The sequence below is a fragment of the Thamnophis elegans genome, chromosome 14 (assembly GCF_009769535.1).
Source record: "Thamnophis elegans isolate rThaEle1 chromosome 14, rThaEle1.pri, whole genome shotgun sequence".
Lineage (NCBI taxonomy): Eukaryota > Metazoa > Chordata > Lepidosauria > Squamata > Colubridae > Thamnophis > Thamnophis elegans.
In genome coordinates this window covers 28,907,052-28,971,846 of record NC_045554.1, presented here as the reverse complement: position 1 = coordinate 28,971,846, position 64,795 = coordinate 28,907,052, and the positions used below count along the sequence as shown (strand labels likewise).

At 41.3% G+C, this 64,795-nt stretch overlaps 1 protein-coding gene across 2 annotated transcripts; it reads right to left on the bottom strand.

Moving 5' to 3' along the window:
• Positions 1–6,331: 6,331 nt before the first annotated feature.
• Positions 6,332–46,334, bottom strand: LOC116517578 (receptor-interacting serine/threonine-protein kinase 2-like). Of its 2 annotated transcripts, none has more exons than XM_032230615.1 (12): positions 46,239–46,334; positions 28,562–28,735; positions 25,349–25,502; positions 23,305–23,460; positions 22,572–22,720; positions 20,952–21,001; positions 19,631–19,792; positions 18,347–18,432; positions 17,372–17,440; positions 14,990–15,137; positions 8,796–8,990; positions 6,332–7,333 (listed from the first exon to the last, which is right to left on the bottom strand). In XM_032230615.1, exons 2-12 carry the CDS (start codon positions 28,711–28,713, stop codon positions 7,041–7,043), a joined length of 1,614 nt encoding a protein of 537 aa, XP_032086506.1. In that variant the 5' UTR covers positions 28,714–28,735; positions 46,239–46,334; the 3' UTR covers positions 6,332–7,040. The 2 variants fall into 2 exon arrangements, with proteins under 2 accessions (XP_032086506.1, XP_032086507.1); XM_032230616.1 differs by lacking the exon at positions 46,239–46,334 and adding an exon at positions 42,577–42,678.
• Positions 46,335–64,795: the final 18,461 nt, after the last annotated feature.

The window sequence follows — 64,795 nt, the reverse complement described above, 5'->3', positions numbered from 1 at the left end:
ACCCACACCAAGGGTGTGTGTCTGTGTCTGTGTGTGTTTCAATTGAATGGTTGATTGTTCATCAGCGAGTTGGCTACAGTGTGTTATCTCGCAGCAAGTTGGTTACCGGCCCCTCCAGCAGCCGAATCAGAGGAGGTGGCAGCGTGGGAGTCAGGGCCAGGATCAATGAAACCTGAGACCTCTGAGAGGGAAGAGGGAATGGAACTGGCAGAGAGTGAGAGAAAGAGGTGGAGCTTGGGCCACCCATGAGCCTCAGATGGAGAGTCAACAGCCCCCAGGTTTGGAGGTAGCTGATGAGGAAGTGGAGGAACAGCTGAGTCCAGTGCCTGACACGCAGATGCACAGAAGGCAGTGGAGAGGAGGGCAGTGGAAATCTATGTGCTAGTCCTTGGGACGGAAGAGCCACCATTGCTAGTGAAGCTGTACCCTAGCTCTGGGGATAAAAGACACCGGGCAGAGATGAATAGATGTGGCAGACAATTCATCTTCCAGCCAGACCTGTTAGCCTGTGATGGGAGAAACTTTTTTGCTGGCCTGCTGGCACTCCTAATTAAAGGAATCTTTGACTTCACTTCAGAGCAGAGGTCGGTTTCTACCGGCTCGCACTGGTTCGGGTGAACAGATAGTAGTAATTTGGCATGGGTCACAGAACCGACAGCGACCCAGGATGATCCCACGGTCTCCAGTCCCATTGCCAGCATTTTTTTTAGTCATTTTTCATGTTCTTTGTGCAGGCACAGAACAATCGACAGTGAACTGCGCATGCGCATGCCCCATGCATGAGGCAAACCAGTACCAACGCCAGTAGGAAACACCTCCCCTGCTTCAGAGATGCTTGGGGAGCTGGGTCAGAACAATCTCCTTCCAGTTTGGGAAAACCCAGCCAAATGAGTTGAGAATGAAAACAAGCTAGGCTAACTTCTTCATTTTTTTTATGCTATCTCATTGGTGATTAGTCATCTGGAAAGAAGATGGCGTTCTCTGCATCTGATGGATGTGGGCGATCACAAGCCATGCCGAAAGGATACGAGAGTTGGCCAGATGTGCCAAGGGCGATTCTCCTTGGAAAGTCCCTTTGATCAAATGATCCCAGCATTCCTAAATCTAACCAGAGAATATCAGAGCTAAAAATCTTTCGTTATACATTACTCCTTCCCTCCCTTGTACACCTGCTCCACACACTACAGACCAGCTGGGGTGTGGGTGGGTGTCAAAATCTGCAAGATGAAGGGGTTTGGTGTTGCAACCAAAGGCCCATCCTTTTGCATATGGAAATTTCGCTCGCAGTAATCTAAGAAATTCCATCTTGACAGGAACAAGGTGGTTTAAGAAAATTGGACACAATCCTGCTTACCTGCCCTGGCACGAAAACAAGACTTACACATCTGCACTCAGCCACATAATATTGCCTCAAATAATATTTACACAAAATTGTTTGCTACAACGTCCTACCTGTAAACGACTACTTCAGCTTCAACCACAGTAATACATGGGCCAACAATCGATACAAAGTCAAGGTTAACCACTCCAAACTCGATTGCAGAAAATACGACTTCAGCAACAGAGTGTTCGACACCTGGAATGCTCTACCTGACTCTGTTGTTAGTTCCTCAAACCTCCACAGCTTCAACCTTAAATTGTCTGCCTTGGACCTCATCCCATTCCTAGGAGGTCCGTAAAGGGGGCGTGCATAAGCGTGCCTATCATACTTGTCCTACTATCTTCATTTACTTGTATTCATTTCCTTTGTTCATGCCCATGTTCATACTTATTACCTGTTATCTTGTACATATTTGACAAACAAAATAATAAGTAAATAAATAGTTAACAAACAAACAATTTATTTGCTGGACTCTACAGTCTGATCTCCTACAAGTATCTGCAGAGATCAGTTCCACCTACAGGCAGAAAGGCGGGAATTGGAAATTCCACATCTGGAGGACACCAGATGTGGCACAGCTGTTTTAGAAACACCGTTTAACCAACTTGCTTTGTGCAAACATGGTTCTCCCTGTGCCAGCAACGGGTCCCTCCCCCCGCTAGGTATTTTTTTAATTTCCAGACACCTGCTGATTTTAATTTGGAACTGTGTGTGTGTGTGTGTGTGTGTGTGTGTGTGTGTGTGTGTATGTGTTGACCTAATGGTGAAGAAGCTTGCCTCCCACTTGGGAAGGTGAGAGTTTGATCCTAGGCAGTGGCAGATGTTTTTCTCCCAGGGCGCAAAGAGAAAATATTTGCTGCGAACTCGGCATAGGTGTCAGGAAGGGCATCCAGTCAGCAAATGTCCAGATCTATTGTCACCCCAATTCTACCTGAAATTAAGGGATTACAGCATTGTTAAGAAAAAGAAAGTTAAATACATGAATCTACCAATAAAAGAGAAATAATGCAAAACCACAGGTATTGATAGCGCCCATTAATATAATACAAACCAGTTCTGTAATGAACTGTATGAGGCAGTCTTTGTTTATAAAAATAAACACAGGTTTAGAAACCAAGATAGAATATTGGTATGACTCAAAGCCATTAAAAGGCTTTAAAAGCACTTTATTATTTGCTAATGGCATTGAAGAGGTTTTTGACTGAAATGTCAATAGGCAGTGATACTGAAATTGTTTGTACTTGTCTTGATGGAGGAGGAAGCCCTTTCTTTAGATTTCCTTTTTCATTATATTTTTCTCTGTCCTTTTATTTTTTAAAAAACATCTTTATGGGGGTTTGTCATCTTTGTATTTTTGAACAGTAATAAAATGTATTTTTAAAACATGACTTTGAAATGGAAGGCAAATCGTCGGAACTTTATTTTTCTCAGTTTAATACTCTATGAGGTAGGTAAAGCATTACTGTTTCTGTGTCCTGTAATAATACACACCCTCTCCGGCTCACCATCCTTCTCAGCATTTTTGACATTTACCCCTGATTTACTCACTTGTTAAATTTGTATCCTCCTTTCATCCAGGATCCCAGAGTGGTGCAGACGGTGGTAATGTTCTTGTAGGAGTTTACCAGGCAGAGCCTGAAGACGGAATCAAATGTGTCATCAGTTTGAAGTCACTAGTAAGGTAAAGGTAAAGTCTCCCCTCGCACATATGTGCTAGTTGTTCCTGACTCTAGGGGGAAGTGCTCATCTCCATTTCAAAGCCGAAGAGCCAGCACTGTCCGAAGATATCTCTGTGGTCATGTGGCCGGCATGACTAAACACTGAAGGTGCACGGAATGCTGCTACCTTCCCATCAAAGGTAGTTCCTATTTTTGTACTTGCATTTTTCTGTGCTTTCGAACTGCTAGGTTGGCAGAAGCTGGAACAAGTAGTGGCAGCTTACTCCTTTATGCGGTGCTAGGGATTCGAACTGTCAAACTGCTGACCTTTCTGATCGACAAGCTGTACCACTACATCCCTTTGAAGTCACTACATTCCCACAAGAAACCTGAGTCCAGTCCCCTTTGAAGTCCATTGACTCTTATCTGGTGCCAATTCACCTTGACTGTTAGTAGATCAAATCCTTGTGCATAGCATGAAATAAACTTGTAGTACTTTTGAACTCTATCCAAGCTCTTGATTTCTTGCCCTTGACACTTGTTCCTTCCTTCTTTCTTATAGAATCACAAATATTTTCCCATTCTTTCTGAAAAACCTCCAATGATGGTGGGCTTTGTTTGCTAATGGGTATTAATGAACAATTTCTAAACATTTCTGAGCCATTTGAGGATCCACCTCTTAAACGGGCCATCCATGCTTAATATTCCTATGGGTCAATGCTTTCCTGAGACCAAGATTTATTATATCCATACCATACCCACAGTCTACTAAGAAAGTAAATGAAATAAATTAATCTAAGATGATTTGTTTCCAATAATTAGATTCCAAGCTAGCTTTGATCATAGAAACATGTTTGCACCAACTGCCTTCTTTTTCAGGATCCTTTTCTTGCACGATTCTTCTTTCTTTTCTTCTTTCGTCTGTAATCCATTGAATTCCATGGCATTGTGGGGACCTTCCTCGGTATAGCTGATGGGCTCTTGGACTACAGGAGAGGGCCTGGGCCAAAGTTAACCAATAAGTTGGTATGCTTGAAATGAGACTAGAGCCTAGGATCATCATTGCTAGCCTTTCCCCAGTATACCGCAATGACTCTTAGGCTATCATAGTAGCATACCAGAATGGGTCTATGTCAACTTGCCACAGGACAATTTGCTGAGGGACAAGAATTGCACTAATATCAAAGAAAGTGTTGTTGTTAGTTGCGAAGTCGTGTCTGACCCATCGTGACCCCATTGACAATGTTCTTCCAGGCCTTCCTGTCCTCTACCATCCTCTGGAGTCCATTTCAGCTCATGCTGACTGCTTTGGTGACTCCATCCAGCCACCTCATTCTCTGTTGTCCCCTTCTTCTTTTGCCCTCCATTGTTCCCAGCATGAGGCTCTTCTCCAGTGAGTCCTTCCTTCTCATTAGGTGGCCAAAGTATTTGAGTTTCATCTTCAGGATCTGGCCTTCTAAAGAGCAGTCAGGGTTGATCTCCTCTAGGACTGACTGGTTGGATGGCCTTGCAGTCCAAGGGACTCGCAGGAGTCTTCTACAGCACCAGAGTTCAAAAGCCTTTGGCGCTCAGCCTTCCTTAGGGTCCAACTTTCACAGCTTTATATTGCAACTGGGAAAACCATAGCCTTGACTATGCACACATTTGTTGGCAGGGGAATGTCTCTGCTTTTTAGTATGCTGTCTAGATTTGCCATAGCTTTCCTCCCCAGGTTCGAACTATACTGTTCCACTATTTCTATTGAAGAAAAGGTGGAACAGAATCATGAACCACGGTGGCGCAGTGGTTAGAGTGCAGTACTGCAGGCTACTTCTGCTGACTGCTGGCCACCTGCAATTTGGCAATTCAATTCTCACCAGGCTCAGCCTTCCATCCTTCCGAGGTGGGTAAAATGAGGACCCAGATTGTTGGGGGCAAGAGGCTGACTCTGTAAACTGCTTAGAGAGGGCTGTAAAAGCACTGTAAAGCGGTATATAAGTCTAAGTGCTATTGCAAAAAGGACGCCAAAGGATGAAAAATAAAACGTGAATGACAAACATTAAAATATTTTTAAAATTATTTTGGTGAGTTGACCATGGCTAGTTGGCCATGGTGACTTGGCTGCGGCAAATTGTCCCATTCCATACCAGGATATTTCCAGACAAATTATTGTGCAATGATACTGCCCCTTTTATACAATTTTACAGGTAGTCCTTGGCCTACAACCAGCTGCTTAACAATTGTTCAAAATTATGACAGACCCCTCCTGTGATTATGTGATCGCATTTTGGACACTTGGCAACCAGTTCAACATTCATCGCCATCTGCAGCAGCCTGTGGTTGTGCAAGCATGATTTATGACATTTTTTTGGTTTCTAGCATTTACATCTTGCTTCTCACAAGAAAACACTCATTGGAGGTAAATGGGTTTGCTTAATGACAGCTGCATTCTACCAATGATCGTGGTGTTTGCTTAATGACTGTCGTAAGAAATGGTTGTAACTTTTAGACACGACCACGGGGACCTATGACCAAAATTCCAGGCTCAATTGCAGTGGCAAATTAAAGACTAACTGTATTTTATCAAATTCCTCAGTGATCATACACAATATTTTTTATCCTGAAGTTTTCTTTTTGACGAATTTCTTTTTAAGAGTTTTCTTTTAATTTTAAGACCTTTTAATTAGTTATTAACAGATTTCAGAACCAGTTGGCATTTAATCTCATTTCAATTATTAAGTTTCATTTTCAGCATGCTTAAATTTTGCTGGGGGGTTCTAAAAGAACCACAGTGCAATTAACCTAGTTTGGATCCACTTATTGATCTGGTTCGCACAACACGTTATATTTGATATAGTCATTTAATCAATAAGCCTTAAACTAAATTAAAACCCAACACATTAGGATACAATGCAGTTAGTTTGGATTGGCTCAATAGCACTTAGCAGTAGTTTATGGTGTAGGATTTTTCCCAATATAGTCTAAATCTAAATTGGGGCCAGCAACCTGCAGCTCTGGAGCCGCATGTGGGTCTTTCATCCCTCTGCTGTGGCTCCCTGTCACATGTCAGCTTCAGTTGATAGGGCTTTCAGTTAGGACAGGTAGAGGAAAAAGGATGTCACGCTAGGAGGAGACTCTATGGTAGGGAAACCAGACTTCCGGTCGGCTCCAGAATTGAATGGGGGGCTTCCGATTAGGACCTTTGTGGCTCTTTGAGTGTTTAGGGTTGCCGACCCCTGATCTAAACAGACATGGTTTATTGTAGTTTATTTAGAAAAAAAACCTGGTTAAAGAAAGTTGGATGAATAAAATGCATGAATACAGTCTAGACTTTATTTTTTTTAACCGAATGATTTTTGAAATGAAAGACAGACACCAGATTGACACATGCACATTTACATTTCTTGAAAATTAACCCAGACAGTTTTAATTGCTTCTGATATAACTTGCAGGAGATCTCCTAGTACCAAACCTGCCTTCATTTTCAGTGTTTTCCCTTATTCTCTGAGCCATTGCCGACGAATAAACCCAGCTTCCACATTCCTCGTATCTGAGAAAAACCTGGATTCTGAATCTCTCTCGCCTTTGTGCCACCTTGATTTCAGGTGCGGAGAACCAAAGGTGTAATTTGCTCTGGAAGGTGGACCAACTGCCTTGCTTCTTGCTTGAAGCCATTAGCAACCTCACTTTTACTCCCAGTGGTTTACTGGCAAAGCCCTGTCCTTAAATGACTTTTTAATTCCCCACAGCTCCACAAGCCGCTTTGGCACAATGTGAAAATTTAAAACCTTGTGCTCTTCTGCCTTTGAGGAAAAACAAGAGAGCTTAGAGCCTACTCATCCCGATATCATGCCCAAAACAGCAAATCTTGATCCTTTTCCTTCAGCTTGTTCTTTTTCATCCAATCCAGGCATTTATTGACCTATTTATTTAAGAGGATGAGCATCTCTAAAAAGTAACGCAAGGCATCCCTTGGACAGATAAGGCCATGGTGAAAAACCGAATTGAGATTTAGGTTTAATTCACCGGGTTTGCTGGAGCTTTCTCAGCAAAAGGCTGCCTTTACTGCTGGATAATACAGTCACCACGGCCTCAGCAGCCTGTTCCCCCAAATTCAGACAAGTGTCAATCAAAGCCCGGGTGCGTCCGGTCAAAGTCGGGTATGACCTGATCATTTCGTAATCTGGCCTGGGTAAGAGCTGCTGGGCACGCAGGACGTCCAGGAGGTGGTTCAAACGCCCTTCAGTCATTGAACTTAAGATGGTTTCTCGGCCCAAGGTGAGGATGGAGCAGTTCTTTGTTTTGCAGGTAGGACCTAAAAGGCAGGGGAGCAAAGATTGTGAGAATGCAAACATGAGACATTTCTGAGGTCTGAGCCACGGTGGCTCAGTAGTTAAGAGTGCAGTCTTGCAGGCTACTTCTGCTGACTGCCAGCAGTTTGGCAGTTCGATTCTCACCAGTTCAAGATTGACTCAGCCTTCCAGATTGTTGGGGGCTATATGCTGACTCTGTAAACCACTTAGAGAGGGCTGTAAAGCCTTATACTGATATAAGTCTAATTGCTATTGCCCTTCCTTCCTTCCTTCCATCCATCCATCCATGAGACACAGTGGTCAGAATGCAGTACTTCAGGCTGACTTTGCCCACTGCCAGGAGTTCAATTCTGACCAAGCTCAAGGTTGACTCAGCCTTCCAACCTTCCAGATTGTTGGAGATAATATGCTGACTGTAAACCGCTTAGAGAGGGCTGTAAAGCACTATGAAGCGGTATATAAATCTACGTGCTATTGCTGTTGCTATTTCCTGGTTCATTCATAAACCATTTGCTCTTTGTTGCAACTGGAATTGGCAACTGGGAAGGAACATCTCTTCCCTGGACAGTTCATCACTGAAAGACCCCCCCTCAAAATAAAGAGACGATGATAACATTTTAATCACATCTTTTCATATAAAAGCAAACAACCCTAATAGCCTTGCCTCATACATGTCTATGGAGCAGTGGTGGGATTCAATTTTTTTTTACTACCGGCTCTGTGGGTGTGGCTTGGTTTGCATGGCTTGGTGGGCATGGTTAAGGGAAGGTTACTGCAAAATCACCATTTCCTCCCCACTCCAGGGGAAGGATACTGCAAAATGCCCATCCCCTCCCAATCAGCTGGGACTCGAGGACAGAGAATAAATGGGGGCAGGGCCAGTCAGAGGTGGTATTTACCAGTTTGCTAAACTACTCAAAATTTCCACTATTGGTTCTCCAGAACTGGTCAGAACCTGCTGAATACCACCTCTGCTATGGAGATTCTCAATCATCCAGGTCATGGTTGTGCCAGAGGTGTTTTTCCAAAACATTTTGCTTCTCATCCAAGACGTTTCTTCAGTTCCAAACTGAAGAAGCTTCTTGGATGAGAAGAGAAACTCTTTCAAGGAAAAAACCAAGAAAGTCCAGTTGCCTTTTGGAAAAGCACCTTTGAGTCTTCCTCCTACAATATTTTGTATGTACGCAGCTCTTTTATATGGGATTCTAAGCTGGGCTTTTATCCAAAATTTGTTGAATAGATCACACCTGCCTGGGCTTTACACACATTGAGCTATAAATTATGATTTATAAATCACCCTGAGGTTGTGCAATATGTTTAAGTCACAACTATTATGATTTAGCACACTGGAAAGCATGCAAAATAAAATAAGTATTACGCTGCCGGTGTTTCTCTTAATGAATGAATTAAAGTGGAATGCACAACTGTTCCTACCCACAATCCTGGTTTAATTTTAATTCTCACCTGTTAATGTGCTGTTGGGCGAATTGTGTGGACAGTTTTTGCAACAAGTTGGTTCTCCCACTGTTTGTGGAAACGGAGGCTGATAACCTTTGGACTCATTGTTGAAGGGCCTAGTTTTATTGTTGCTTATCTTTGAATGGGGTGGAAGAACAATGGATGGAAGACTTGATCCATTGCTGGCACTTATAGATGGATCTGCATGAAAGAATGCCAAACAACAAATGAAGTGTTGAGACGGACACACAAATTGTTTTATTGGTCATATCATAAATGGTAGAATATCCATTCAGTTCAGTCCATACCAAATAAAAAATATATTGCATAGAGTTTGCAATATAGAGTTCGATCAAAGATCGTCAGCTTCCACAATATGTGACCGAGCAATTGGAACACTCATGGTATAACTAAAAGATGGGAGTACCAGACCATCTTATTTGTCTCTTGATGCAGGTCAAGAAGCAACAGTGAGAACTGGACACAGAACCACTGATTGGTTCAAAATTGGGAAAGGAGTCCGGCAAGGCTGTATACTGTTGCCCTGCCTTTTTAACATATGCAGAGAACACGAGAAAGGTGGAGCTAGATGCATCACGAGTTGGAATTAAGATTGCCGAAACAAATAACAATAACTTCAGACATGCAGATGATATCACTCTAATGGCAGAAAGTGAAGAGGAACTAAAGGCCTCAATGCGGGTGAAGAAGGAGAGTGCAAAAGGTGGCTTGAAACTCAACATTAGGAAAACTAAGATCATGGCATCCATCCCTCTCAATTCCTGGCAAATAGATGAGGAAGAAATGGAGGTAGTGACAGATTTTATTTTCCTGGGCTCCAAGATAGACAGCATACTAAAAAGCAGTGATATCACCCTGCCAACAAAAGCGCGTATAGTCAAGGCTCTGGTTTTCCCATTTGCAATGTATGGCTGTGAAAGTTGGACCATAAGGAAGGCTGAGTGCCAAAGAATGGAGGCCTTTGAACTCTGGTGCTGGAGACGATTCCTGTGAGACCTTTGGACTGCAAGGCGATCCAACTGGTCAGTCTTAGAGATCAATCCTGACTGCTCTTTAGAAGGCCAGATCCTGAAGAGGAAACTCAAATGCTCTAGCCACCTAATGAGAAGGAAGGACTCACTAGAGAAGAGCCTAATGCTGGGAAAGATTGAGGGCAAAAGAAGAAGGAGACGACAGAGAATGAGGTGGCTGGATGGAGTCACCGAAGCAGTTGGTGTGAGCTTAAATGGACTCCAGAGGTTGATAGAGGACAGGAAGGTCTGGAGGAATGTTCTCCATGGGGTCGCGACTTCACAACTAACAACATCATAATGAAAAGATCATAACATCAGAATCACAATTGAGAAAATAAAAATCAAGAAAGGGATGAAGGAATAGTGATAAAATACAGATGAAATTAGTTTACTAAATAAAGGAGGAAGAGGAGGAATGTTGATGCAGCTTCAAAACTTTTCTCAATGTGAAAGTCTCAAACTTTTGACTCTCATCCCAGAATCATATGCTACCCAGTGAAGGTCAGTTCTTGTAGTCTCCTGACCATCGTAGGGCCATAAAATTATGATGCCAGATTGTGATAAAAATTGGTTGTTGCCATTGGCAGGGAATTTCTATGCAGAACCTAGCCCTTGTACTATAGAAACTGTTTGCCCTTGGGGTATCTCTGCTTGTAAGAGATTTGGGTGTCATCTAGCTGTATGTACATTTTTATGCTTTTAAATCTGTTTGCTTGAGTTTATACCAAAGCTAAACTCTCTTTCTTCGCTGGTATACTTATTGTCTCTAGATCTAAAAGAGCCAATTCCCTGGGCCCCTGATCACTGTCTGACCCTTGGCAGAACTGATGAATTTGTAACGAATTATGACAATAGTGATAAAGTTCTACAACTAAATCTAACATGTTTTTTTTTAAATCCATATAGTATTAATCCACAACTAGATTAAAATTGTTTATTCCAGGGGTAGGCTACTATGCCAACTTTACGACCTGTGGACTTTAACTCCCAGAATTCCATGGTGGCTCAGGAATTCTGGGAATTGAAGTCCACAGAGCATAAAATTGCCCACTCCTGGTATATTCCATTCTTTCTCTTCAGCACCTGAGCCAATTTCCTTCCAGCTCACGGGCTGGACAGAAGAAATCACTCAAAACAAGATGTTCAGCTTCAACAAATCTGGCAGGCAATCTATTTGCATTCTGTAGGAAACTTCTCCGCCAAACTCCTGAACTTTTACCTACTATTCAAGCCCTGAAGGGGGAAAGCTGGATAAACAGAGTTACATTTTTGCAAAAAGAAGACAAAAGGAACCTACAAGATTATATCACTATCCCCTGTTCTTCTGCAGAGAACCAGTTCTAGGCAGGGATCTGGATGGGTATTGGAAACCTCATTTTAACTGGATGTGAGGCATGTCTATTATTCACAAATATCCATTAAATGCAAAAGAACAAAACGAGGGCACTTTATTCTCTAAGTATTATGGTATCATTGTACAACTGACGTCACTTGTGCCAATTTGCATCATTGGTAGGGTGATGTTTACATCAGTTGGATAATTGATATCATACTCAGGAAGACAGTTAATGGACATAGAGGACTTAAATCAGCATGAAACTTGGTCCGTTGAATGCAGAATAACAGAGTTGGAAGGTGGAAATCTAAGAGGTCTAGTCCCAACCCTACTCAAGCGGGAGACTCTACGCCATTCTGGAGAACTGGTTTCCAAGTCTATTAAATCAAGGCCTAACCAATTGACCTTTCATTCTAGTTTGACTTCAGGCCCGCCACACTTTCTATCATGGGAAACTGGGAGGGAGGATTACGTGGAGTTGGGTAATGTGTAGCCATAATAACGTTTTTCTCTGAAAGTCAAGGTCGACTTTGTCTATGCACCTGGCCGGATCTGGATGGGAGGAATCTGTCTTCATGGCAGTGAACAGATTGGACCATGTGACGAACCTGTGGGTGTTGGAGCAGGATCGTGAATGTTCAACTGGGTGGGGAAAACCTGGAAGCTTTCAGATTCAAGTTTTCCCAGATGTGCCAACACGGCTCTCTTAATAAATTGGAACTTTGAGGAATCCTTTGCCTCGGACTCTGATTTTATATTGGATGCTATTTGGAACCCCGACATATAGTGTGTGTACAAAAAGCTCCCATATCTTTGTTTTTCATTTTTCAATTATTTTTTTCCCTTTTCTGTTCTGTTTCAGAAAAATCCACATACACGCGCAACTTAATTCTCAAATTTATTTCTCCCCTATACATACATACATACATACATACATACATACATACATACATACTTCTATGACCCTTGGTGGTGCAGTGGTCAGAGTGCATTACGGCTACTTCTGCTGACTGCTGGCTGCCTGTAATTTGGTAAATCAAATCTCACCAGGCTCAAGGTTGACTCAGCCTTCTATCCTTCCGAGGTGGGTAAAATGAGGACCCAGATTGTTGGGGAAAAGAGACTGACTCTGTAAACTGTTTAGAGAGGACTGTAAGACACTGTGAAGTAGTATATAAGTCTAAGTGCTATTGCTATATGTATAGATATTAAAAGCTCCCATATCTTTGTTGTTTTTCCTTTTTTAATCATTTTTCCCCCTTTTCTGTTCTGTTTCGGAAAACTCCTCATACACGCATAGCTTAATTCTCAAATCTATTTCCCCCTATACGTAACATTAGAAAAATACCTTGAGGTTTCAGATTAAGTTCTTTGAATTTTTATTTTCATCAGATTTTCTAATGTCTTGGAAGCAGCAGTCCAACCCATACATGCACATGGAATCAGCAAAGTGTTTTTTTAACAAGTGTTGAGGAGATTTCCTGAGTGTGCTTTTCTACACCTATATACACAAAAATGAGGTGTTTCCGATCTAATCTTAAAAACAGAGTAGAGGAGAAATCAGACGGAAAGCCACTCTGGGATGACCTTCAAACCCCAGTTTTGTTTGTTCAGACTTGTTTTACATCCTGCTGACATGTGACAACCTTGTTAGAAAAATAACTTATAGGACAGGCAGACAAGCTTCAACTATCCACCTGTGGATCAGCTGAACTCACTTAAGTTCAACAGCAGCACAGCCAACTAAAGAAGAACATTAAGTATTAACCCCCAAAGGAAGGATGTGGTAGATCATGATTATTCTTCAGAGAATGAAACATTATACTTTTGGGGATCTTGATTTCTGGGTATGTCTTTATGGAGACTCTCAAATAGCCAGGTATTCTGACCTTGGCTTCCCCAAAAGCAAGAGGCAGATTCCTGGTCCAGACAAAACCCCTTTTGTTAAACAAATGTGAATTCCTCTCATTCACATTCAGCCAAGGCCTGGCAAGCAGCCTTTCAAAGGAATATTTATGACCACAGATCTTATCTATCTTGGAAAGCGGCCATGTAAATATTTTCCCAAACGTGGTGCAATGCAAAGAAAGACTGGGCAGAGAGTCTCTGAGATTCACGGACAGATCTTCACACTCCTGAAATGAATCTAATGACCAAATGAACTAATGGTTTCCTGCAAAAGCCCCCCTCCCCTTTCACTCCTCTTTTATTTCCTATGGGAGGGGAGAATCACCTTCCATCTGTGACTTTAGTCTCAAGTCGACCCTGATTTCTGAGCTGTTCTTTTCTTCTGGTAGCTGCGCATGCGCACACTGGGAACAGGCTCCAGCTGTTCCTCTGCTTCACTGCTGTCTAGCTCCAAAGGAGCTGAGAACTACGTGACAGCCTTGGCCCCCTTTCTGCCTCCGACGCAGAGCCCTCATCCAAGCCTTCCCCACCCTCCAGGACTGGCCCATGCCACAATACCAGGTCACTGTTGTCCCAAAGGTGCTTTTTCCAAAAGTCAACAGGACTTTCTTGGGCTTTTTTCCTTTGAAAACATTTCACTTGTCACCTAAGAATCTTAGATGCATGGAGAATCAACGAAGAGGAATCGCCAACAAGTAAGTCTAATTGCCTTTTTGGAAAAAGCACCTTTGGGACACCGGCTCCATTTTCTTCAATTCAAAAAGGGTCTGTTTATGGGTTTACCGGGAGAATTGGAGGGTGGAATAGATATCTTCTGTTGGGCTTCTGCCAATGACATTTTGAACACAATTCTTTGATGACCAAGTCAAGCCAGGGTAGCCATGGTGTAATCATTGCAGTTGGATTGCATGTTCTTTAAAACCACTCGTCTGGCCTGCAAAACTGGTTAGCCAAATGCCCTAAGAACACGGCTTGCTTTTCGTTCCCACTGTGCCTTTTTTATATTTCTAGATAATCTTCTAATGTCTGTTTCACCCTTAACACTTCTGGTTCACAATCAACACTATTTTAGGGGCATTGTTAGTATTCGATAATGATTCATTTTCTATTTCCCAATACAATTAATCGCAACGTTCTGCCTGGTTGCACTTCTCAAGGAGAAATTGCACTCCACAAGGAGAATTCACACAAATATACACTCATATTCTTTTCACATGGTCTTTTCATATAACAGCCAATATCTTGCTGAATTAGGACTGTACATGTCTCTGACATTTTCCCCCAGTCTCACTGCACTCTTGTTCGGAATCAACATCTCCCATTTAAATTGATTTAAGAGCTAACAACCCTAAAAAGCATACTAAAAAACAGAGACATCACCCTGCCAACAAAAGTGCGTACAGTCAAGGCTCTGGTTTTTCCAGTTGCAATGGATTGCTGTGAAGGTTGGACCATAAGGAAGGCTGAGCACCAAAGAATGGAGGCCTTTGAACTTTGGTGCTGGAAAAGTCTCCTGCAAGTCCCTTGGACTGCAAGGCCATCCAACCGGTCAGTCCTAGAGGACATCAACCCTGATTGCTCTTTAGAAGGCAGATCCTGAAGAGGAAACTCAAATACTTTGGCCAGCTAATGAGAAGGAAGGACTCACTGGAGAAGAGGCTCATGCTGGGAAAGATTGAGGGAAGAAGAAGAAGAAGGAGGAGGAGGAGGAGGAGGAGGAGGAGGAGGAGGAGGAGGAGGAGGAGGAGGAGGAGGGGATGACAGAGAATGAGGTGGCTGGATGGAGTCATTGAAGCAGTCGGCGTGAGTTTAAATGGACTCTGGAGGACAGGAAGGCCTGGAGGAACGTTGTCCATGGGGTCGCGATGGGTCGGACATGACTTCGCAACTAACAACAACAAAAGAGCTAACACAAACGTTACCTCTTCCTAAGGCTGTCCCTCGAGGTGTATTGCTGACAAGGACAGTCTGGTTCAATTTATTCCCTGGATTTCCTGTTTCACATGATAAGCTCTGCGGCTTTAACACAATTTCCTTGTTGGGCACATTGTTGTTCTGAGGACAGATGAGCTAAACCAAGCAACGAGAAATGACATCATTTGCAATAACAACATTAACCAAACATTTATCTTTTTAGAGCTGCACATTTTTAGAAAGTTGTATGAATTCCAATGAGAAGATTAAAGAAAACATGCTATAGGGGGCCCTTAACTTAGCAGCCCAATTGAGATGACAATTTTTGTTGCTAAATAACACAGCGGTTAAGTAAATTTTGCCCCATTTTATGATCTTTCTTGCCACAGCTGTTAAGTGAATCACTGCAGTTGTTAAGTTATAGTTGTTAAGTGAACTTGGCTTCCTCACTGACTTTGCTTGTGAGAAGGTCGTAAAAATGGGATTAGATGACCCCGGGACACTATGACCATCATAAATATGAGTCAGTTGCCAAGCAGCTGAATTTTGATCACATAAACATGGAGATGCCACAATGGATGTAAGTGTGAGAAATGCTCCACACTATGAACCACTTCCTCGCCATGAAGATTTACTTCTAGCAAACTCCTGGCTTCTCTGAAAATATCCACATTGCCATGTTCTACACCCCAAAAAAGGTAAATATTCTGGTATTTTCCAAAATATTTAATCCTCAGAATTGTGGGTATATTTGTACAGTTATTTGGGCTGAATTGGCATCATAGATAATTTTACTATCTTCTTCTGTATATATAAAAATGGCTGTGTGTGTGTTTGTGTGTGTGTGTGTATGTATGTTTCAGCATAACTCCGGAACGCTTTGAGCAATCTCAACCAAACTTGGTACACAGATGCCTTAATCTCTGGAGAAAAATATTGTGGGGTTAAGACACTCCTACCACTCTTCGGGGTATATGTTCTGTTAAGCTACAGCCTGTTGTGTCTTAAAATGGCTTCTACTATACTGCCGTAAAATGGCTTCTACTGTACAGCACAATGGAGTTGCCATGGTAACAGCTTCACAGCACTCCACAAAGGGGCTCCCTCTGGTAAGGGGGAAAACCCAACATTTAAAGGAAGTCACAGATAAAGAAAAAGATTCTATCACGTTGGAAAACTATTGGTATTCACCCAAACTCAATTCACATATACAATTGCAGGTGCCATTTTGATTTCTGATTCGTCTTGAAGATGCCCCTGCTGTGCGTATTCCTTGACTTACGACCAGTTGCTTATTGACCTCTCAAAGTTAAAATCAAACCCTGAAAAGGGGACTTAGGGCTGAATTCAAAGTTTGACATCCCAGTCACCCTCAAAGGGAGGGGGGGTGTCACATGATTGCATTTTACATGCTTGGCAACTAGCCCACATTTATAACTGTTAGGGAATCCTGCAGTCAGGTGACCACAATTGGTGAAAGTTTTGCCGGAAACTGGAGTTTACTTCTGGTTTTTAGAAAAATCTCTCTGTAGGAAAGTCTATTTAATGATGGCTGCAAAAAACAGTCATAAAATTAGGTGTGGTCATGTGGTGACCTGCTGTATGACCTTCATGACCTACGACCAAAATTGTGTACTCAGTTATGGTTGCATGGATAGGATTATCAATAATCAAATATAAAGGACAATCGTTTGTAGAGATTCTCAGTCATCCAGGTCATGGTTGTCCCAAAGATGCTATTTCAGGAGGCGACTGGTCTTCCTTGATTTTTCCTTTTGAAGAAAGACTTTTGAAGATTTTTCCTTTTCCTTTCACTTCTCATCCAAGAAGCTTCTTCAGCTCCGACTGGATGGTGGGGAATGGAAGGATTGATACTCCTGGCAGACAGCTGGTCATTTGCATCCTTTTAGAGGGTCGTTGAGGCCACTGGGAGGTATACCTGTGTCCTCAGGGTCACCTGAGTGGTGCTCTTGGTTCCTGTCATCTGCCATTTTTTTCCTCTGGAAATCCATTCCTACTCCCACATCATTCCAAGGGTTTTCATCCCAAATTGTATAGCTAAACGTCTGTAGAGATTCTCAGACATCCAGGTCATGGTTATCCCAAAGAAAGCAGGATTACTATTCAAGTGACCCTAAGGACACAGATAATCCTCCAAGTGCTTCAATGACCTTCAAAAAGTATGCAAATGACCAGCTGTCTGCAAGGAATATAAATCCTTCCATTCCCCACTATCCTGTCGGAGCTGAAGAAGCTTCTTAGATGAGAAGCAAAACATCTTCAAAAGGAAAAAACAAGAAAGTCCAGTTGCCTCCTGAAAAAAGCACCTTTGGGATATAAAGGACAATAGCTAAATTGAATGCAAGACCCCCAAGCCGTCTTCTACTCACCTCTAAATTGCGCATCCCTGTTTCAAGCAGGTGAGAAACTGGACCTTTGGCAGCATTGATTGCACATTCCTGAAAGACACAATGGACGCCGTGAGATCAAGCTTCTTAGACTTCTGCTTCTGATAAAACATCTTCTGTTCAATGTCATTACTGAGTGATAGAAATGATCATGATAGACATGATCAGTGAAGTAAAGACAAGGATAAGGAAAGCTCGAACTGCATTCTTCCAAATGAAAAAGGTCTTCTGCAGCCACAACATAAGCCTAAGACTGAAAATCAGGCTTGTCAGATGCTACATCTTTTCTATCCTGCTCTACGGAGTAGAGAGTTGGTCTCTGACAGCAAGCCACTTGAAGAAACTAGAAGCATTTGAAATGTGGATTTACAGACGGTTGTTACATATAAGCTGGGTTGACAAAATCACAAATGTGGAGATGATGAGCTGCCTGGGGAAGCCAAGGGAAATCATCAAAGCCATTAAAAAGTGAAATTTAGAATATTTTGAACATGGGATGCGACACCCAGAAAAATACGCCATCCTTCACTTAATCCTCCAGGGAAAGATTGAAGGCAAAGGAGGTCCAGGCAGAAGAAGAACATCATGGCTTCAAAGTCTAAGGGACCTGTTTGGACAAAACTCAGCAGCACTTTTTCATGCGACTGTTGACAAAAATAGGATTGCCACCATGATCACCAACATCCATGGCACAAGAAGAAGAAGCGATAGAAATTTGGGGCTTCCTTCTGTTTGTTAAAAAGAGCTTGATTTAATTTCTCATGCTGAAGAAAGAGGGCAATATGCCAGCATGGCTAAAGTAGGTGGTATAGTACGATGCATTTCAAGCACAATAAGGGAGGCCATGATTATCCTATTCATAATTAGAGGATTTTGTAAGAAAGTCTTTTTTAAAATGGTGGTTTTTTTTATTTTAAAAAAGAAATGATCCGGAATCAAACAACTCTTTTGGCTCACCTTGGCACAAATCAAGTTGTAGATTGCATCAGAAATCACCTCCTTTGGAAATGTACCGAGGATATCCTTTAGAAATGCTGCACACTCTGTCAACAGAAAAAGGCAGGAAGGATATTTCATTTGTTAATTGGAATGGAATGCTTGGAAGGGACATTGGAGGTCTTCTAGTCCAGCCCCCTGCTTAGGCAGGAAAACCTAGAATAGAATAGAATAGAATAGAATAGAAGAAGGGGACTGGACTGGAATAGACAGAGAAGAAGAAGGAGAAGTGGAGTGGAGTAGAGTAGAGTAGAATAGAATTGGAAGGGACATTGAAGGTCTTCTAGTCCAACCCCCTGCTTAGGCAGGAAACCCTAGAATGGAATGGAATGGAATGGAATGGGAAAGGGAATGGAATTGGAATTGGAGTAGAGTAGAGTAGAATAAAATAAAATAGAATAGAATTGGAAGGGACGTTGGGGGGTCTTCTAGTCCAACCCCCTGCTTAGGCAGGAAACCCTAGAATGGAATGGAATAAAATGGGAATGGGAATGGGAATAGAATAGAATAGAATGAGAAGGGGACTGGACTAGACAGAGAAGGAGAAGGAGGAGGAGAAGGAAATGAAATGGAATAGAATAGAATAGAATAGGAAGGGACCTCGGAGGGCTTCTAGTCCAATCCTCTGCTTAGGCAGGAAACCCTACACCACTTCAGACAAATGGTTATCCAATCTCTTCTTAAAACTTCCAATGTTGGAGCATTTACAACTTCTGGAGTTATTCCACTGGTTAATTGTTCTAACTTCAGGAAATTTCTTCTTAGTTCTCTAGGTTGCTTCTCTCCTTGACTAGTTTCCACCCTTTGCTTCTTGTCCTACCATCAAGTGCCCCTGAGATATTGGAACACTGCTATCATGTCTCCCCTAGTCCTTCTTTTCATCAAACTAAACATACCCAATACCAGCAACCGTTCTTCATAAATTTTAGCTTACAGTCCCCTAATCATGTTCACATTTTAAAAGCTTCCCTCCATCCATCCTTCTCTCCATCCATCCTTTTCATACAATCCTGGCTTGAGTGTGGCTTTATTTATGCATATTGCAGCCGGCAAGGCTTTCACAGTGATGCCTCAGAATAACATAGTATTTCTCTAGAGCAGTGTTTCTCAATCTTGCCCACTTTAAGATTGATGGACTTCAACTCCCAGAATTCCCCAGCCAGCCATCACTGTTTTTTTTTGGGGGGGGGGGGAGTAGGGAATTCCCCACTTCTAAATCAGGTGTAAAAAAGCCAACAATATTACCTGTGGCATTGGGTCTGAAGTGAAGTTCTTGGTGCCAGCAGAGAAGCATGAGCTGAATCATCTTGTTCCGATGAGGCAAGGCATTTGGTATGAATGCTGCTTCGATCCCTGGGCGCAAACCATTGCAGACCCCGGTTATAGCTTGAATCAAAGTCTTTTTTCCTATAATAAGACAAAAAAAAGTCCCGAAGAGAACACTGCTATTAACAGCCTATACCAGGGATGCCCAATTTAGCAACTTTAAGACCTGTGGACTTCAACCCCCAGAATTTCCATGGCTGGCTGGGGAATTCTGGCAGTTGAAGTCCATGGGTCTTAAACTTGCCATGGACAGACACCCCTAGTGTACACATTTATACTGGAGCACTGGTATATACTGTAAATGACATGAAAGGAAGTTAAAAGAAAAAACACTAGAGGGCAGCATTAAACCAAAAGTCAGACCTTTCTTTCTTTCTTTCTTTCTTTCTTTCTCTTCCTTCCTCCCTCCCCCCCCTCTCTCTCCCCCTCCCTCCCTTTCTTTCTAGCAGTTCTTCGCAGAACTAGTACAGGTTGCAACCACAGATACTGTGTTTCCCCAAAAATAAGACAGGGTCTTATTTTCTTTTGATCCCTGAAATAAGCACTTGGCCTTATTTTTGGGGAGGTCTTATTATTTTTGAGGTGCAGAAGGTGGCGAGCGTAGTCACTTCATGGCTGCTGCTGTGTTGCAATATTTTCGGGGAGGGCTTATTTTTGAGGGAAGGTTTATTTTAGTGCATGCTCTCAAAAGCCCGATTGGGCTTATTATCCAGGAAGGTCTTCATTGTCAGATGCTGGCAAAGCAAATGTGTGGCCCAAAAGACTTGTAGCAAAGAATATTTTTTGTCTCAGCTCCAAGTTAGAGAAGAGCAGAAGGTAACTCCTGCTGTTACCAGAGTTATGCCGGAAAATACACACAAACACACACACACAGAGCCATTGATTGATAGATAGATAGATAGATAGATAGATAGATAGATAGATAGATAGATAGATAGATAGATAGATAAATAGATAGATAGAGCGATAGATATAGCGATAGATATAGCGATAGATAGATGATAGATAGATGATAGATAGATAGATAGATAGATAGATATAGTGATAGATAGATAGATGATAGATAGATAGATATAGCGATAGATGATAGATAGATAGATAGATAGATAGATAGATAGATAGATAGATAGATAGACAGAGAGAGAGAGAGAGAGAGAGAGAGAGAGAGACAGACAGACAGACGGAAATGACCCATCAAAGGAAGATTACCTTAGATTGAGCATTTTATTAGATTGCTTACCTGTCAGTGGCTTTTGTCGACTTAGGAGTTCCCAACACATCATCCCAAAACTAGGCACAAACAATGAAAAGGAAAACCAGGTGTTATTTGGTAACATCTCTTATCTAAACAGTTTCCCCAGACCGATACACTTGCTATATTGGAAGTCCAAATTCAAATGACTCCTCAGCATCTCTTGACTTCAGCGAGCACCAAAAGGGTACAATGAATCAAAAAATATGAAATGGGACCCCCCACCCAAGATGAAATTCTTGGCCAATCTGTTGCTTCTGAAGAAGCCATAAGTAGAACACAATAATGACTTTCCTGCTTGTGTTATTCCACAACTAATAATAGAATGGAATGGAATGGAATGGAATGGAATGGAATGGAATGGAATGGAATGGAATAGAATAGAATAGAATTCTTTATTGGCCAAGGGACACACAAGGAATTTGTCTTGGTGCGTATACTCTCAGTGTACATAAAAAGACAAGATACATTCATCAAGAATCATAAGGTACAACACTTAATGATAGTCGTAGGGTACAAATATGCAATCAAATCAACTAGGAAACATAAGGATACAAGCACAATGTTACAGTCATACAGTCATAAGTGGGAGGAGATGGGTGATAGGAACAATTAGAAGATTAGAAGTAGTGCAGACTTAGTAAATGATTTCAGAGTATTGAAGGAATTATTTGTTGAGCAGAGCAATGGCATTCGGGATAATAACAAATTCCTTTTGTAATTCCATTGTGCTAACACACTCCCAACACCCCCAGACCCAGTTTTCCTCACAGTTGGAACCCAGCAAGAAGTAGCAGCATCTTGATGAGGAAGAATCAGCTCCAAAAATACTCATTACTCTAATGCTAAGGGCCAGTGGTAAAATTTATGACTTCCTTCTTCCTCCAGTTTTGAAATCTAATGCAAGCTTTCTATAAAAAGTAAAGAAGCAACTTGGTTGGGCTCCTGGTCAGACAATCCACCATTTCTGGAAGGTTCCAGGTTAGTTAAACCTGCCATAGAGTTGAGCCATTGCCTCACATTGACAAAACAATGCGCTGAGATTCTTTCTTTTTTTTAAATTTTTATTTTGAAAAGTTATTTTTTATTTTTTGTTCTCTATATACAATTATAGGTATATAGTCACATAGTTGTTATTCTTTTTTTACATTTTTCGTTCTTATATATTTGTCATTCCATTTACAGGGTTATAAACCACCATTTGGGTTGCTTTGTTTACCATCCCTCGCCTGTTTTGACACCACCTTCTTTTCCCTTTCTTTTCTCCATCCCTCTCTTTTCTCCTTTCTTCCTTCCTCTCTCCTTTCCCTTCCTTCTCCCCTTTCCTCTCCCCTACTCCTCTCTTCCCCTTCCCCTTCCTACCCTCTCTCCTTCTCTCATTCTTCCTTTCCTCTCCTCTATCTTCCTTCCCTATTCTTCCTCTCCTCTCCTCCTCTCTTCCTTTCTTTTTCTATTGTTGAAGATGTCTCTTCCAGCTCTTACTTTTTATTTTCTTGGCGTGGTATTTCAGCAGACCCAAAAAATAGCTGAATATCATTTCTTGTTCCCTTTCCTTCTCAAATCTATCTTGGTTATGTTTTTTTTTAATTCTTTCTTTTAAAGACTCACCTATAAACATCTCCTTTTTGTGAGAATTGACCTCCCTGAAGTATTTCAGGAGAAAGGTAGAGCAAATCCCAGCAACTCGCCTCATTACAGTTCTGCAAAGCTGCCCTCAGCTGCTGTTTTCTCCAAGTGGGTTGGCCAAAATCTGAGATCTGCAAAATAGGATTAGATTAGATTAGGAATGGGAATGGGGCAGAGCAGAACAGAAGGGAGCAGAATAGAATAGAATGGCAGAGTGGGAAGAGACCTTGAAGGTCTTCTAGTCCAACCCCCTGCTCAGCCAGGGAACCCTAGACCAAGGGTGTCAAACTCAATGCCAGGGGACAGGATCGGGCCCCTGGTAGCAGCGAAGGACTGGCCTGCAGTGCTCTGTCAGCAAAAACAGCACTCAGGAGGGTGGCGTGCAGCCTTCCTGACCTCCGTTTTCGCTGGCGGAGGGCTGCAGGAGGCCATTGCAACTGAAAATGGAGCTGAGGAGCCTGTCATAAATATGAACCAGTTATCAAACATCCAAATGTAAATCACGTGACCCTGGGGAGGCTGCAAGAGTCGTAAGTGTGAAAAATGGTCATAAGTTATATTTTCCAGTGCGGTTGCAACTTCACACAGTCACTAAAGGAATTGTTGCAAGTTGAGGACTACCTATAAGTTGAGGACTATCTAGAATTCCTGAACAACTAAAGTTTTGTTCTGACAGCCAGTCAAAAGGAAGCGGGGAAATGTTTGAAAAACCTACCTTAGCTCTGTATTCAAGATCTAACAGCACATTGGAAGGTTTGAGATGGTGGTGAAGGATAGGAGGCTCCAAACTGTGAAGATAACTTAGACCGGTGGCAACATCTGACAGGATCCTTAGGCTCAAAGGAACAGGAAGATCTGGGTAGAGTTCACCCTGGAGCAAAAAATAGTGTTTATTGAATACACTGTTTTTCAAAACATTGATTTAATATGTGGACCAAGGGTGAAATGCTACCAGTTTGGGCAGGTTCACCCAAACTGATAGTTAAAAAAATGCTTTAAAAAGTTTTAAAAAGTTCCGACGATCAGCTGTGCAACAATCAGCTATGCCACATGATCATTGGAACCTTTTTAAAAACTTTTTTTAAACAGTTTTTACTACCTATTTGCCCAAACTGGTAATAAAAGAATGCTTTAATTTTTTTTTATAAAATGTACTGATGATCAGCTGTGCCAGTCAGCTGTGCCATGCAATGGTCGGAATTTTTAAAAACTTTTTTTTTAGCATTTTTTAAAGAACTGGTAGTTAAAAAAATGTTTTAAACAGTAAAAAAAAGTTGGCCATGCCCACCCAGTCACAAGACCCTCACCAAGCCACGCCCACAAAGCCACACCCATAGAACCGGTAGGGAAAAATTTTGAATTTCCCTACTGATGTGGACCATATTTCCATATTAAAGGTATTCGAGATTTGCAGGGAAATCCTGAGCTCTTCTTTCTGCTTGTGAAAATGGGATAAATTAACCCAAAATGTTTTGCTTCATATGAGAAGCTGGTTTGGTGTAGCCTTTGCAAGCTAAGATGATAAGCCAACATTTGTTTTTGATTTAAGAATGGTAGCTTATTTGAGGGAACAAGCTGAAGTTCAACTCTGGTGTGCTAAAATGCCAAATCTATGACTGTCCTATTCCAAGAACCTCTCTTCTGGGCAACAGCATTTTATCTTATCCTCTTTCTCTTTATGCTTCATTGTCATTGGCTCCCAAAATCAAGAAAATAGGTGGTGTTTCTTCCAAGTAGATTTCTTTATTATTCCACCCCTGTAGACAAAATTTTGCCAGACTCTTCATGCTGCTATCTACAAGAAGCATAAACTCTGGGAATGGTTAGGGAGGAGACATCTTCACCAGTGGTGAAATTCAAAAATTTTTACGACTGGTTCTGTGGGCGTGGCTTAGTGGGCGTGGCAGGGGAAAGAAGGATAACAACAGCAACAACAACAACAACAACAACAATAATAATATATATTTATAATGGTCAAAGACCAGCAATAGACATTACTTTTTAAAATATATTTTAAAAGTACTAAAATTAAAAGTGGATAATAACATACATGTTCTCAAACTGTTCAGGTCATTCTCTGGTTTACATGGGTGAAAAGCCGATAAATATGGGAGTAAATATAATGGTCCAGATATGTCCAAATAATTTGTACAAGATGACAGCTATAATTCCGTAACCAATTTTTTTCTTGTGGACATTGGAGCAACACAGAATTTTGCCATAGCATGCATGGCAGATGGGTTTGAGTCCTGGAGGAGAACGCCTACATAAAAATTGTCTGCCCTCCCTGGCAATCTCTCTGTTAAAGGGAGAATATATGCAGACCTATAAACTCTGTATAGCTCACAGCACAATAAAACATGTGAGATATCTTCAACTTCCCCTTTACCACATCTACATACCCGATCTGCTATTGGAGTTCTCTAATACCTGCCCTTGGTGGGCGTGGCAGGGAAAGGATACTGCAAAAACTCCATTCCCACCCCACTCTGGGGACAGCCATAGGTGGCATTTGCTGATTCTTCAAACTACTCAAAGTTTCCGCTACCGGTTCTCCAGAACCTGTCAGAACCTGCTGGATTTCACCCCTGGTCTTCACCCTCTATCTCTCACACAAATTATCGGAACTGAATTGCCTCTTACTTCTCTGCAATCAGTCCCTCCCTCCTCCTAGGAATCCAGCTCCCTACTACATTCCATTGCACCCCTCCAAAGGACAGCCAGCCAAGAGGATTTTTCTCTAGCCTTCTGTGACTTACATCGTGAATGAACAAAGAGAGAGATCCATTCTGCATCCATGTCGTTGCAACCCCAAGGAAACCTTGAAACTGGCAGATACCCAAAAGCGGCAAGAGATGGTTGCACTGTAAACGTTGTGTGTTTGCAGCTTCTTGAAGCAGAGTCTTGAAGTCTCTGCAAGGGAAAAAAATATCTGCATGTCAGACTGTTTCAACAGAACAAGACAGCATCATTTGTTACTGAAAAATGAATCAGTGTGCGCTTCCATTCCCTCCCCCCGCTTTGATTATAGCTGTCATGACAGGAGGGCCGCTGTGACAGCTGCAATTTTGTGCATCAATTGTAAGTCTCCTTGTTTAGTGTGTTCTGACGGAGGCTTCCCAAGTGCATGAAGCAAACTCCTGGTCTGGACAAAAAAACTCTTTTATTAATTTACTGTGGATTCTGCTCATTCACATCCAGCAAAGTCTTTCAAGGGAAGATTTACGGTCACAGACCTTATCTGGCTTGAAGAGCTGTCAGGCTGATATCTGCAAAAGTTGGCAAGGAGTTTTGGAGAGTCAGGAACCAATTAAGCGAATTCATTGTCTCCTGCAAACTCCACTCCCCTTTCGCTCCTCTTTTATTCCCTCTGGGAGGGGCCATTCATCATCCACCTGTGGCCTTACTCCCAAGTCAACCTCTGTTCTTTAGCTGTCCCCTTTGTCTGGCAACTCTGTGCATGTGCATACTGGGAACAGGCTCCAGCTGTTCGTCTGCTTCACTGATGTCTGGCTCTGAAGGCAGCTGATAACTGTCTGATAGCTCTGGCCCCCTCTCTGCCTCCAACACAGAGCCCTCATCAGAGCCTTCCCCAGACTCCAGGACTGGCCCAGGTTCCTCCCCAGCCTCCTCACTGTTCGAATCTGTTGCCAGCTCTGCAGGCCGCTGACAGGCCACAACACAGTGCCCTCATAACTGATAATGAATGAGTGGTCCTTAACCAAGGACTAACTATAGTAACTTTTTTTTCAGGTTCCTTGGAAATAGGGTCTGCATAAGGTTTTATCCAAACAAGATGGTAGCTACAAAACAGTGCATACAAAAGCGGGACAGTCACAGCGGCCCTCCTGTCATGACAGCTATAATCAATCACATTGTGGACAACATCTTGAGTTTTCTTCTTTAATTGTCTTTTAAAAAAAAACACTTTTGATGAGGAAAGCATGAATGGACTCTCTGACTACCACCAATTATGCAGTTGAGTTTGGGAAAATAGCAGGGATCAGCACAGTACAATGAATGAGCTTCACCTGAACAGGCAAAGCTAGGAGGCGGAGTTAAATGAGTCATCAGCCTAGAGTTGTTAGATTGCCACAAACGGTCCAAGTCCCCCTTGAATTCCATTAACCCTTATCTGGTGCCAATTTAGTATTGAATGTTGGTTGGCTAGATTCTTGTGTATCGGCATGAGGAATAAATCTTCTGAACTTTAACTTAATGTATGGTCCTGATTCTTTGTGCCTGACAGCACCCTGGTAAACTCTCCTTCATGATCAAAGTCACTTCCTTGTCAAATATGCTGGTTACACACACACACATCAAGCTTCTGGGGAAGTGTGAAAAAAGGGAGTTTCAGAGAAGAGGAGAGAAATGGTGAGCATTCAGAAACTTTCTAAATTCTTGCTAAAGTGAGCTCAGCTTGTGATCATTAGGAGCCTTCCCCATTCAACAATCAGGAAACCACACCCAAGCACACAGGTTTGATCGTTGGTAGAGAAATATGATAAATAAAATAAATAAATAACATAAATAAACCATGGGAAGACAAAGCATTACACAACCAGCATATTTTTTTAAAAAAAAAACAGGGGTGGGGGACAAATAAGAATAAGACCTGGCAATGGCTAAGAGTAGGAAAATTGAAGAAAGAGACGGAGGAGCTAATTTTGCACAGGAACCTTAAAAACAAAGGCATACAGAATTGAGAAGACAGCAACAGATTAGCAAAGGCCGCCTCTGCAAAGAAGCTGAAGAAACAGTGGATCATCTGTTTAGCTGTTGCAGGAAGATCGCACAGACTGACTGCAAACAACGGCATAATAAAGTAGCAACAATCCTACATGGCAAGAAATACCGTTTGCCTGCAAGCAAGAACTGGTGGGACCAGAAACTAGATACGGTAATAGAAAACAAAGAAGCTAAAATGCTCTGGGGTTTTAGAATTCAAACAGACAGGCACCTGCCGCTTAAGTCCCCATACTTAACAACTGTCAATAAGAAACAGGGGGGGGGAAAGTCTGGGTAATCGATGTGGCAATACCAGGAGACAGCAGAATAGAAGAAAAGGAACTGGAGGACATAACAAAATGCAAAGACCTGTAAATAGAAATGGAACGACTGTGGCAAGAGAAAACAAAAGTAGTTCCAATAGCCATAGGTGCCTTGAGCGCAATGCAAGGCATGAACATTACTGGCATTGACAAATTCACCATTAGTCAATTACAAACGGCAGCTTTACTCGGAACAGCTTGCATCCTACAATGAATACTCTAACACAGTGACAGTGAACCTTTTTCTTATGGCGCGCGAAAATTGTGTGGGTATGCACACTATCGCGTTCGCACGAGTGCCCACACCAATTCAATCCTCCCCGCCCACCTGTGCATGTGTGTGTGACACCCTCCCCTGCACATGCGCGCATGAGCCCTCCAAGCTCCAGAGGCTTTCCTGAAGCCTGGGGAGGGTGAAAATGCCCCCACCCCCCCCCGGAGGCCCTCTGGAATCCGGAAACGGATTGTTTCTGAACTCCCAGTTGGCCCGCTGGGACCATTTTTCGCCCTCCTCAGGCTTCAGGAAAGCATCCAGACACTGGGGAGGGTAAAAAATGGCCACAACTGGAAGTTCATTCCCAAACTTCTGGTTGGCCCGTTGGGGCTGCTTATTGCCCTCTCCAACCTCCAGAGGCTTTCTTGAAGCCTGCGGAGGGTGAAAATCAGCCTCCCCCGGCCCTCCAGAAGGCCGAAAATCAGCTGGCCAGTGCACGCATACACGCCGGAACTGACAATTGGCGTGCCAGCAAATATGGCTCCACATGCCCCTTGTGGCACGCGTCACGGCTCTAACACCTAAAGCATCAACATCTGCCTTTGGCAGGTGCTTGGGAAAGACTCGATAGGTGGATAACAATGCCAGATTCACTCTGAATATCTGGCTGACTATACAATGAATCATAATAAACTACATCAACCAACCTTTCTCCTGCTCTCTGGTTGCTCAACAGCTTCACAGAGACGTCTGTGTTCCATGCCACGTGGAAGGCTTTCAGCGAGATGCCAAAGCCTGTGTGACTCAGGGAAATGTTCTCCAGATCTTTCTGGGAAATGATGGGCACCAGCTTGGACATTTTAGGATGTTTGTCAGGATAACTGAAAAAGAAGTAAGTGAAGCTGTTATAGAAATGGATACAGAGGAGAACTAAATTTGCATTAAACGAATAGTCTTTATTGTGGACACTCACCTGCAAAACCTACAATTTTGCAACTAAACAATAAAGCCAAATATAAAAGGTTTATATAAAGTGATAGTAAATGAAGTACAAGTATAGGGTGATAGTAGGATGATAAGAAGTTGGCATAGATAGCAAAACAGGAACTGAACTATTTATGTGACGTTAAGTTCTTCAAACTCAAGACACAGCAACAAAAACCACAAACAGGCACAAGGTTTACTCGTGACTGCAAATCTTCCTAATTTGCCACATCAAAAAAGGGCCATGAAAGATATCTTTTAAGTTCAAAATAATCCTGTATTAGTGAAAATCGGGATGTCTTACAATCATGTGTTGGAGGGCGGTAGAAATGTAAGAGCTTGCTTTTCAAAATTGGAATGCAGCCACAGAAGGTTGAAAAGTTCATTGGAAAAGCATCAAAACAAAATTGAAAGACCATTGAATGCCTTTCTTTCTTTCTTTCTTTCTTTCTTTCTTTCTTTCTTTCTTTCTTTCTTTCTTTCTTTCTTATAGAGTTTTATTAATTTTTACTTTCAAAAATAAACATTCCATCTTTCCTTCTGCAGTGTGTCGTCTGGGTACAAACATCTCTGTGCAACATCGTTCCATCATTTTGCCCCATCTTTCACATTCATATTAACATTATTTCCCTAAGTTTAGTATTATAATATATTGAGCATTTAAACATTATGGAACTCTCCATTTTTCTTCTTAATAACGTCTAGTAATAATATCATATCAACATTAAACATCCTTATTCTCATCATACATATACTAATAGTTTTCATCTTATTTATCTCTCTATCTAAATGTATTATCGACTTATTTTTTAGCTTTCTTCATTTCCAAACTCCTTTTTTATTCTCCAACCATTGGTAAAATACTTCCCAAATCATATAATATTCAATTTGTTATTTCTCCTTAATTGCTAATGTTAATCTGTTCATTTCTGCACATTCTAATATTTTGCTTATCACCTTCTCATCAATAGGAATCTCTACACTTTTCCAATGTTGTGCAAATACAATTCTAGCTGTGGTTAATACATGAATGATTAAATCTTTTCTTTCTTTCTTTCTTTCTTTCTTTCTTTCTTTCTTTCTTTCCTTCTTTCTTTCTTTTTATTCTTTTTTTCTCCCTTCCTTCCTTCCTTCCTTCCTTTTTCTCTTTCTCCTCTTTCTTCCTTTCCTTCCTTTCAGAATTTGGGTCTTTTTCTTCTGGAGTGATGGAGAAAGCTTTTTTTTTTTTTGTCATCCTGCTTACTGAAGATTGTCACCTCCTGCAGCTGATTAAAAAAAAAAAAAAAGCAGAACCAACGCATTGCAAAATTTGCACATGCTTAGGGGCATTGGTGAAAAATCTTATGAGTATAACTTGCACAAGATTCTAAACAAAGAAGTGGATTTTCTAAAATGTTTGACAGAGTGGCTTGATAGTGAGATGGCAGCTTATGCAATAAATTAAATAAGTAAATAAAATCCATTCAAATTTAAGAGAAGGATCAGAGCAGAAAAGGTCCATCAGATTAGAGGCATTCATCCAAAGATGTTAGAATATTCATGACTGGGAGAGACAATGTAACAAGGTCAGCCAATGAATAGGCATAGCAACTAAGTTAGCCAATGGGAGCTTAAACAGATCTGAGTCTGTGCTGATAATCGAAACTGAAACTACACTGTCTTTTCTGAACTCTGAAATGAAACTGTTCTCTCCTGCTTGTGTTCTGCTTGTAACTTCTACCACGTTGAAAGAATCTACTATTGGTACTGAACATTTATTCATCTGTTATTATGGACATAAAGGAGCTAATGAAATGAATCCAGCTGAATCAGTTATTTGTGTGTGCTTTCTGGATTTGATTTTTCTGCAACAAACTCTGACAAAACAAGTGTCACTATTGTGATCCCAACTCCATCTATTTTGTACATGTGCATGAAGTCCCAAACTATTATAGTAGTCCTCGCCTGATGACTTCATCTGAACCCTAAATTTCCGTTGCTTAGCAAGAGTTTTGCCCCATTTTATGACCTTTCTGGTGATAACCGTTAAGTGAATCACTGCAGTTGTGAATCTGACTCGTCAAAAGGTCACAAAAGGTGACCACATGACCCTGGGATACGGCAACCATCATAACTATGGGCCAGTTGCCAAGCATCCAAATTCTGATCTCATATCTGTGGAGATGCTATGATGGTCCTCAGTGTGGAAACCGGTCATATGTCACTCTTTTCAGCACTGTTGAAATTTCAGACAGTCACTAAATGAACTATTGCAAGTGAAGGACTACCTATATCAGAACTTTTGTTTTTAGAAAAAATGCTAAAGCAACATCTGTCAGGCCTGCAGCCATCTTGTCTTTTGGATCTTTGGCCTGCCACACTTTCTATTATTATACTATACATTTTCTATTGTGGGAAAATGGGAAGGGGGGATTGTATGGAGTTAAATGCAATGTAGCCATAACAAAATTCTTTCTAGAAAGCCAAGGTCATCCTTTGTCTTGGCATCTCTACACCTGACCGGAATTGGATGGGTGGAACTGCCAGCATGGCAGTGGGAGATTGACCATGTGATGGGCTGATGGGTGCGGGGGCAAGATCTTGAACTTTCAGCTGGGTGGGGAAAACCAGGAAGCTTTCAGATTTGGGTTTTCCCAGATGTGCCAATTTGGCTTTCTTAACAAATTGGAACTTTGAGCAATACTTTGCCTTGGACTCTGATTTAATTTTGGATGCTATTTGGAACTTTGACAACATATAGATTATAAACTGGAAATATTTCTGTTAGACATAGTACCAGAAAAATACAATAAAAGGAATATATATTTAATATTACATGTCTTGACAGCAGCAAGAATTGTATATGCACAGTACTGGAAAAATGAGGAACTACCCATAGAAGATGATGTATTTTTTTAAAAAAAATGCTAGATTGTGCAGAAATAGATAGGTTGGCATTAAAGATAAAAGATAAAGAAGATACAGAATATTTTCAAACATGGGACTTACTTTACCAATGACAGGCCAATAGAAGTAGAAATTGGAAATTGGAAAAACAATATTAGGCTTGTCTTATGTTTAATATTAATGTAAGGTTCCAGCAGTTTTCCCGAGCCACTGAAATGCCAAAGAGAGTGAGACTCAAGACGAGGCTTGCAAAAAATATTAGCTTTTATTTATGGCCATAGCAAAAGCTGGGTGACAAAACTATATCCAAAACATAAAAATAAATGCATGTAAGGAATAGTCACACGCTGCAAGAGCGGCTCAGAGTATTATATACATTTTAGGCAGATAGAAACAAAGTTTATCCAATCAGACACAAAGATTCGTTACCAACATGATCTTTAATACGTCCTTTTGTTCAAGCTCCTGTCTCTGCCTACCTTATCTATGGAGAAATCCTATAGCCTTGTGTAGGGGGTAGCAACCCCCCCCCCTTTGCAAAGTTGATTTTCGGCAGAATGCTTTAAGGATTTATGAGCCAGGAAAACTCTCTAGTTTGGTTCCTTTATGTATAGGACCTCATATTCCTGGGTAACAATTTTCCTCTATGTTTTCAAGAATGTCCCTAGCTTTGAAGCCAGGAATAGAAGCGAGACGCAGCAGTGAGATAACATTTGCAGTAATGCCATCCGGCATTAAGGTTCCAATTTGCTAGGGTAGAAAACAACTGATTTCGGACAGTGTACAATAATATAAGCAGGTCCATATTGATTCATATATTCCTTCAATATAGTATTATATTATATGCTATTACTGTATGTAAGACAATACGCTGTTCATAAAGCACTTATGTATGTTAAGGGAAAATATATAAATAAACTGTTTAAAGAAAAAGAACGTCTGTTTCTTTGGATTTTTAAAAGAAACAACACTTGGATAATATTGAATATTGCAACTATGGAGGTGTTGACAAGGCAACCCAGACCCATCATCAACGATGGGCAACCCATCATTCCCAGCCTGGTTGTTTTCACAAGGGCCAAGAAACTAAAAAAAAAAAGGCATTTCAAGGACTGTCCATGGCTTAATATTATCTAAGGGATGCCAGGAGGAAGAGCATTTAAGGAAGACTTCAGAGAAAATGAGCTCACACTCAGAAGCTTCAATTATGCTTAATCTTAATCTTTCTTAGTTTATTTTGTTTCAGATAAACAGCAGGAAAGAGAAAGCTGACAAATTCCCATTAGATATGCTGGATTCACTAAAGCAACATGATGATCTATGAAATATTAACTATTATATTATCATATATTAATGGTTCTCATTTTACAGCCATCTAAAAATAAATCAAATTTGGTCACATGAAGACCCACTTAATGACCAAAATTCTGGGGTCAACTCTGGTCATAAATTGAGGACTAACTGTAAACAAGTAGGATCTGTCTGAACAGCCATCTTATGTGGATTCCTCTTATATTTTTATAATCTATTTTTGAAATATAAATACAATGTCTAGCCAAACCGATGTTTGAATGCTATATATACAAAAAAGCCAAAAGCTTTGATATGTGGAGAGAGAAAAATTAATTGGAAACAACGTTGGATTATACACAGTAAGATCAGTGAAAAGGCTGTTATAATTTCTCATTTTTTTAAAAAAAAATCCCCTCAATATCAATCATTACAATCCTGAAAATGTCCACATTGCCTGAAGTAGAAATTTCCCAAGGAAAGTTTTTATTCTGGAAACTTTTGCAGAACGTATTTTATTCTGGAAAAGTTTCTAACACTTTCCCAATGTTTCCTTGTTCCTGAGCCAAAGGATGGATAGTTTTAATCCAGGCCTGTATGTTATGTAAGGATTGGCTTAGCATGTTGCATGAATCCAGCCTGACTGGTTAGTTTTTATGAGGTGCTGTTCAATGCCAGTTCCCAAAATGGGTCAACTCAATAATGAAATTAAGTTTATATAATGTAATAAGCACCTCAGATGCAGTTAAGATGGGAAGTTGGCTGGACTTAGAACATAGAATAAGGAATAACAGGGTTGGGAGGGGACATGGAGGTCTTCTAGTCCAGCCCCCTGCTCAAGCAGGAAACTCTATACCCATGATGGTGAACCTATAGCACGCATGCCACTTTTCGCAAAACGTCTTCAAAGAAAAAACAGAAAGCCCAGTTGCCTCTTGAAAAAAAAATAGCACCTTTGGGACAACCATGATCTGGATGACTGAGAATCTCCCTAGACTTTCATTCTTATCTATTGCCAATTTCCTTTGGCTGTGAGTAGTTGAGATTCTTGCAAAAAATCCATATACTCATTTGAACAGCCTGGTCCTTCCGATTTTCCTTGGCGCTTGGCAGGCAAGCCATTCCACTAATTAATGGTTCTCACTGTCAGGAAATTTCTCCTTAAGTCCAAGGATAGACTTCAACCCTCTAAGAACTCCCCGGTCTGTAGCTACAGTAGTAGCACAGCAGAATCACAAAAATCCTACAGTTCCTTATTGTTGTGGCCTGCAGAGCTGGTGGCAGACTTGGACGATGAGGAAGTTGGGGAGGAAGTTGGGGAGGAACTTGGGCTAGTGATGGAGTCTGGGGAAGGCTCTGACAGATGATCTGCATTAAAAGCAGAGATAGAGCCAGGGCCATCCAACATTTCCCAGCCCTAGGAGAGGCAGCTGCCTTCGGAGGTTGAGATAAGTGGGGAGGAAGAACAGCTGGGGCCTGTTCCAGATGCACAAATGTGCAGAGATGTTGGGAGAGGAGAACAACTGAGGACCAAGGGCTGACTTGGGAAGTAAGGCACACGTGAATGCAGAATGGCCCCTATATACTGGGGGAATAAATATAAGTAAAGGGGAATAGTTATTGTAGGAGACAGCAGTTCGTATTTCTGAAGATTTTGCTCAATGTGTTTTGTGCCACAAAGACTGCTTGCCAGAACTTAATTTACAGCATTTGCAGCTGGAAGCTCCCAGCCTGGCATTATCTCCAGGAACTGATTAAGGCCTGTTACTGCAGTTAACTCTTTGAATGCCATTGTGTGAATGCCATTAATTCACAGGAGATAAATAAAGAGGGATTTCTCGGGACAAGCAGTCTGTTTCTTGTTTCTGCTAAGGCTGGGTCAGAACACTTATCCCTGCCTCTGTATCTCATAAGACAACTGCTTTTACCCAGCATGAATCTCTGAATTGCAACAGAGACCTGGCACTGGATCTCAGTGAAACTGAAGACCTAATTATGAAAGTTTGCTCACTGTTGTAGACAAAGAAGAGAGGAAGGAAACTCCCACGCTGGGAATTAAAGGGAATCAAAGATATTCTAAAAATAGAAAGAACTGAAGCATCATTTAAGCACATCACTCCCAGAAGCCGACATACAAGAAGAATTTGAAGCAATGCAGTAGTCCTCGACTTACATCTGCAACGGTGCCCAAAATTTCTTTTTTATTATTATTATTTTTTATTTTAAAACAAACAAAACCATACATAAAAATATATCATCAATTACATGTCTATTTAGGATGTTGTTTGGTCACAAACATTTGTGCATCACCGCTTTCAATTGCATATAAAATCAGTAGTTATCAATCCACTATACGTTAATACATTGATTATCATTGTAAATCATATATTCAATTTATATAGATTTATAACAATGTAATGGAATATTGGTATATATATGAATTGAATATATAGATTCTATAGATTTATAACAAAGTAGTGGAATAGTGGTATATATATGAATTGAATATTTAGAATATCTTGTTTAAAATGAAGAAATAATAATTATAGTTGATTTTATGAGATACGATGATAAAGATGTATTTATATATATTTGATAGGTATTTCATGATTTTATAATATAATTGAAAGTAATGATATACAAATAATCATTTATATATATATATATATATATATATATATATGTGTGTGTGTGTGTGTGTGTGTGTGTGTGTGTGTGTGTGTGTGTGTGTGTTTGTTTTCTGAGGTTTTCGCGGGTGTTAGTATGTAGGTCTCTAGTTGTTCGGGTTTTCTCCCGCGTAGAATTGGAGATGTCTTGGCGACGTTTCGACGAAGTCACATTCGTCATCTTCAGGCTGCTGCTGACTACTTCAGGTTTGGTGTTTCCAGGAGAATGTGACTTCGTCGAAACGTCGCCAAGACATCTCCAATTCTACGCGGGAGAAAACCCGAACAACTAGAGACCCATATATATATATATATATATATATATATATATATATATATATATATATATATATATATATACTGCACAAATATTAAAATAAGATAGATGCCATAAAGATATGTTATTACTTTATAGATTTACAATGATGTAACAGATAGTTAGCATATATATGAATTTAATCTTTAGAACATATGTTTAAAAAGAGGAAATTATAAGGGTTCCCCAAATTTCTGATGCTAAGCGAGACTGTTGTTAAGTGAGTTTTGCCCCATTTTACAACCTTTCTTGCTGTTGTCGTTAATGGGATCACTATAGCTGTTAAGTTAGGAACATGGTTGTTAAGTGAATCTGGCTTCCCCATTGATTTTGCTTGTCAGTTGCAAAATAGCAATAGCCCTTAGACTTATATACCGCTTCACAGTGCTTTACAGCCCTCTCTAAGCGGTTTATAGAGTCAGCCTCTTGCCCCCCAAAATCTGGGTCCTCATTTTACCCGCCTCAGAAGGATGGAAGGCTGAGTCAACTGGAAGGAAGGAAGGAAGGAAGGAAGGAAGGAAGGAAGGAAGGAAGGAAGGAAGGAAGGAAGGAAGGAAGGAAGGAGGGAAGGAAGGACGGACAATAGCAACAGCATTTAGACTTATATACCACTTCACAGGGCTTTTACAGACGTCTTTAAGCGGTTTACAGAGTCAGCCTATTGCTCCCAATAATATGGGTCCTCAAGGATGGAAGGTTGAGTCAGCCTTGAGCCTGCTGACATTTGAACTATTGGCAGTGGGTAGAGTTAGCCTGCAATACTGCATTCTAAGCATTGTGCAGAGGAAGGGAGGGAAGGGAAGGGGAAGGAAGGAGGGAAAATAGCAATAGCACTTAGACTTATTTACAGTGCTTTTACAGCCCTCTCTAAGCAGTTTACAGAGTCAGCCTCTTGCTCCCAACAATCTGGGTTCTCATTTTACCGACCTCAAAAGGATGGAAGTCTGAGTCAACCTTGAGCCCAGTTAGATTCGATCTACCAAACTGCTGGCAGTCGGTGATCAGCAGAAGTAGCCTGCAAGTACTGCACTCTAACCACTGCGCCACCCTGGCTCATACAGGGGTCAAAAGGGGATCCCATGATCCTGGGACACTGCAACCATTGTAAATACGAGTCAGGTGCCAAGCAGTCTAAATTTTGATTGTGTGACCATGGGGATGCTGCAACGGTTGTAAGTGTGCAAATGGTCGTAATTCACTTTTCCCAGTGCTGGTGTAACTTCAAATGGTCACTAAGTGAATTGTTGTAAACCTGTAATTTAAAACCAACAGAAGGGTGCTTTGGTATTGCCTAAGCAGAGAAGTTTGGACCCTTTCCCTCCAGAGCTGAACTGTTTTCCATCATTTGAATTGGCTCTATGAAGAGCTTCCTGGCAAAGGAAACTGGGCGGAAAAATAGATTTATTCTTATCTACTCTGTCTGCATCGGGGAAAGTCCCAGGGACCAAAAGTTTAGATATGGGAATTGATTAACAGAGTCAGATAAGCTTCTATGAAAAGCTTTTGGAACTGGGGTGGGTTGTTGTTGCTTTGTGGGCGCTTCATGCATAGTTGCCTGTAACTAGAACATTTAAAAAGGACAAAAAAAACCCATGCTGGCAATAGCCGCGGTGACCAGGGAACTGGTTTGGAGGCGCAGCCAGCTTGGGTCACTGCCAGTTCTGGAAGCCAGGCCAACACTCCACTATCGGTTCCCCGCAAACCGGTGCGTAACGGCAGCAATCCACTTCTGTTTTGGACCAGTTTTTTTCTGCAATATTTACGTACTTTCCTCTCCTGCTTTTCTGCCTCTCCCTTCTTCCCTGCCTGCCTGACCCCCTTGGACAACAACAGAATGAAAAATGTTATATATTATCTTATAGACTCCTAACTGATATTATGATGTTTTATATATTAAACTGAAGGTTATAAAGGTTGGTCCTTGAATTCTGGAGTTGAATTCGAACAGGTCTTAAAGTTGCCACATTTATGCTGGCCCTGTTATAGTATAAGATTTCAGTCTAAACTCTTATTGATGTATGGATTAACCGACTTTGTATATTACAGTGCAAACCAGGATTGAACTCTTTTTTTGACAAAAATCACAAATGAGGAGGTGATGAACCGTCTGGGAAAGCTAAGGGAAATCATCAAAACCATAAAAAAAAGTTAGAATATTTCGGACATGGAAGGCGATACCAGGAAAAATATGCCATACTCCACTTAATCCTCCAGGGAAAGATTGAAAACAAACAAGATCCAGACAGAAGAAGAACATCATCATGGCTTTGAAAATTAAGGGACCGGTTTGGACAAAACTCAGCAGCACTTTTTCATGCAGCTCTTGGTAAAAATAGGATTGCCAACGTCCAATGACGGATATGGAAGAGGAGGAGGAGGAGGAGGATTATTGATCTGCTTCCCACCTTATGTTAAGCATGTTAAATGTGAGCTACTCAATAATCCATAGTACAGTTTAATTATGGACCGCCTCAGATCTCTTGATATTGTCTCCACACTACATCCAGGATGATGGTTTTTTTTCCCCAGTTTCCTTATATGTTTTTTGGAGGGGGGAGATAACATTTCACTCTCTTCATTTTCACTCTTTAAACTCTCTCCCAAAAGGTCGAAATGATTGGCCTCAGCTACATTACAACCCACGTGGCGGCTTCTGAGTTTTAGAATCCTGTGTGAACCAAGATATGATGTCTTGTTGAGCCGTGGTGGCTCAGTGGTTAGAGTGCAGGACTGCAGGCTACTTCTGCTGACTACCAACTGCTTGCAATTTGGCAGTTCTAATCTTACCAGACTCAAGGGTGACTCAGCCTTCCATCCTTCCAGGGTGGGTAAAATGAGGACCCAGATTGTTGGGGGCAAGAGGTTGACTCTGTAAACCGCTTAGAGAGGGCTGTAGAGCACTGTGAACTGGTATATCAGTCTAAGTGCTATTGCTATGGTTCCACAAATCAAGGTGATGTGATTTGCAAGGAGGATTCATGGTGATTTCCTGAACTGAGAGGGATTTGCATCAATGGTCTACATACCTTCTTCCAACTACAACTGTGATTCTGTGATTTGAAAGAACAATCTGAATGTCAACCCTGAAGTGAGCCTGGCTGAGGCCATCTTGAAGGCTTCAGGGTTGCCACAAGGCAGAAGAAGGGTCAGGAAGGGGGAAAATAGTTAGAAGGGGTTTTGTAGTCAAAACAAAAACTTTCCCTGTGGGAACCAAGGACATTCTAACAGGTGGCTGGCCAGAGGAGGAGTAAAGTAACCAAGCAACCAGCAAGCACCTTGATTGGGCAGCATGGCTAGTGACTTGGGAGACAGGGAAAACTTTATTTTTAATGAGGTGAAAGCTGCAGGAACTTTCAACGTCGGCTTTCACCATTTGTGGCAATATATGATGTATCCAATAAAATTGTTCTTTGAGGAACCTACCTGCGTCAGAGTTGTATTTCCTTAGGGTGCATTACTTGGAAACCTAACCCTGAGTTTATACATCACCAAAGAGTTTTGTGAAAGACCAGCTAAAGCACCGAACAGCCAGTCCAACTGACTCAATGAAACAGCTGCTCCTTTGTCACATTTTAGAGCTAAACTTGAGACAATGCCTTATTTCCTTGTTTGTCTAGAATGTGGGGAATTCAAAGCTCTTTTTGTTTAGTTTACAAAGGGAGCGGAATTAGCAAAGTAAATCAAAGGTAGTTAAGTATTTATGTCAGGGGATTTTAAAAAATTGTTGTCTTGGGACTAATGAACTGAAGGTCAGCACGGTTTACTGTTAACTCTTATCTCGTACCAGGAAGCTAACGGTGGTGTAGACTACAAAGCAATGTAAACAGAGTCACACTGTTCCCTACCCTTCCTGTTGCTTCAATGCTTGTTTCCTTCATCTCCACACTTTCACTTTTCCTTTCCTATCACATCAATTAAGACTGAATCTGCAGGCAAGAACCTGGACTACAGTGGTACCTAGGTTCTGGGAGGCACGATGGGTACCATAAATGATTAGCACCAAACACATTTTTCCTGTAAGGAATGGTGAGTCACAAGACAAGCCAGCACCAACTAGTTCTAGCTTCTGTTCTGACCTAGGCTTCCCCAAAATGCATGAAGCAGATTCCTGGTCCCGACAAAACCCCTTTTATTAAATGAATGTGAATTCCTCTCATTCACATTCAGAAAGGCCTGGCATACAGTCTTTTAAAGGGACTCCAACTCTGCTGCCAGCTCCACTGGCGGACCACAACGGCTTTTGCATTGAGTACCAAACAAATAATAAGAACCAGGACAAACCTTTCACATCAAAATGCATTAAGTACCAAATTCAATGAATTTCAAAGAAAGCAACTGAGAACAACGCAACCACTTTTATGTATTGAGTTAAGGTTCATTTATGGATACGAGAGTTATGCCATGCATACATAGGTAATCCTCAACCTACGACCACAATGGAGTCCAAAAGTTCAGTTGCTAAGCAAAACAGTTGTTAAGTGAGTTTTGTCTAATTTTTGCAACCATTCTTGCAACAGTTAAGTGAATCACTGCAGTTGTTAAGCTAGTAACATAGTTGTTAATTAAATCTGGCTTCCCCATTCACTTTGTGAGAAAGTCGCAAAAGGGGATCACGTGACCCCGGGGCACTGCGACCATCATAACTATGAATCAGTTAGCTAGGTGAGTTGAGTTAAGTTGAGTTGAGTTGTGGCTGTAGGGATGCTGCAACAGTCATAAGTGTGAAAAATGGTCATAAATAAGTCACATTTTAACTGCTGTTGTAACTTTGAATGGTCACTAAATAAACAGTTGTAAGTCAAGGACTACCCTGAAAGAGTTTTGTATGGTCTTTCTATACAAATCCAGGAATGGGGTATTTGGAAGTCAATTATTTTAAAATAAAATGTTGGAAACCATTTTAGTTGCTTTGTGGAAAAAAGGTAGTCCTTAACGTACGACCATAATGGGGACCAGAATTTGTTGTCAAGCAAGGCAGTTGTTAAGTGAGTCACAACTGCTTTTATTATCTTTTTGCCCTGGTTGTTAAGTGGCTCGTCACAGTTGTTAAGCAATTCACATGAACATACAGGAAATCAGGCTTCTCCTATTGGATTTTGCTGGTCAGAATTTCCCCTGGGGAGGTCACAGAGGGTGATCACATGACCCTGGGATGCTGCACCCATCATAAATACTCTTGGCAGTTGCCAAGCACCTGAGTTTTAATCATGTGACCATTGGGATATTATGACGGTGCAAGGACTAATCATAAGTCACTTTTTCCAGTGTTGTTGTAACTTCAAACAGTGGCTAAATGAATGGCTGTAAATCGAGGATTTCCTGCACAGATTTTAAAAGCCAGCTGAGTGTCTTTGGGGCACTTCCTCTTTGCTAGCCCTAGGAAGCAGGCAATGGCCAACTATCTTTGATATCTTATCAAGGGATTTGGCCAATCAACAGATCCAAAGGCACACACAGAGTGGAGGAGGGAGGACGGAGGAGGAGAAGGAAAAGGAGAAGGGGAAGGGGGAGGAGAAGGAGAAGTGGAGAAGGAAAAGGAGAAGAAAGAGAAGGACAAGGACAAGAAGGAGGAAAAGAAAAAGGAGAAAGAGGAGAAGGAGGAGGAGAGAATTCTCTATTGGTACTAAAAAAGCTCTCGTTGACTTGGCTGATCCAGCTGCCAGCACAAACCTTGAAAATGTTCCAACCAGAAACACAATTGTCGCAATGCAACAATTAAAGCATGGAACCATAACCGAGAAGGTCCAGATTCAAACCCTATTCAGCCAAGATATCTTTGGACCATTCCTGGCTGGCTTGGCAAACTTCACGAACTTAAGCAAAGTTTGTGGAAGAAGTCACAATAGGCACTACAACATTTTAAAAAAATGAGAAGTGGGAGGACAAAACCCACACCCCAAAAAAGAAACCATAGAATCATAAGATTGGATGGGATCTTAAAAGTTATGATCCAATTCCCTCCCCCAAGGTATTTTCGACCAAGGGTTGTCAATCTTTCTTGAAAACCTCCAGCTATGGAGCAATTTCAGAAATAGGGGAAATCCCTGGGAGGTGTTGAATTGTCAAGAAAAAAATTGTTGTTATCCCTACATCTCTTGCGACATCTAGCAGCTGAGTGAGCTGCAAAAATATTTGAAGGTGCATGGGGGCCACACTTCAAGGCACACGTAGCCCATCTCTTAGCTACTCCATTTTACCAACATCCACAATCATAAGTATCCATACTTAACCCACAACTGAAGTAATGAAAGTGTGCAGAAAAGAGCAACAAAGATAACAAAGGATCTAAAGGCTAATCTATAGGATGAGCTAATTCAAAATAGAACTGGAAGGTCTTGTCTGAAGGTCTTGGAGGTCTTCTAGTCCAGCCCCCTGCTCAAGCAGGATGCCCTATACCAGTGGTCTCCAACCTTGGCAACTTTAAAACTTTAAGACCTGTGGACTTCAACTCCCAGAGTTCCTCAGCCAGCAAAGTCCACAGGTCTTAAAGTTGCCAAGGTTGGAGACCACTGCCCTATACCATTTTAGATAAGTGGCTGTCCAGTGTCTTCTTAAAAACCTGCAGTGATGAGGTACTTACAACTTCTGAAGGCAATCTGTTCCATGGTTAATTATCTTAGGAATTTCTGTTTAACTCCAGGTTGCTTCTCTCCTTGATTAGTATCCATCCATTGTTTCTTGTCCTGCCCTCTGGTGCTTTGGAAAATAAGTTGACCTCCTCTTCTTTATGGCAGCCCCTGAAATACTGGAATACTGCCATCACGTCACCCTCTATATAGGTATATCCAGTCTTTTATAGTATATCCAGCTATTGAAGGGAAAGATTAGGGAGGACATGATAGCAGGATTCACAAAGAACAAGGGGTTGACTTATTCTCACCAGAGGGCAAAACAAGAATGGGTGGAAGCTTGTCAAAGAGAGAGCCAACCTAGATGGAGGTGAAAAAAATATGACAGTGACATCAACTAATCAATGTTACAGTTTGCCTTCTGGAGTTTTGGATGCTTCATCACTGAAGATCTTCAAAAATAGACTGGACAACCATTTTAATTGGATGGTCCAAGGCCGGGATACGAACCTATGACATTTGTCAGGACATGCGAGGTCCGCATTGCATTATAGGTGCGGCACACCCACGCATGACCCCCCCCCTGGACTCCCCCCCCGGCTTATGGAACCTGAGCCAAAAAAGGTTCACCATTGCTGGTCTAAGGCCTTGAACAGAGGGTTGGACTAGAAGACCTCCAAGATCTCTTCCAGCCCTATGATTCTGTGTTCTATGAAGCCTACATTGTGATAGACACCATCATGACCACTTCATCATTTGACCTCTGTCTCCTCAGCCATCTGTGTTCCCAGTAAATCTGTTGTGGCCTGTCAGCTGCTGGCCCTCCAGCAGACGAATCAGAGGTGAAGGAGAAGGTGTGGGAGTCAGGATCAGCATCAAGGCAACCTGAGAGCTCCGAGGGGAAAGAGGGAACGGATCTGTCAGAGAGAGAGAGACAGAGGCGGAGACTGGGCCGTCCATCAGCCCTCAGATGGAGTCAACAGCCCCCAGGTGGCTGATGAGAAGGAGGAGGAACAGCTGGGTCCAGTGCCTGATATGTGACTGCAGAAGGCAGAGGAGAGGAGAGCAGTGGAAACCCATGGGCCGGTCCTTGGGATGGAAGAGTCACCGCTGCTAGCAAAGCCCTACCCTAGCTCTGGGGATAAAAGGCAGGGGGCGGAGATGAATAGATGTGGCAGAGGAGAGGAGAGCAGTGGAAATGTGTGGACTGGTCCTTGGGATGGAAGAGTCACCGCTGCTAGCAAAGCCCTACCCTAGCTCTGGGGATAAAAGGCAGTGGGCAGAGAGAAATAAATGTGGCAGACAACTATTCATCTCCCTGCCAGATGGACTTGTTAGCCTGCGGTGAGAGAGAAACTTTTTGCTGGGGCTGCTGGCGCTTCTAATAAAGGAATCTTTGAGTTCACTTCACAGGGTTTGTCATGCTTGGGGAGCTGGGTCAGAATAAAATCAGACTGGCAAAGGCTATCTAGATGCCCACTAAACATCTCATCTCCATGTACTTTCTAGCTCCATCTGCAGGACATGATAATAAAAAAAACCATGAAGATGGTGGGTGCAACCCTTCTTTTTTTTATGTGCACTGCACTTGAGACACACAAAGAATGAACAAACCCTTCCATTGCATCATTATGGCCAATGTCTTGAACTTGTTTTATTCTACTCCTCGGCCATGCTTGACATTTCTCTATTGCTTTCCTTGTGTTAAATGGCAGATTTTAAATTCCTGAAGGCCCGGCTATTCAGCTGTTGAGTGATGGCAGACTAGCAATCATCATCATTTGTATTTGTATTTGTATTTGTATTTTATTATTTGTATGCTGCCCTTCTCCGGGAGGATTCAGGGCGGCGAACAATTCAAGGGGGAAAAAAAGGGGAACATAAAAGACAAAATACAGATAATAAAAGTAGACAACAGTCGCACAACCATATATGTCGAGAGGGGAGGGAACTCATCATCCCCAGGCCTGCCGGCAAAGCCAGGTTTTGACGGCTTTTCGGAAGGCCTGTAGAGAGGTGAGGGTCCGAATCTCTGCGGGGAGTTCATTCCAGAGGGCCGGAGCTGCCACAGAGAAGGCCCTCCCCCGGGTAATAGCCAGGTGGCATTGGCTGGTAGATGGCACCCGGAGGAGGCCAACCCTGTGAGATCTAATGGGTCTGTGGGAGGTAATTGGCAGCAGGCGGTCTCTCAAGTACCCAGATCCAATACCATGAAGGGGTTTATAAGTTACGACTAGCACCTTGAAGCGTATCCGGAGACTGATCGGTAACCAGTGCAGCTCGCAGAGGATAGGTGTAACGTGGGTGTACCGAGGTGCACCCACAATCGCTCGCGCGGCTGCGTTCTGGACGAGTTGAAGTCTCCGAATACTCTTCAAGGGCTGCCCCATGTAGAGCGCATTGCAGTAGTATCATTATCACAGAAGGCATGACAAAACCACAGCCTTATGATGCATCAACTGGGCATCGAAGAAGCAATAGGAAGCTCCACAAATCAGTGAAACAAAAAGCAGAATCAAAACCAACTGGAAGCAAATACACTTTCCTCCCTCAAACAGAATCAGGAACTCCTCCAATCTGTGGCCTCAGACCCCATCGCTCCTGACCAAAGATGGCTTAAAATATCCAAACCATCTTCTAACAAGTCATGAATTGGCAGAGTTTCTCAACAGGAAAGGAAATGTGTTTGGTGACAATTGTAAAAGTCATTCCTGATTTCCTTTTGTGCAAAAAAACAAAAACCAAAACACCCGGACAGTTTATACTACTAATCTCAAGAAAATTATTCTCTGACACCAGAGAGTAAACATGCCTGCTTGTAAGTAAAGCCACCCTATTCTACAGGACTTACTTTTACTTGTAAAACCAACTTGTAAATGGCCACATAATGGTTTCTTAAATGTAGTTCGGGATGAACCATTTGTAGTATTATTGTTGTTGTGGTTGCTGTTGTTGTTATTATTTTGCAGAAAATGAAAGGATTGAAAAGATTACATTCCATTTCAAATCTAACTGTAAAGAAGAATTAGTGGGGGGGATCCTTTAGGGGAATAAAAGGGAAATTTTATAAGAATCTTTTTTATCAGGTGATTTTTTTCTCCTGAACATAAAAAAAAAAAAAGAATCCATGAAAAATCATACAACAATATATGTCAGAGTAATAACCATAAAAGGGATTGGACCATTACGCAAACCACTTTGAAATGAAGTGGCACAGATACCTTGGAGAGAAAAAAGGAGAGGGAAAGAGGTAAAGAAGAGGGGAGAGAGAAAGAGAAAGAAAAGATAGATAGATGATAGATAGATAGATGATAGATAGATAGATAGATAGATAGATAGATAGATAGATAGATAGATAGATAGATAGATAGATAGATGATAGATAGATAGATGATATAATTTGTCCTGATGCGACAATAATAATATCTCATTCTCAACTAATCAACCCAAGAAGTTTTCCAACTGCACGTCATTCTTTCTGCTCCTCGTTTACGTCTCTCTTTCCCTTATCAGAGTTTGCAAAAATATTTACTTTTCTGAGCAATAAAACACCCAAACGTATATTTTGCCCCTTGCAACAGTCGGATGGCTGATCGTAAAACAAGGCAGACCAAGCCGCTTTTAGAATTGTGGAATGCAGAAGAAACTCCTTGCAGGAAAAATCTGGACTTACCTCCAAGAATCCAAGCAGAGGAATGGTCTTAACCAAAGTTTGCGGACGGGATTTCTAGCAGCCGTTCAGCAAAACAGCAATGAGTCAGTTGCACAGTAAAACTCCTCCTCCTTGTTCAGCTGACCGAGGCCCAAAATTTCCCCAGGCAATAATTCGAGTTCTCATTGTAACTCTTTCATGCCTAAGAAGACTGCAGCTCATTTTCCACCAAGGTTGTAAAAGTCTCCAGAACATCAATGAATGAAAAATCCAGTAACATCCCTGCTTAGCTCAATTACTACTTTCAGTAATTTCTGAAAACTTGGAGGGAGCGTATGATGTCCCAAACATCTACAATTGTTCTCAAAATTGGATAAAATCTAATCTAAGGTAACCTGACCTAATTTAACAGAGGTGAACTTCAAAAAGTTTTACTACAGGTTCTGTGGGAGTGGCAGGGGAAGGATACTGCAAAATCCCCATTCCCACCCTACTCTGGTGCCAGCCAGAGGTGGTGTTTGCCAGTTCTCCGAAGTACTCAAAATTTCCGCTGTATTTCACTCCTGTAACCTAACCTAACCAGAATACAGTTGGAAGGGACCTTGGAGGTCTTCTAGTCCAGTCCCCTGCTCAACCAGGAGACCTTATACCATTTAAGACAAGTGACTATCCAGTCTCTTCTTGAAAACTACCAGTATTGAGGCACCCACAACTTCTGGAGGCAAGCTGTTCCACTGGTGAATTGTTCTCCTTAATTCCAGGTTGCTTCTCTCCTTGATTAGTTTTCATCCATTGTTTCTTGTCCTGCCTTCTGGTGCTTTGGAAAATTAGTTGACACTCACTCCTTTGTGGTAGCCTCTTAAATGCTGGAATGCTGCCATCATGTCACCTCCAACTCCTTCTTTTTCGCTAGACTAGCCATACCCAATTCCTGCAACTGTTCTTCATATGTTTTAGTCTCCAGGCATTTAATAATCTTACCTGCCGTTCAATCTTTTGATATCTATCTTTTGATATCAAGAAGATAAAGTGTTTCTCTCGTGCAGTGAGTGAGGCAAAAGGGCGCAGCCTTCATCTTTTCCAAGCAAAGAATGTCAAAAATGGATGCTTTAGTTCATTGTTGTTTATGTGCAACAAATTGTGCATTTGTTCCAGATGGAATTTAATATTTATATGGTGGTAGATAATGCATTGACTTGCTTTAGTTGGGATGTTAGATTGTTGGGTTGACTAATTTAGTGTGTTCTGGACAAGATGTTCGTTTTAGTGTGTTAGGTGAAATAGATTGTCACGTTGAAAGAAGTAGACAATTGTGTTGAAGTATGTATACAAATACATGCTACACATACACAATAATTGTGTTTTCCTTATCTGGTTTTACCATTAGTATATTAACTTAGTTATGAAACTGACTCATTCTCAGAGTTTTAGGGAAAGGCAAACTAACTATATTTTCAGGGGTGGGTTCAAAAATGTTAGCAACCATTATCTGCCCAGTTGCTAGGTGGGCGTGGCCATGGTGGGCATGGCCTACTCAGCCTCCGGCACTATGGGGGAGGGGGGTTGCCCATTTCCAGACTTCTGGAATTTCTGGGAAGCCTGTTTTCCTCCCTCCCAGAGCTTCTGTATGAGCCCTGAACTTACCTGGCACCCAAAGCAGGCAACATAGAGACTCTTGGGAGGGATGGGGCCAGCCTGTCCTTGCAATTACCGGTTCAGTGAACCAGATGTAAAATTAGCATCCAGTTTGCCAGAACCTGTCTGAATCGGCTGAATCCCACCCTTGTAAACATCATCCATGTTCACACAACACACTGAACCACTCAAAAACTAATCCAGGTTGGCATGTTGTACAAATGCTCTTCAAGATACTTAAGAGGGATGGGCAAACCCAACCTTTGTATGATTTTGGGGAGCCCTTGGAAGTCCAGATGAAAATGGGAAAGATGAGGATAGATGAATATTCTGTTTGGGACAAGTTAAGAACAATAATACGGTCAATGGTTTTCCAGTTGCATTTCTTGCCAACCTCATTAGCGAGAGGGAAACCCAACCATTGTTCATTTTCCTTGGGCACACACAATGTGTGTATCCTTGGGTAGAAAGTTTAGCCAGCTTTAAAGTTGCTTGCATGGCAGTTTTTCTGCCCCTTGAGACCGACTTGTAGAGATATCTTGTGCTTAGTGACTCAGGTTATTTTGGAAGGTAGAATTGAGCACTGTTTTGGAAATATGCTAAATCTATGTTCACAAATAGCCCAATTAGAGGAAGTGTGGTGAGTGAAGCAAGAGGGAATCTCCTGATGCTTCTCAACAACTTTTCATGCTTTTCAGGCCTCCACCCTCCTGACCTAATACACTATTTTTGGACATGGGTTGAGCTCTATCACAGAAGCATGCTAGATGCGTGTTAAAAATAGAATATAGAAAGTAGAATAATAGTGTGGGAAGGAACGTTGAAAGTACCGAAGAGACCTTATACCCTTGATGGAAAACCTATGGCATGCGTGCCAGAAGTGGCACACAAAGTCACCTCTTCCATGTTCCAGGACACTGCCCACCTGGTCTTCACACACACGGGAGCACCGGAAACTGGAAAAGCAGCCGCCCAGGTGCATGCGCACGCCAGGAAGATGATCTTCCAGTTTCCAGTGCACACATGCGCACCAGCCAGCTGGTCTCTGCATGCACATGGGCACCAGAAACCAGAAGACCAGGTGGCCAGAGTGCATGCATGCATAGGAAATCAGAAGAGCAACCGCCCAGCATGCGCATGTGCACCTGGGGGCTGCTCTTCCAGTTTCCAGCGTGCGCTCCCATTTCGGCACTCAGCCAAAAAGGTTTGTCGACACTGCCTTCTATCATTCCAGAACAATGGCTGTCCAGTCCCTTTTTGAAAACCTCCAGTGGTGGGGTACCCATAACTTCCAGATGCAAGCCATTCCACCGATTAATTGTCCTCACTGTCAGGGAATTTTTCCTTAGCTCTAGGTTGGATCTCTGTTTAATGAACTTTCATCCATTATTTCTTGTCTTACCTTCAGGTGCTTTGGAGAAAAAAATTGACAAAAACGATAATCTGGGTTGCTGGGCATTGGCACCAAGAAATTATGATGAGGATGGGAGGGCAGTCCTTCCTACAGTATATCACTCACTGTCTCCTGACTGGGCCTGTGACCTGCCACTTGAATGGGGAGGGGAAGAAACAGGCAGATTTCTTATCCATTTCATTCTAATCTCTTCCAAATTGGTAACCCTCAAGGAGTTATGCGCACGCCAGGAAGATGATCTTCCAGTTTCCAGCGTGCGCATGCGCACCAGCCGATGGTGGAAAGTGGGCATAGTAGAAGTCTTTGGTGAAAGTGGTATAAAATGGCACCTTTGTTGAAGGCATAGCACTTCAAATGGCGCCCTAAACCATGCTTTGCAAACTAAAGTATTTGGGATCACATCTGCACTGAGTGCAATGAAGTGTACCAAATGTGGGTCAGTTAATGTCACAAAAGTGCCCCATGCATGCTCGATTAATGCTGCCCTATCCCAATCCTTCAAAGATGAGATATGGTGTTGCTCACAGCAATGCAGACTGAGTAATTGCAATAACTGAGTCAGAGTATCAGATGGAAAAACACGCTAATAAAAGGCATGCTGGTTACCTACATACCAGAAACATTACAATATCCAGAAAGCAAGGCCTAGACTAATGAGTCGATGAACAACTGGGACACCAGTCTAGTTAATCAGGTTGGACATGTTTCTTTGGCAGCATCGGACCAAGAGATCAAACTATACAGCTTTATTTTTTCTTGCTTTCTGCCACAACTCCAAGAAGATCGGCAACTTAGTCCTTAAGTCAACAAGGAAAACTGTTTGCCCTTGGGGAAAATGTAGTGGTTAAGGCATCAAACTGGGAGGCTGGGAGTTTCAGTTCTGCCTTAGGCTCGAAGCCAACTAGGTGGTGTTGGGCCAGTCGTTCTCTCTCTAACCCTAGGAGAAGATGCCAAGGACCAAACACTGTCCCAAAACATTGCCAAGGTTTTCAGACTCCCGTACCTGGGTTTTTCACCTGTGGTTGAACAGCACAAATCAGGATGCCGTTTCCAGAAATGTCTTGCTGAGGCTACGGTAGAAACCCAGCAATTGGGGTGTCTAAATGATTTATTGCTTTGCACAGTGTGTGAACTGCAGGTGACTTGTTAGAAGCTGGAAAGCCAGACTACGAATGGCTTTGTAGAACAAAATATTCCCAGTTCAAAACGTACCTTTATTTTCATATTAGGAGGATATAGTCAAACTGTATTTTCTTCCCGTCTGCAATACAAGAGGTAAAGCAACAATAATTGTAATAATCGGGGAATGTTAAAAGCTAAAGCAACCTGCACGGACCACCTGCTGTTTCCTTTTTTTCATTGCATCATCCATGCAATGCAGGTAAAAAGGGGAAGAACTTGGATCAAGCAGTCACTGCAGATACCCCTTATGTTTCTTTCAGGATTGTTCTTTAGATGCACAATATTCTTCAAGCCCTCTAAGATGCTTGAAGAAATGCAAAATAAATTGTTTTGCTGGCAAATGCTCTTCGATTTTTGCAGCTTTTGTGCTTGCGGGGAAAGGGGGGCTAGCCCAAGGCAGAACGGCTGTCCGTGCTGGGAATTTCAAACTGCCTTGTGCAGGACAAAGTAGGTCTCCCCCACTCAGTTCAAAGTTTTGTTTGATTTAATCTTATCACGAGCTGAATCCGTTTCCGTGGACAATAATTGTTTATCAACATTTTAGCTTCTTTTCTTTTTCTCCTCCGAAAAATTATTTACTTAGAGGCTTTTAAAATGGCGCCGAGCAGGCTGGTTTCTCCGGTAATAATGAACACTTTTTGTTAATTCTCAACAAGAATTCAAAACAAAAGAGATTGCTTATCATATGTTTTGGTTTCACAATAGGCCAGCAGAAGCTTTTTAATTAGTTTCATTTCTACAAGAATTTTACTCCTTCATTAACTTTGCTTATCTGGAAGTTAAATGGTGATGAATCTGCTGAATGGTCTTGTTACAATGTTTACTCACTGAAAGTTTTGCCAAGCCTTAAACTTCAAAATAAAAGGGGAACTCAGCCTCTTTACTTAAAGCTGCATATTCAGGCAATAGAGTTTTATTAACTGCAGGCAGATAAATTTTGAAATGGCCTCAAAACCAAATATTAACTTGAAGTCGTAAATTTTTTTCTTATTACTATTCAAAATACCAGCTTCAATTTTGTAAAAGGCTTTCTTATCCAGCTGCGTTAAAAGGTGGCGATTTTATAGCTTCTGCGTTTGATATATGACACACTCAATCAGCTCTATTCTCCTGAAGACTTCTCCTTATTAACTGTTAAAAGTCTATAAATAGTATCCCATTTAAAACCGAGGGGAGCAGAGACTTTGTTTGTTTGCTTGTTTGTTTGTGCGTTTTTTATAATGGCTCCCAAATCGAAGCAGTCTAAGCGTTTCCTTAATAATACATCTCAAGAAATTGTTACAAAATCGCTGCCCTTGCCTCCCACGCCCTCTACTGGAGATCTCTTAACGCAAGAATTTCTTTTTGAGACCCTTAAAGAGTTCAGACAGGAAATTAAACAACTTTTATTGGACTTATATGATAAACTGGATGCCAAGATTGCTCAAACAAGGGAAGATATGATCGGAGTTATGACTGTTATGACAGACTATGTTTCTGAAATGGAGGACAAATTGGAACTTTTGGAAAAAGCTAATTCTAATTTGACATCTAAAATTCAAACGTTACAACAGGAAGTTGAAAATGCTCAAAAACAACTCGTTATGATAAATTACAATAAGACTGCGTTTGCAATAAGAGTCAGAGGATTGCGTGAAAAGGAACAGGAGAATTTGAAACAGACCTTTTTTGAGGCTTTCAGACGTTCGGTGGGAAGTCTGGGATTTAACTTTGATTGGCAGATTCAAAAAATTTATCGCCAGAACTCGTGTGTAGCAAAACAACGACAGCTTCCGAGGGACATAATTATATATTTCACCACAAGAGAATCCAGAAATGCGATAATACAGAAGTTCTACAATAACAGGCTGCGAATCGATGGACAGGACTTGATTGTTTTTTTTTTTTTAATTTTTAAAAAAAAATTTATTGGTAAAAAGAAAATACAACATCCATAACTTGTAAAAAACAATACAACTACATTTCGAGATATTCCCATACTATCAAATCATTATAAACATCAAAGGTTAGGTATCTTATTCCTTCCCTCCCTCTTCTCTTCCCTCATTTCTTCTTTTCCATACCCTTTTCTTCCCTCCCCCCCTTACTTCCTTCTCCCCTGCCTTCCCTCCTTTCTTTTCTCCTTTCCTCCTTTCCTTCCCCCTCCTTTCCCTCCCTCGGTCCCCCCCTCCTTCTCACATACCTTTCCTCCTTTCCTGCCTCTTTCCCTCCTCCTTCCTTTTCTCTTAATCTCCCTCCTTTCCTCCCTCCTTCCTTCCTTCCTTTCAACTCTCCTTCTCTCTTTCTTTCCCTCCCTCTTTCCCTCTTTACTACCCTCTTCTCTTCCCTCCCTCCTTCCTCCCCCAGTTTCTTCTCTTTCTTCTCTCCTTCTTCCTTCCCACCTTCTTTCCCTTCTCTTCTTTCTCTTCCTCCTCTTTATCCTTCCCCCCTTCTTCTGCCTTTCCTATTCCTCTCCTTTCTCCTCTCCATCCTGACTTCCCTACTGTCCTCCTTCCCTCCCTTCTAACCTTTGTTACATTTGCATATTTCCTCTGCTGAGGACAACCTGGTTCTCTTTTCCTTTCCTTGCTTGAAGAGGCAAGGATTATAAGTCCTCTCGCCTCATCTAAAATGAAGTTTAATCGCTAATTTCATGCAGGTAATTATAGCGGATTTCCTATCAGCTTTTTTAAGTTTTCCCAACATTGTAGTGTAACAAAATTGCTCGACGGTGGGTTCTCGCTTTCAGACGTTCGGTGGGAAGTCCGGGATTTAACTTTGATTGGCAGATTCAAAAAATTTATCACCAGAACTCGTGTGTAGCAAAACAACGACAGCTTCCGAGGGACATAATTATATATTTCACCACAAGAGAATCCAGAAATGCGATAATACAGAAGTTCTACAATAACAGGCTGCGAATCGATGGACAGGACTTGATTGTTTTTAAAGAAATACCATCTCAAATATTAAGAGCAAGGAGAGACTACACTTTCTTAACTGAAAAACTCAGAGATTCTCAGATACAATATAAATGGGAAGTGCCATCTGGTATCACAGTCACATTTGAGAACCAAAAATATTGTCTCAATTCTGTTTGCAAAGCCCGAGATTTTTACTACAAAACTCTGAAGGCGGGACTTCCTGATTCACCCGGACTTGGAGAAAGACAAGGAGAAGGAGAAGATAAGCAGCGGGACACGTGGCTACAAGGCGGAGGGTGTTGCTTTCCCCTTCCGGAAGGGCAGAAGAGTAAAGAATAAAGATCCAGCTATGCCTTTAAAATACTTCTTAAATTTTTAATCTGAATAAAATTTCAGGACTCCTGTCTGGTATAAAATACAAAGCTGTATACCGATGAAGAGATATTGAAACTGAAAGAAGCGGTGCTGAATTTGGACATATATTGTATGGGACTTATATAAGACTTGTTTGAATCTTAATTTAAACTGCGCATGATCTATTCTTTGGGGCGAGGAGAGCGGAGATCGTAGTTTTCTTGGATTGTGGTTTGGGATGAATGGAGTCGGGTGGCGTGGGGTAGATGGAAGGGTAGTGAAAGTTCAATTAGATTACCTTGATCCAGAATGTAAGCTGATTTTTGTATAAATTGTTATTTGAATACAAGGTTAAGAAAGATTATCTGGAGAGTCTACACGAGGGTGGAGTAAATATGAGAGGAGCAATGGATGAGGATAAAATATATATGTGGACACGGGTAAAGGCAGGATGGGAGGTATAAAATTTATATGCGGAAGCGAGTAAAGACATTGTTTAAGATTTTAAAAATAATGAGAAGCTGAGTTTAATGTTAGAGAGTTTATTGACTTCTCTTTCTTGGGGGGGGGTTCCCCCCCTTTTTTTCTTTTTATTATTCTTTTCTTTTTTGTTCTTTATTTTTTTTAATTTTTTATTATTTTGTAACTTCTAATCTATTTGGTTTCAATATACTCCAGACTTTGCTTGATAAAGAACGATGCCGGGAATGGGATCTGGGAAATCGGAAGGGGGTCAGGGAGGGGGGTTCAGGGGGTGGGGGGGGAGGGTGGAAATATAGACTCAATTTTCAGAACAATGAATGCACTTGGATACTGTTGCTTTTTTTTTCTTTTTTTTTTCTTTTCTTCTTTCTTCTCCTTTTATTTTTCTTTTGTTTTAGTACAAAACAAATAGACCAATGAATACTAGAAATACACCGAAGCGAGGTGTAGAGGGAAAGAAGAGGGGGGAATTAAGAGGGAGTGAGAAGGGAATGTAAGGAGGGTGAGATGGTGGGAAGGGGAGAAAGGAATGGCTGAGGGGGAGGGGAAGTAGAAGAGGGGATTGTTGGAAGGGAGAAATGAAAGTTGGAGGGGTAGAAGAAAGGGTGTATGTAGGATAGAAGTGTTATGAGTTGTTTATTGCTTCTTTTTTTTAACTGCACAGTATTTAAGTGATTGTATAAAGGAAAATGAAAATGTAATAAAAGATTAATCTTGAGGGGAAAAAAAGAAATGCAAAATAATACCAGCATATAATACCAAAACAATTCAAAAGAATACCAGCAGACAGTGAGACTCTGGAAAGAGTGCAGAGAAGAGCAACTAGCAATAGCACTTAGACTTATATACCGCTTCACAGTGCTCTACAACTCTCTCAAAGCATATTTTCCTCAGCAATCTGGGTCCTCATTTTACCGACCTGGGAAGGATGGAAGGCTGAGTTAAGCTTGCGCCTGGTGAGATTTGAACTGCCGAATTGCAGACAGCCAGAAGTCAGCAGAAATAGCCTGCAGCACTGCACACTAACCACTGTGCCACCATGCAGTGATGATTAAAGGCCTGGAGACTAAAACACATGACAAATGGTTGCAGGAAATGGGTACATCTGATATATGAGGGGCTGCCACAAAGAAGAGAGGGGCAACCTATTTACCAAAGCACCAGAAGGCAGGACTAGAAGCAATGGATGGAAACGAATCAAGGAGAGATCCAACCTAGAACCTAGGAGAATTTTCCTCACATTGAGAACATTTGAACAGAACTTTTTTATTTTTTTTTCTTTAAAAAAAACACAAATATGTCATCATTTGTCAATCATTAAGACATTGAAGTACAATTTTTTTTTGTTGTGTGTACCCCTCCCTCCCTCCACCCCCCCACCCCCCCTCCTCCTTCCCCCCCCCCGACTTCCCAGAACCCGTACACGGTATGGATTTTTAACTAACACAGTCTAAAATCTATTGAGAAAAAAGAAATAAAGAAATTAATGACATTCTAGATTGACCTTAGCTTCTTCTTACTGAACTGACTTTTAACAGTTTAAATCATTTCTGATCTTAAGCATAGGCTAACTGGAATTTCTTAGTCCCGTATTTATTTTGTATATAGTCAATCCATTTTTTCCAGTCTCGTTTATATCTCTCATTTGAATGATCTTTGAGATATGCCGATATTTTAGCCATTTGAGCTAAGTTTGTTACTTTCAATGTCCATTCTTGGATTGTAGGCAAGTCTTCCTTCTTCCAATATTGCGCCACCAACAGTCTTGCTGCAGTTATCAGGTGCAGAATCAAATTGGTCTCTACCACTGTAAAGTCAGTACATATACCTAGTAAAAATAACTGAGGACTAAACTTTATCCTTCTTTTAAAAACATTTTGCATGACCCACCATATTTTTATCCAAAATGCCTTAACCTTTTGGCAGGTCCACCATATATGATAATATGTAGCATCGAGAGAACCACACCTCCAACATTTAGGCTGTACATTCGGATACATAGAAGCCAACTTTTTAGGATCTAAATGCCATCTATAGAACATCTTGTAAAAATTTTCTCTCAGATTTTGAGCTTGTGTAAATTTCACATTTCTTACCCAGATTCTTTCCCATGTATCCAACATTATTGGTTCCTCAATATTTTGAGCCCATTTTATCATACAATCTTTAACTAATTCTGTTTCCGAATCCATCTGTATTAATACATCATATATCCTCTTTATATGCATTAAGCTTTGATCTCTTATTTGTTTAAACAGATTATCCTCAACTTGAATAAAACCAATTTTTTGATCTATTTTCCACCTAGCCTGTAATTGCCCATACTGGAACCATGTTTGAACTACCTTCTCCTCTTTTAATACCTCTAAAGATTTTAATTGTAATACCCCCCTTTCCGAGGTAAGAAGCTGTCTGTAAGTAATTCTGTCCTGTTTTTGTGCTGTATTCATATTTTCAATTGCGTGTCTAGGAATTGCCCACATGGGTATCTTGTCATTTAATTTATATTGGTATTTCTTCCAAACCCGCAATAAAGCATTTCTTAAAATATGACTTTTAAAGTTCTTATCCAATTTTTTGTTGAATAACAGGTAAGCATGCCAACCAAATACCAGATCGTGTCCCTCAATGTTCAATATTCTATCATTGGTTAAATGAATCCAATCACTAATTACAGATAATGCCACTGCATCATAGTATAGTTTTAAATTAGGTAGTTTCAATCCTCCTCTCTCACGTACATCTTGCATTATTTTCATCTTTACCCTCGGCTTCTTTCCTGCCCACACAAATTTGTTGATACCCTTCTGCCATTCTAAAAGGTTCGCATCTTTTTTAAGTATAGGTAACATTTGGAAAAGAAATAAAAATTTTGGTAAAATGTTCATTTTCACTGCCGCTATCCTACCCAGCAAAGATAAGTGCAATTTCTCCCATTTTTTCATCTCTGCCTGTATGCTATGCCAAAGTGGTTCATAATTATGCTTATATAATTTCCCATTTGAAGTTAAAATGTTAACTCCAAGATATTTGACTTTTTTAACTACCTCACATCCTAGCATCACTCCTAATTCTTCCTTTTGTTTAATATTCATATTTATAGCTAATATTTTGGTTTTTCCTAAGTTTATTTTAAAGCCCGACACTTGACCATATTGATTAATCGTATTCATTAAAACCATACTGGATTCCTGCGGTTGTTCCAATATTATGACCAAATCATCCGCAAAAGCGTGGACTCTATATTCTTGCTGCCTAATCTTGATCCCTTTTAAACCATCCAAGCCCCGTATTTTATTCAACAATACTTCCAAAGTTATAATAAACAATAATGGGGACAAAGGACAGCCCTGTCTTGTACCTTTTCCAATTTGAAAAGAGTCTGTTAAACTTCCATTGACTATGATTTGTGCTGTTTGCTGTTGGTATATTGCTTTAATTGACTGTAAAAAATTATCTCCTATCTGCATTTTTTGCAGTATCTTCAACAGAAATTGCCAGTTAACTCGATCAAAGGCCTTCTCAGCATCCAAAAATATAAACGCAGCAGGGATCTGGTTGTTCTTTCCCAAATATTCTAATGCATTAATAATTAATCTAACATTACTTTTCATCTGTCTCCCTTGTATAAAACCTGTTTGGTCCGTATGTATCAATTGTTGAGTGACCAACATTAACCTATTTGCTAATATTTTAGTAAAAATTTTATAATCTACATTCAGTAATGAAATAGGTCTGTAATTTTTGGGTTGAGTAGTATCTTGATCTTCTTTGGGTATCAAAGATATAAACGCTGTCTTCCAAGATGGAGGGACTTTACCTTCCGTTTGAATCATATTAAATAATTCTCTAAGAGGTTCTACCATTTCTAACTGTAAGTTTTTATAGTAAACCGCTGTCAAGCCATCTGTACCTGGTGCTTTCCCTGACTTTAATTGCTTAATTACCTGCAGGATTTCCCCCGAGGTTATTGGTTGATTCAATTTTTGCCTGTGTTCTTCTCTAACTGAAGGTATTTTCTCTTTGTCCAAATATTTGTCTATGTCTAAACCATTAATTTTATCCCCTTTATACAGTTCTGTAAAAAATTCCCAGAAAGCCTTTTGAATCTCTTCCTGTTGAAACACCTCCTTCCCTCTGTAAATCAGTTTAGATATATTTCGAGTTTTCCTTTTTTTCCTAATCTGATAAGCTAACCATCTGCCAGGTTTGTTTGCATTACAAAAAGTATTGTGTTTTGCATATAATAAATTAGTAGCTACCTGGTCAGAGATCAACATGTCAAATTGAGATTTTAATATGTTAATAGCTTCCTTAACCTTTGTATCGTCTGGGTTCATTGTTAACTCCAGCTCTTTTCTCTTAATTTCCTCTTCCAGTTCTGTTCGTTTTAACCCTTGCTTATTTCTATGTGTTTTATTTATATTCATCAAAACTCCTCTCATATACGCTTTGCTTGCGTCCCATACAAATTCCATAGATGTACCCTTATTCATATTCCAAACAAAATATTCAGATAGTAATTTTTTACAATCATTAATATACTTTTCATATCTAAATAAGTTTTCATTCAATCTCCAAGACCTTCTTGCCTGCACTACCCTTCCCAACTCCATCCAAACTGGGTTATGGTCCGAAAGGACCCTAGCTGCAATCTTTGTTTTCTTGACCCTAGAAAGCAAATCATTAGTGGTTAGAATAAAATCAATCCTTGAGAGGGATTGATGCCTGTCCGAGAAGAAAGTGAAGTCACATTCCTCTGCATTTCTTTCTCGCCAAATATCTCTCAATTCAAAATCATCCATAATGTCAAAGAAAGATTTGGGTAACTTTGCTCGCATCTTGGTATTTAGGCGGGAAATCTTCTTATCTCTCTTAGTGTCTATCACTCCATTCCAATCACCCAATAGTATACAGGAACTATAGTCCCACTGTACTAATTTAGCATGAAGATTTCTATAGAATCTATCTTGCTGTTGATTGGGAGCATAAATTCCCAAAAGTAATGTCTTTTTCCCTTCTAAGATTAAGTCTAAAGCAATATATCTTCCGAAGGGATCTGCTTCTATTAATTCAGCTTTCATATCTTTTCTTAAGTATACAACTATACCATTCTTCTTTTCCATAGCAGAAGCTGCAAAATGTTGACCAAGTTTTGAGTTGATCAAATATTTTTGATCAGTTGACTTGATATGAGTTTCTTGCAAACAAATTACATCGTTCTTAAACTGTTTGAGATAATGAAATATTTTCTTCCTCTTCTGTGGAGAGTTCAGTCCGTTGACATTCCATGTTAAAATCTTAGTTGTCATCTTTGGTTGGTTGAAGCATTTTTAGAGCTTCCTGCACGGCCTGTTTAACCTTAGGTCTAGCTCCTCCCACTGCTTCCAGATTTGTTGTTGTAGTTCCTTGATCGATGGCCGATGATTGTTGATGCTGTTGCTTTTTAGCTTGTTTCTCCATACGTCTAGTAGTCATGCGGCTAGGTCTTGGTTCCACAGCACCTTGCACTTCTAGAGAAGAGAGATGCTCCATCTTGTCTGGTGGTTGTGTAGTTTGCTGTCTATCCTGTCCTTCTTGTGGTCTTTCTCTAGGTCCAGATGGTGCAGGGTGTCCGGCCTTCAATATATTATAATAAAAATCTCGGGCTTTCCATACAGAGTTGAGGCGGTACCTTTGCTTATCAAATGTAAATATGATGCCGAATGGTGCATCCCATCTATACTGTATCTGACGATTTCTGAGTTCTTCGACCAAAAAAGCGTAGTCTCTCCTGGCTCTTAACATTTGAGGTGGTATCTCTTTCAAAACAGCCAGGTCTTGACCGCCAATTTGAAGCTTAGTGTTATAAGACGCTTGCAGTACCATATTTCTAAGCTCTCATGTAGTAAAATATATAACGATGTCTCGAGGAAGCTGCTTCTGCTTTGCCAGCCAGGAGTTAACGCGGTAAGCTTTGTCAATTTGCCAGCCTTGGTTGGTCCCTGGTCTTCCCATCAGGCGGTCAAAAGCTTCCGATAGGATCTGTTTCAGGTTCTCCTGTTTCTCCTCACGCAGCCCCCTTACTCTTAATGCGAACTCCATTTGTCGGTACTGTATCATAATAATTTCTTTTTCAGCATTTTCCACTTTTTGTTCCACCACCTCTGTTTTCAATGTCAAGTTAGCATTGGCATCATTAAGAACCTCTAGAGTATCTTCCACTCCAGAAATATGTTCTGTTAATACAGTTACAAGACTCAGCATGTCGTCTCTAATTTTATCAACCTTAGCCTCAAATTTCTCATACAGCTCCTGTTTAAGTCCTTTTATTTCACTTTTAATTTCTTCTTTCATTTCTTTTATTTCCTCTTTTCTCTCCTCTCTATTATCTCTAAATTTATCTTCCATTTTAATTGTCTGTGCATTAAGAGCCTCGCTTAGATTACTCAGAAAAAATTCTTTCGTTAACACATCCCCAGCAGGGGGCGTAGGAAGCGGAGGCTGCAGCTTTGTGCCAGGCACTGAGGATGTGCCCCTGGAAGTAGAGGGTGACGACTTCAAGTTAATATTTGGTTTTGAGGCCATTTCAAAATTTGTCTGCCTGCAGTTAATAAAACTCTATTGCCTGAATATGCAGCTTTAAGTAAAGAGGCTTTTATTTTGAAGTTTAAGGCTTGGCAAAACTTTCAGTGAGTAAACATTGTAACAAGACCGTTCAGCAGATTCATCACCATTTAACTTCCAGATAAGCAAGGTTAATGAAGGAGTAAACTTCTTCTATTGTGAAACCAAAACACATGATAAGCAATCTCTTTTGTTTTGAATTTTTGTGAGGATTAGCAAAAAGTGTTCGTTATTACCGGAGAAACCAGCCTGCTCGGCGCCATTTTAAAAGCCTCTGAGTAAATAATTTTTTGGAGGAGAAAAAGAAAAGAAGCTAAAATGTTGATAAGCAATTATTGTCCACGCAGTAAACGGATTCAGCTCGTGATAAGATTAAATCAAACAAAACTTTGAGCAGAGTGGGAGAGACCTACTTTGTCCTGCACAAGGCAGTTTGAAGTTCCCAGCACGGACAGCCGTTCTGCCTTGGGCTAGCCCCCCTTTCCTTGCAAGCACAAAAGCTGCAAAAATCGAAGAGCATTTGCCAGCAAAACAGTTTCTTCTTTCCTTCTTGCCTGAAGGATAAGAAAACCTGATAAGACGTCAGATGGAAGATCCTCTAAACAGGTACGTAGCCAGGAATTCGGAGGCAGCTGATTTTTTGCTGCCCCCACCAGTAGGCTCCTCCCAGGAAGTCCGAGAACATTTAACCAGTGGAACAAATTGCCTTCAGAAGTTGTAGATGCTCCATCACCGGAGGTTTTTAAGAAGAGATTGGACACCCATTTGTCCAGAATAATATAGAGTCTTCTGCTTGAACAGGACGTTGGACTAGATGATGTCCATGGTCCCATCCAACTCTGTTATTCTGTTATCCTTAAAAGAGAGTCATCCAGTCCCAGGTTAGACTCTTCAGATGATTCAAATTCAAGGACATACAACGCAGAAACCATTCTTATATACCGATTCTAAAAGTAAAGGTTCCTCTCGCACATATGTGCTTGTCGTTCCCAACTCTAGGGGGCAGTGCTCCATTTCAAAGCCAAAGAGCCACCGCTGTCCAAAGATGTCTCTGTGGTCATGTGGCCGGCATGACTAAACGCCGAAGGCGCACGGAACACTGTTACCTTCCCACCAAAGGTGGTTCCTATTTTTCTACTTGCATTTTTACATGCTTTCAAACTGCTAGGTTGGCAGAAGTTGGGACAAGTAACGGGAGCTCACTCCATTACGCGGCGCTAGGGATACGAACCGCTGAACTGCCAACCTTTTGACTGACAAGCTCAGCTTCTTAGAAACTCAGAAACTGATTCTATTGCTTGCTAAATGTCTGTAGCTTATATTCTTCCTCCTCAACCAGAGATAATTCACTTAAGTTGCACAACCATATACATTTTCCAGATAAATAAACCCAGTGCACTGATGGTGTTAACTAGTTTGGTATTGAAACATCTGTAAGAAAAAAAACAAACCCAGCGAGCACCACCGAGGACCCCCACATACACTTATTTTCCTCCTCCTGTCTTCTACTTCCGTTTTGTTACTTCTCATCTTCAACTCCCCCAGAATCTTGTGATTGGCCAAGCATGGGTCAGGCAGGGCGGTTGATCCGGGTTTCTCCCCAATTTTATTATTCTGATTTCACCGCCTTTCCTCTCCCTCATTGACAAGTTGTTTTTTTCCTTTTTGGAAACGCTGCTCGTGATGCGGCTGGAAAATCCCACGAAGTCTGAAAAAAGTTTTGCACGAGGACAATGAGCTTGTTATTCCTCTGTGGATCGTAATAACAGCCTTCTCAGTTGGCTGAACACAATTCGCAGGCAGTGGTTTCTGACTTTCACTTTTGTATTTGTATTTCGTATTGTATTTTGTATTTGTATTTTACAGGGAGAGGCAAACCTGGTTGTAAGCCATGGCTGAAGTTAGTGTGGAAAAGAGACAGCAGGGTGGCTTTATGCCTAAGGTGGGTCTAGAACTCCCAGTCTCCTGGTTTTTAACCTGTTACCACTATACCAAACCTGCCTTTCTAACATGGGTTAGGCTTTTGTTCAAATAGATTTGGGCACAGAAGTGGTTTGCCAGGGCTTCCTTCCTAGGGCTTAAACAGAAGGACTGCCTTAAGTCACCCAGTTGGCTTTGTGCCTAAGGCGGGTCTAGAACTCCCAGTCTCCTGGTTTTTAACCTGATGCCTTCACCACTATACCAAACTTGCTCTTTTATAGACATCACAGAGCTAGAATCTTCAGGCCATTCATGGGGTGCAGATGGGTTGAGATTCATACTTGGCTTTTCATGGTAAAGGAAATAAATATATCTATGCAGACAGCTAAATTATGCTACAGGATATTCCTTCTATGTCAGTTCTTGGATCTCCCTCCCTTACAATGAATCTAGTAGTAGTCTGGAACTTGGTCAGAAGGATCTTGTAGGGAAATTCTTCATGATCTAGAATATTACACTAGTAAGAATTACTAAGAAAAATGGATGGAAAATGACCAAGGAGACATTTAACCTGGAAATAAGGAGAAATTTTCTGACAGTAAGAAACATCAACAGAAGTTGCCTTCAGAAGTTGTGGGAGCTTCATCACTGGAGGCTTTCAAGAAGAGACTGGACTGCCATCTGTCAGAAATGGTATAGAGTCTCCTGCTTGGACAGGAGGTTGGACTAGATGACCTACAAGTCCCTTCCAACTCAGTTAATCTGTTAAATTAGGCATGGATTGTCACACAGGGATGGGATTTTTCACGGCCAGGATAAAAATTGGTTCTCCCTGTTCATTAAGTCTAATTATTCAGTCACAGGCTGAACAATTCACAGATGTAAATTGCCATTTCTTTGTAGGGGTCTAATACTTTTTCTTTTTCCAAAAATACCATCTTGGACTGGCTTCAGGGATCTTCTTTGAACACTAGCCTTATAGTCTTTGAGATACAACCTGCCTATTGGGGCCATAAGCCATATTCATTGGCATCCTTCAGCCTCAAAAGACGATGGTATCATGCTCTGGGAAGAGATAAAGCTGGAGTGTCGTCTCCAGGGCACGAGGCCTGGGTAGATGAATATGGAGGATAGAGTGTTACCCAAGCAGCAGATCCTCCCTCTCCACATCGCTGAAATAGTCCACTGGAACGGCAGAGCTGATACGATGGGTTCCAGCTACATCACAGGAGTTAGCAGAATGTGGTTGTATACAGTCACGAACTGCTTCTGGGACTCCGGCTCTGATTTTGCCTCCAGATTGACTCCTGGAGCCTTTTCTAGTAGTGGATGTAGCCACAAAGCAGTGGAGGTTTTTAATCAGAGTTTCCCTTCTCCTAGAAGATGGTCCTGCCGTTTTATGTGCCGTTGGGGTGTAGAGCCCTCTTCCGCCTTCAAAACCGTTGACCATCTCCTCCTGTAACCCTGGAAAGGGGCCCTTATGAGGTGCTACCAGCCAGGCCAGTTGGAACAAGGTTTTTTAAGGAGATGTTACTCCTCCATCACTCACCCTTCGTCCTGGCTTGTGACAGGCAGAGCCTGGCTTCCCAAACGTTGGGCCCAGGATGGCGGGTTTCCATAAGTCATCACAGTCACAAAAATGGGTTGGTGACATGACCCATTATTTGTGGTTTTTTGCACTGGTTGTTACGTGAAGACCACAGTTATGCAGTACACCAGGGGTCTACTGAGAACCGGACCTACTGAGAACCGGGTCGTGCAAGAGGCAGGTCAGTGGATACACACGCACAACTCCACTCGCACGAGCAGCACCCCAAAGAATTATCATATGCCTTGTGTAAGAGATTAACAGAGTTGGAAGGGACCTTGTAGGTCATCTAGTCTAACCCCCTTCCCAAGCAGGAGACCCTACAGCTGTCTCTTACCTAGAATCAAACTCACAACCTCCTGATTGCGAGGCAAGAACTCCACCTTTAGGGCACCAAAACTGTGCCTGGGTGAGTGGAGCTGCGCACTCATGCATGCCCACCAGCATGCAGCTTCTGTGGCCCAGTTCCCCTCTCTCCCAACAACTGGGCTGC

Bases quoted from the DNA above. Each gene is read 5' to 3' on its own strand.
- LOC116517578 (XM_032230615.1), bottom strand. From the start codon at position 28,713: ATGTCCAAGCTGGTGCCCATCATTTCCCAGAAAGATCTGGAGAACATT. The intron at 15,138-17,371 runs GTGAGTAGAAGA...TGCTTGGTTTAG, and splicing joins CAGGGATGCGCAATTTAGAG to CTCATCTGTCCTCAGAACAA. The intron at 7,334-8,795 runs GTGAGAATTAAA...CCTGCCTTTTAG, and splicing joins GCCCAACAGCACATTAACAG to GTCCTACCTGCAAAACAAAG.